The sequence below is a fragment of the Loxodonta africana genome, chromosome 24 (genome assembly GCF_030014295.1).
Source record: "Loxodonta africana isolate mLoxAfr1 chromosome 24, mLoxAfr1.hap2, whole genome shotgun sequence".
NCBI classification, from domain to species: domain Eukaryota; kingdom Metazoa; phylum Chordata; class Mammalia; order Proboscidea; family Elephantidae; genus Loxodonta; species Loxodonta africana.
The window spans coordinates 29,449,989-29,508,611 of NC_087365.1; the positions used below are offsets into that span (position 1 = coordinate 29,449,989).

At 39.2% G+C, this 58,623-nt stretch overlaps 2 protein-coding genes across 2 annotated transcripts; both read right to left on the reverse strand.

The window, feature by feature from the left end:
* Window positions 1–2,801: 2,801 nt before the first annotated feature.
* RAD21L1 (RAD21 cohesin complex component like 1) lies at window positions 2,802–35,434 on the reverse strand. Its single transcript, XM_003411469.3, has 13 exons — window positions 33,457–35,434; window positions 31,605–31,734; window positions 29,602–29,695; window positions 27,519–27,625; window positions 22,973–23,143; window positions 21,697–21,792; window positions 20,661–20,774; window positions 17,617–17,843; window positions 17,277–17,376; window positions 16,307–16,431; window positions 12,826–12,918; window positions 10,205–10,282; window positions 2,802–5,427 (listed from the first exon to the last, which is right to left on the reverse strand). Exons 1-13 carry the CDS (start codon window positions 33,598–33,600, stop codon window positions 5,239–5,241), a joined length of 1,668 nt encoding a protein of 555 aa, XP_003411517.1. The 5' UTR covers window positions 33,601–35,434; the 3' UTR covers window positions 2,802–5,238.
* A 16,241-nt stretch (window positions 35,435–51,675) lies between these two features.
* Window positions 51,676–55,376, reverse strand: C24H20orf202 (chromosome 24 C20orf202 homolog). Its single transcript, XM_023549914.2, has 2 exons — window positions 55,256–55,376; window positions 51,676–51,958 (listed from the first exon to the last, which is right to left on the reverse strand). Exons 1-2 carry the CDS (start codon window positions 55,319–55,321, stop codon window positions 51,725–51,727), a joined length of 300 nt encoding a protein of 99 aa, XP_023405682.2. The 5' UTR covers window positions 55,322–55,376; the 3' UTR covers window positions 51,676–51,724.
* Between the last annotated feature and the right edge of the window lie 3,247 nt (window positions 55,377–58,623).

A 58,623-nucleotide genomic window follows, 5' to 3' on the forward strand; every position in this document is an offset into this window, starting at 1 on the left:
TCTGCCTTCTGAGGCACCTCTGAGGCAGCCATAGTCATCTTATGGACCCTCACCTTCCCCAGTAGTTTGGCTTTCGGCTAGTAGTCGAGCACTTAACCATCGGTGCCAGTCAGGGCTCTCTCTCCGTCTCCCCCGGTGGCTCTGTGGGAGATAGACCTGGTGATCTGCTTCCGTAAAGATTACAGCCAAGAAAACCCTATGGAACAGTTCTACTCTGTCACATGGGGTCTGTCTGAGTTGAAATTGACTCGATGGCACCTAACAACAACATATATACAGAAAGGTAACTATTTTAACATTTAAAGTGAAACTAAAGGAAGACATCTAATTACTGTTTTTCTGTTTGTTTAGTACCAGATCACTTCTGAGCATGTCATTTATAACTTTTTTTTTTTTTATCTGTCTCCTGTGTTTTTCTACTTGGTACTTAGAAGGCTACATCTCCCAGAAATCTTCACAAGAGTTCTCCCAAAACCAGACAGCACCTCCACACCCATTATTTCCATCTGGAATAGTGTCGGCTAGTAAAGAATTCTCTCCTGAGCATTATAGAGCAGATGACTGAGAAGAGAGCCAGTGTTTAGTTATAACGTAAATTGTAACAAATGAGGATTATAAGCATAAAGCAAAATAAAATGATTCCAAAGGAATCTGTAGTTTTTGTTTTGTTTTGGAACAGGGTGGAGAGATGCATAGGGAAGAATATATTCATATGTACGGACTAAAGGTTTATGCTTTCAGTTTGGGTTTAGCAAAGTATGTAGTAAAGCTTCCTGCAAGAATATCCATGTATCAAGAGCACTGATACATGGAACTTAAATGTAAAATCCTTAAAGTAGCTTCACATTTTCAAATTAGTTAACTTCTCCATGGATAAAATACTAATTTAAATTTCTAAGAATTAAAATGGTGGAATACACAATGAGGTGATAAAACCAAACCCAACCCAGTGCTGTTGAGTCGATTCCAACTCATAACGACCCTATAGAACAGAGTAGAACCGCCCCATAGAGTTTCCAAGGAGCGCCTGGTGGATTCGAACTGCCGACCTTTTGGTTAGCAGCTGTAGCACTTGACCACTACGCCACCAGGGTTTCCCAATGAGGTGATATACAGTTATAATTCAATATCCCCAAATAAAAACTAAGAAAAAAAAAAGATTATGTACTTATCATAACTACAAAATAAATATAATCCTGCTATGAGGCAGTTCTTTCCTGCAGACTAACCTCTGGGCACCAGCCATAGTCATCTCTTAGACCCTCACCTTCCCCAGTAGGTTGACTAGTTGGGAAGTACTTACATAGTTATCTATGTAGAAAATCCTTGGGAATCTACCAAAAACAAAACAAAACACAACCAACCTTCTAGAACTAAATTGTGAGTTTAGCAAGGTCGCAGGATAAAAAGTTAACCTACAAAAACCAATGTTAATAATGAAAAAAATCACAGAGATGAAGAACAGATTTGCAACTGTCAGGGTTAGGTAGGAGAGGAGGGAGGGAGGCAGCTGTGGCTATGAAAGGGTGGCAAGAGTGATCCTTGTGATGGAACTATTTCATTTCTTAACTGTGGTCATTGTCACACAAATCTACACATGTGGTAAAATTGCACAGTACTAAATACACACACACACATGCATGTAAAACTGGCAAATTCCTAATAAGGTGGGTGGATTGTATCAATTCCTGGTTGTGATATTGTATGATGATTATGCCAGATGTTACCACTGGGAGAAACTAGGTGAAGGGTATATAGGATCTCTCTGTATTATTTCTTACAACTGTATGAAAATCTACAATTTTCTCAAAATAAAAAGTAGATTAAAAATTGGCTGGAACTCATACATTGCTAGTGGAAATGCAAAATAGTACATTCTCTCTGGAAAATAATTCGGTAATTTTTTATAAAGTAAAACATACACTTACCATGTGACCCAGCATACCACTTCTAAATAGTTACCTACCCTAGACAAATGAAAACTTATATTCACACAAAAACTTTAGGTGCTGCATATGCTCGTATTTCTACGTAATTGCAAAAAACAACTGGAAATTGAAGTTTAAAAACAATATTATTTAAAGTAGCTCCAAAAATGAAACATATTAACATTAATCTAACAAAATACGTGCAGAATCTGTATGCTGAAAACAGCAAAATGCTAATTAAATGAAAGAAGAACTAATTAAATGGTGAGATGTAACATATTCATAGATTGGAAAACTGAACATAGTCAAGGTATCAGTTCTTTCCAAATTGTTCTAAACATTTAATGCAATTCCAATAAAAATTCCAGCAGGAATTTCTGTGGATATAAACAAACTCATTCTAAAATTTACATGGAAAGATTAAAGAATTAGAATAGCCAAAAGAATTTTGAAAAAAAAAAAAAAAGAATAAAGTTGGTGAATCATACCACCCATTTTTAAGGCTTACTTTATGAAGCTATGGAGCACTAGTGGCACAGTGGTTAAGTATTTGGCTGCTAACTAAGAGGTCACCAGTTCGAATCCACCAGCTGCTCCTTGGAAACCCTATGGGGCAATTCTACTCTGTCCTGTAGGGTGACTACGAGTCAGAATCAACTCGACAGCAAGGGTTAGTGCAGTATGGGTGAAGGAATAGACACACCAGCCAGTGGAACAGAATGGAATTCAGGAATAAAATTTTTAAAAAACCTAACCCATTGCCGTCGAGGTGATTCTGACTGATAGCGACCCTATAGGACAGAGTAGAACTGCCCCATAGCATTTCCAAGAAGTGCCTGATGGATTCGAACTGCCGACCTTCTGGTTAGCAGCCGTAGCTCTTAACCACTACGCCACCAGGATTCCAGTCCAGGAATAGACATACACAAATAAGGCAAATTTATTTTTGATGAAGGTACAAAGGCAAATCAATGGAGAAAAAATATTCTTTTCAACAAATGGTGCTTCAATAATTGGAAATCCACATGCAAAAAAACTTTGACCTAAAGCTCATAGTTTATACTTTTTAATTCTTATTAATTACAATGTAACTGTGTAAGGTAAAAATCTTAAACTTTCAGAAGAAAACATAGGAGAAAATTTTAAATGACCTGGGATTAGGCAAAGAGTTTTAAGACGTGACATCAAAAGCACAATCTATGAAAGAAAAAAAATGATACACTGGACTTCAGTGAAATTAAAAACTTCGGCTCTACCAAAGACCCTATTAAGAGAATGAAGACAAACTACAGACTAGGAAAAAATATTTATAAAACACATGTATGACAAAGTACTTGTCTCCAGAATATATAAAGAATTTTCCAAACCCAACAATAAGTAAACAAACAACTCAATTTAAAAAGAGGCCCAAAACTTGAACAGATGCTTCACCAAAGAAGATATTAAGAAAGCACATGAAAAGATGTTCAATATCATTAGCCATTAGAGAAATACAAATTAAAACCATGATGAGATACCACTATATACCTATTAAAAAATTTATTTTATTTTATTTATTTATTTTTTAAATTAGAATGGCTAAAATAATAATTAAAAAAATGCTGACAATGCTCAGTGCTGTCAAGGATACAGAGCAACTGGAACTCTCACACATTGTTAGTGGGAGCGCGAAATGGTACCTCCACCCTGGACATTTTGCTAATTTCTTATAAAGTTAAATGTATGCTTACCATATGACCCCATAATCCCACTCTTAGATATTTACCCTAGAGAAATGAAAACCTATATTCACATAAAAACTGTACACAAATGTATATAGCAGCTCTGTTTGTAATTGCCAAAAACTGGAAACAATTTAAATGCCCTTCAATGGGCGAATGGATAAATAAACTGTGTTCTATCCAGACAACAGAATACTACTCAACATAACAAGGAATGAACATGCAACATACATGCAACAATGTGGATGAATCTCGAATATATCACGCTGAATGAAAGAAGCCAGTCACAAAAGGTTACATAGTATGTTATTCTCTCTATAGGACATTCTCGAAAAGACAAAAACTATAGTGACAGAAGGTGTTTGCCAGGTGTTGGAGAGAGGGAAAGATGTGACTACAAAGGGATAGCACAAGGGATTTTTTAGGATGACGCTATTGTTCTGTACCCTGATTGTGGAGGTGGTTACGGGAATCTACGCATGTGTTAAAATTCATAGAACAAAACACCAAAATAAAAAGTCAGATTTTCTGTATGTTAATTGAAAAAACTTAAAAGCAATTTTGACATTCAAACCTTAAAATTAACATGTTCGAAGAGGCTATTTCAAATTTAGTTGCTTGTAGCATAATTCCAGAAACACCACTATTTTAGACAGCACCATCGGCTTCATTTTATAGTGTACTATGGAGCTCACAGAGCATCATATGAAAATGTTCTAACTCAAACTTCAAATAAGAAGAAAAACAATCGTTGTTAATGTCAAAATATGCTCACTAAACACCAAGTAAAAGAACATTCATTTTAGAGACTTTTATTCAAATTGTAGCTGCAGACAACAAGCTGACCAAGTATTGTTAATTTTTTTTAACATAAAAAGTAGATTTAGTTTTGCTGACACATTAACGGTGGTTATAATAATCATTAAATAGTAAATAAAAAAGGTTAAATAACCTCTATGTAGACTAAAAGCCACTCAGGTAATTTAAAACATTAAAGATGAATTTCATAACTCTTTTGCTAAAATTTTAGATTAAAAACCATGGCATTAGGTCAAATCGGGGATGATATGTATTAAAATAAAATAAATTATTGTCCATAGGAAAATAAAAAAAAAATAAGATAGTATTAATTATTAACTAACTCTATTAAAATTTAGATAAATAACCCAACGCAAAATAGCCTTTAGGAAACATCGCTGAATGTTTCTCAAAAGCATATAGTGTTTTAAAAAATGTATCCTACCTAGCTAAATGCAACATTGAAGTGGGAGAAATGATAAATGCTATATATTCAAATTAAAACCAAAAACCTGTTGCCATTGAGTCGAATCTGACTCATAGCGAACCTATATATTCAAATTAGCTAAGTTAAAAAAAAAAAAACTTAGCTATAATTAAGCATTTTTTTAAGCATATAAGTTTCCAATTCTGGATATGATTATTGTGAACTTACAGACAGAAAATAGGAAGTCTGCTTATCTATGAAATGGATTAGACCTTCAGCTGCTTCCAGATGACTTCTGCATTAAACTGAACAATTGACCCAGAAATTCTAGTGATGACATAACCCTGCATGTTCTGCATTTCCTTCACATTTTATGGAACGTTGGTCCCACTGTAGCTATAATATCTGCATACGGAGCGTTCTGGCTCAGCTCAATAGCCCGCTGTTTTTTTAGGACAAGAAAGCTATAAAATTTGGCAGCTGTTCGTTTTCGGTCACAGTTCTTGCAGAGCTTCATCAGGCTAAAGGACTGTATTCCCATCTTGTTGGATTCCTGGAAAAATAATTGGAAAAGAGAAAAAAATAAAAGGGAAACATCATTAGAACTACAGCAGGCTTAATACACTGTGGATACATAGTGAATGACAAATGATATTTTTGATAAGTTACTGAAATTATTAAATGGAAAAATACAAATGACTCTTTACTAAACTTTTAAAAACATCATTGGCCACAGAGCACAAGTTTGATACATTGAGAAAATGTATGCAAAATAATTCTAAAGGGTTATATAAATGTCTAATGTGCTATACATCCATTAGACATTTTTGGAAAATGATGTTAACATAAACGGCTCCTGTGGAAAGCACAATTAGTTTGGACTAATTGGGGGGAAAAATCCACAGGAGTTTGGGAGGCTTCAAAATATGGTGAAAATTACCAGCCGGTCAGGCTTCTCCTCAAAGGCCCTAGAGGTGGCAGTGACTATAAACAACTCTAGTGGTAAATGAAGGAATGATGTTGGCCCAATGGTTAAACACTAGGCTGCTAACCAAAAGGTCAGTGATTCAAACCCACCAGCAGCTCTGCAGGAGAAAAGACCTGGCAATCTTCACCCATAAATATTACAGCCTAGGAAACCCTATGAGGCAGTTCTACTCTGTCATTTAGGGTCCATGACTTGAAGGCACACAACAGCACTGGTAAATGTAGAAATAAATACATATGGACATTACAGTGGCAAGGGAATATGACTATGTAAACATCTCCCAGTTTCTTTGCACAAATTAAAAAGATGTTGGATTCACCATAGGGTACCTATGTGTCTACCAGAAATAACTGAGGTGGAAAAAAGTATTTAATTATGGATAACGATAACTCCTTTTATGAAGACCAGAACTGGAAAGTAGATTCCTAGCAGAAAAGTATAGTTTTTTTGGTTAGAAACACTATAGTGAATACTGGCCAGTAACCCTGTGAGTATAGAACTCCTTGGATAGCTGTGAAGCATTTTTCAAAATACTATATACAGGTTTTTTCCCCCCACTCCATAAAAAAAAAAAAAAAATTTTTTTTTTTTAACATACAACAAATTAATAAATTATCATACTTTATCTGAACCAAAGAAGGGACCTAGCATCAGTAACTTTTCAGAGATGGCATTCCAAGTCTTTGAAAGAGCCCAGGGGCTCCGCTGGAGAAAAGACCTGGAGATCTGCTCCAATAAAGATTGCAGCCTAGGAAACCCTATGGGGCAGTTCTACTCTGTCCTGTAGGGTCACTATTAGTTGGAATCAACTCCACAGCATGTAACAACAACATACTAAGTCTTCATTTATTCCCTCCCTTGAGGAGACAAGATGTGGACTGGGTAGTTTTTTCCCTGGGGTACAGCAGGGACACATTTTCAATTTCAAGCATTCCTTAAAAAAAAAAAACCTAAGGGAAAAATATGCAAGATTGAACAGACATGCTTATTTCTGATCCCTCCAGAAACCTCTCTAAAATGAAAATGAAAAAATAAAAAGTGTCAAAGGAAAGAGATAAAGACAAAGAAAGTAGAGAAAGCTAAATCCTAACTGCCATATGGAAGGAAAACCAGCAAAAAAAACAAGCCACTTTGAGCTATAGAATATAGAACCTTGGAAAAGCTCAGGAATTGGAGGCATTGGTATGTCTTAAGCATGGGATGAGAGGTAAAGCTGAAAATAGGATAAATCCTTGAAAATCTCCTTGGGAGCAGTTAGACCCTCAGGTCCACTCCACCACCTCACAGAAACAGGGAACTACACCTCCCAGACCCCAGCAGGGAGGAGAAAGCTGCCTTTCTGGAGATACCAGCCACTGAGGCTCTGAACTTGGAACACCAGGCACCGTGGATGGTACAGAAGTGTCATTCCACAAATAGGAAGATCCCCAGCCTCTCCCTTATCTCCTTTTGGTTCCCAAACCACTGACATCATGTTTATGTCCTCCCTGGCAGTAGATTTAAAGACTAGTGTGGAAAAACTGACCATTCTGAGGAAAAAGACCTATAGATAATGATACCTGGGGTGTCCCACTATAAAGACCACAAGCCCACAGCCCCACCCATTAATACATGGCTTCCAATCAGCTTTTTGGTATCTCACATAAAAATAGACAACTAAAGATCCACCAAGTATTCGAGTAAAATCTGTAACATGAAAGATCAAAAGAGAATGGACTCAAGGGAATCATTAAGGAAATAGAGACAATGAACAGACCAGACACAAGTTCTAATCTCTAAATGTGAAGAGAAGACACTGCATCCATGAAAAATCATTAGGATGATAGCAAAAGAACACAGATCCGAGGTTGCTTGGGGGAGGGAGGATGGGAGAGTGTGAGGAATGGGAGGGAGGGACTACCAACGGGCACAAGGAAACTTTTTGGGGTGATAGATATCTTCACTATCTTGACTGTGGTTATGGTTTCATACGTGTAGACATACATCAAAACTTATCAAACTGTATACTTTCAATATGTGCAGTTTGTTGTATGTTAATCATACCTCAATAAAGGTGTTAAAAAATGAAATAATGAATAAATCAGGACATCATAAAACAAAACAGTTAACAATAACAACAACAAACCCTTAGAAAACAAACAGGCAAAAGCAGAAATAAAAATCCAATAAAAACTGGAAAATAAAGCTGAGGAAATCTTCTAGAGAGAAGAAAAATAAAATTGTAAAGGAAACTAATAAAGGGGAGAAAACATTTTTATAAAATTAAAGGAGCAGTTCAGGAGATTCACCATGTGATCCATAGGCAGTGTAGAAAGAGAGAGCAGATGAACAACAAAAAGGAAATTCAAGAAATAATACAAAAAAATTTCCCAGAACTCAAGGACATGGCTTTTCAGATTAAAAGAACCTACTGCATGCTCAGCACAATAAATGAAAAAAGACCCCTACCAAAGCACATCATCATGAAATTTCAGACCACCAAGGATAAAGGAAAGACCTAAAAGCTTCCAGAGAGAAAATAAAGGTCACATACAAAGGATCACCAACGAAGGCAGTGTCTGACTTTTCAATAACAGGATGAGAAACCTAGAAATGTTGCAAAGCCTTTGATATCTGAGAGAAATTACTTCCAATCTAGGACGCTAGATTGGAAATAGCATCATGGGAGATAGAAACTTGAAGAGTCTCTATCTCCTGTGCTCTCTTTATATCAGGAAATTATAAGAGGACGTTAACCACCAAAACATTCAAGATAAAGGAAGATCAAAGCACCAAGAAACAGGGGAACTAATAGGGGAAAGAGACAAAGGAGTTCCCACTTTTATGGTAAAGGGATGTCCCAAAACAAAAACTGTGGAGCAGATCTACAGAGTGACTAGTCCAGATCAGAACAAGAGGATGATGAGTTCTAGGAGGGATACTTCCAAGGGAAAAAAACAAGGAAATGATAGATCAATTGATATGTTTGAGCATATTAAAAGGGGTTTTATTGTACTATCAGAGAGTTTGGAAAGACACTAAGAAAAATGAGGCAATGATTAAACCCAGAAAAATAATTGACAAGAAAAAAATATAATTAGACTATGAAGCTTCAATGTGAACTAATTTTTGCACAGTCCTTGTGGCAGCAACTGCTGGTTGTCCCTAAATATCCATCCTTCTCTTCTTCCATAATAATAGATTAGCTGGGCCAAAGGGAAAGTAGAAGGTCGTCAAAAACGAGAGAAACTCCCAATGAGATGGATTGACACAACAGCTGCAAGAATGGGCTCAGACATCCAAGATTGTGAGCATGGTGTAGGACCGGGCAACATTTTGTTCTGTTATACACAAGGGCACTATGAGTTGGAGCTGACTTCCTGACAACTAACAACAACAGAGTTGTCAAATAAATAGGTGTGGCAATACGGTTAAGTTCTGGTCAAGAGATATCAAAAGTGGGACCCACAATTTCTGTGCTGATTGGAATGTGGACATGGTGGGTAATTAGCCACTGTGGACCATGAAAATGAGGACAAGAAGATAAAGGGAACTTGAGTCTCTGACACTTTTGTAAGCATAGCTGTCATACCAAATTGGACTTCTACCTCAAAGAGAAATAAACTATCTTTTTTAAGACACTGGTATCTTCTCTCTCTGTCATAATCAGACCTGCATCATAACTATTACAATTAAAAAAAAAAAAATTAGAACACGGTAAACACTGAATATTGATTTAACCAAAACTTGTGCTAAAAATATATTGAGGGAAGAGGTAACTACACTGAATTTTCACTTTCTGCCTGAAGAAGTCAATACATAAAATTTAAAGCTGAAATGTCAAGAAAGACCAGTAAAAACATATTTAAAAAAATACGGACATATATACTAAAAGGAACATTTTAAAGAGTTTAATATACTTATCTCTGGTGAGCAGGACTTAGGGATAAGTCAGGGTGGAACAGAGGACTTGTCTTTCATTTTCAGCCTTATAGCATAGTACTACTGAACTTTTAAAATTACATATATGTGTTATTTTTATAACATAAATTAAATTTTAAAATTCCCTGATAGTTCTTAAACTCTTATAAACTTAGTTACGTATTGAGAATTAGTTGATAGAATGGGCACAATAGATGTAGAAATATAGGCCAGAAGTTGATTAGAACATGTAGACACCCAAAATAAACTCCTATATCTAACCCTGGGTGTACCACTCAAAATCATCTCTCTTTAGTAGAATTTGGCTCCAAAAAAAATAATGAAAACTACTTCCTTTTTATCAAGGCCTAGAAGCTTTAAGTCAAACTTTTATTTATTTTTTAAATATAAAAAACAGGGTTGATAAACCCTACCATCTTACCCGTAAGCTATTTAACAGCTGGAGAATTCTTCGATTCCATCTCTCTGCCTCAATATTTTGTTCATTCCCCAATGACTCCTGTTTGAATGACTGATAAATATTACATTTAATCAAATTTTCCTGAATGTTTGGTAAATTTACTGAATGGTGGTAAGTTGCTACAAGAAACACAACTATAACACTAAACCAAAACCAAAACCAAACCCAGTGCCGTCGAGTCGATTCCGACTCATAGCGACCCTATAGGTCCTGACAAATAAGGAATTTGTAGCCTGATAATAGAGAGAATACGACTATGTACAAATACAGACCAACCTTTGTAGGATAACACCTATACTCCTCTGACTACTTTCTGGTAAGGGGCTCCAGAGTAGCAGAAGTTTCTGCAATCTTTACTGATGATGCATCCCAGGGCACTGTGCCCTTACTTTCAAAAGTAAAGTCACCAAAGACAAGCACTTTTGGCTAGGACTATCCTAGTTCTGACGATCTGAATTTAGTTGGCAGGAATAAACATAAAGCTATAGAAAAACTGCCTTGGAAAGGCCTTTTTCTGAACTTACCCAGTGATAATGAAGCTCTGAAAGTAACTGGTGTTTAGTAGTTTATATACAATTGGGTTAAAAATCTTTCAGATTTTGAGGGTGACTTGTCCAAAAAAGATCAACCTACTGTCTGTCATGTTATCAGAATAGATTCACTCTTTTGGTCTTCGAAACTAAACCACCTTAAGGAACATTTCAGTATTTAAAAATTGTCAAGTTGAAATCCCTTAGCAGGAACTCACTGTAAGCCCTTACCAACTAACACCTTATAAACTGAGAACAGAAACTGGGCACAGAAAAGGTGCTGATGAGTTTGATAAAAGAACAAACCTACAAAGGGATGGGGGAAGGGAAGTGGCACAGATCTGACCTACTTTATAATTTTTCGCTAGGCTAGCTCTGACCATGCAACCCAATAGTGTCTGTGCCACCCTTATCACACACCCATGGGCTGTCCCAACAATTTCATGGACTCCAATATTATTTCAGAAAGTTCCAGAATATTCTGTATAATTTTTTTTTTTTTTAAATCATTTGAGGCAGAGGAGACTCAGCCTAGGAGCTGCTGAGTCCCCATTCCCACTGGCTATACTGGCTTCCTGATCCTGTCTATGCTGTGTCCTTTCTCATAGTCCAAAGAGGCTGATTTGTTTATTCTGAAGAATTTTCCAAATCCCTCCAGCTACTTTCTGGTCTGTCCTGGGGAAAATGAGTTCATCTACTTACTAATATTTATTTTATTGTTAAATACACAGATGTTGTTTTTTAAATGTAAAAAGCAATGGTCCAACTCTTTGTTAAAGATCCATGAGGTTGTAGCTTCACCTGTATTGTATAACTAAGCCAGAAAAAGGCTCAGAAGGAATCGTCTGTGAATTTTGCCGAAGCCTGTCCACCTGATCTATCTGGACACCCTACAGTTGAATCCATTGTGAGGAGAGCCCGGTAGATTATTAAAACAGCTGAATTTGTGCTGTGTTGTGGTTTGCTTTACTATATAGGAAAGTAACCTGTGTTTATCTATAGCAACAAAGAGAGAGTTCAGCTATTTGATGTTTCAGGTAGAAGTTCAGGATATGTATCTATATATATCCTGTTAAGGATTTCAACTTTATAATTATGTATATATATATATTTTTTAATTCTGTCCTAATATCCAGAGAATTGAGTCTGTTTTCCATGGAAGAAAAAAAAAAATAATAATCTAAGAGTCTCAGAACTTATTACAATGATACTTTATTTAAAAATAAATTAATATTAGGTACTTACTAATAATACCTAATATTAATAAGGAAACCCTGGTGGCGTAGTGGTTAAAAGCCATGGATGCTAACCAAAAAATCTGCAGTTTGAATTCACCAGGTGCTCCTTGGAAACACTATGGGGCAGTTCTACTCTGTCCTATAGGGTCCCGGTAAGTCAGAATTGACAGCAACAGGAAAAAAACATATTAATAAATTGGTATTATTTTCTAAATATTGTTTGCTAAAATGTCTTAGAATCTTAAAAATATCTTCAGTACTCTGGGACAAAGACTTAGGCAGTAACGTACAGGAAATCGGGCACATTAGATTTTACTTGCGGTTTTGCTATTGACATGTGGCCCTTTGAGCAGACGGCTTTATTTTCCTGACCTCTAGATGTCTTGTTTAGATATAGGCCTTGAAATATATAATGCTTTGGAGAAAACGTCCAAATATTTTTTGTAAATAGAATAAAATTGAAATATCTTAGAACATACCCCTAATGTTGTTCTGTTTCTCTAGAGATGTTATATGACTTAAAATGGTGATTTTCAACATTTTAAAATTCATGACTACTTTTGATAAACACAAAAATTTTTTACCTTTCTTTAAAATTATTTGAAGTTTCAAAATAAATTAAAGACAAACATGTCAAAGCAATTCTGAATATGTTTTATCAAACTACTCTCATACATCTGTTGAGATAACTAACTTAAACTAAAATTTAGAAAGTAAAATGACAGCTCTAAGGACCAATTTTTAGATAAATAAGGCATTAAATATTTAGGAACAAGGTTTTTAAGAATTTTCTTGAGACTATACATACATTTACCAATTCAACTGGACAATTTTCAATTTCTTGTGTCAAGAAGGCATTCTTTAAAGAGGATTCCTTGGCAGCAGAAGAAACAATTTCAACACACTGCTAAAGAAAATTAGGACAGGTTAGGTAATTTTGCTGGTAGTTATCTCACGAATAATCATTTTCTTAAATGTTGTAATAACATGAATGTTCATTTCTAAAACTAATTTTACATACTACTGCCTTAGTTATCTAGTGCTGCAACAACAGGAATATCACAAGTGGGTGGCTTCAACAAACAGAAGTTTAATCTCTCACAGTCTGGTAGGCTAGAAGTCCAAAATCGAGGGGAAGGCTTTCTCTCTCTGTCGGCTCTGGAGGAATGTCCTTGTCATCGGTCTTCCCCTGGACTAGGAGCTCCTCAGTGTAGGGACCCCGGGTCCAAAGGATGTGCTCTGCTCCTGGCACTACTTTCTTGGTAATATGAGGTACCCCTGTCTCTCTGCAGGCTTCTCTCTTTTATATCTCAAAAGAGGTTGGACTAAGACACACCTAATCTTGTAAACTGAGTCCTACCTCATAAACATAACTGCCATTAATCCCATCTCATTAACATCATAGAAATAGGATTTACAACACATAGGAAAATCACATCAGATGACAAAATGGTGGACAGTCACATAATGCCAGGAATCATGGCCTAGCCAAATTGATACACATATTTTGGGGGGACACAATTCAATCCATAACAACTAACTACTACCTGCATTCTCAAAATATTATTATTTCTGTGATATTCTAGTATAGGCAGTCCCTGCCTTAAATATTCCTGTTTTCTATATGCCTCCCATAAATACTGATGTTGTCAAGGATTTCATTTTACTTGGATCCACAATCAACACCCATGAAAGCAGCAGCCAGGAAATCAAATGACACATTGCATTGGGCAAATCTGCTACAAAAGATCTCTTCAAAGTGTTAAAAAGCAAAGATGTCACTTTGAGGACTAAAGTGCACCTGACTCAAACCATGGCATTTTCAGTAGCCTCATATGCATGTGAAACCTGGGCAATGAATAAGGAAAACCAAAGAACTGATGCCTTTGAATTATGGTGCCGGCAAAGAGTGTTGAATATACCATGGACTGCCAGAATGAACAAATCTGTCTTGGAAGAAGTACAGCCAGAATGCTCCGTATAAGCAAGGATGGTAAGACTTCATCTCACATACCTTGGACATGTTATCAAGAGGGACCAGTCCCTGGAGAAGGACATCATGCTTGGTAAAGTAGAGGGTCAGTGAAAAAGAGGAAGACTCTCAATGAGATGCTCTGACACAATAGCTGCAACAATGGGCTCAAGCATAGCAATGATTGTGAGGATGGGGCAGTGTTTCATTCTTTCATACATAGGGTTGCTATGAGTCGAATCAACTGTATGACATCTAACAACCACCACCTACAAATGCTTGCTACCTATCCTTTTCCCTCCCATTTCCTTCACCACTGCAGACCTCGTATCAGAAATCTCTATGGTTGCTGAGACCACTTTCCTTCGGAGCATTTTACTTAGCCTCAGTCACTGACCTCTGTTCTCACTCCAGTACCAGGTAAGACCCACCGCTGCTGAGTCAATTTCAACTCATAGCAACCCTGTAGGACAAAGTAGAACACCTCATAGGGCTTTTACAGGGGAAAAAGATCTGCAATGCTCCATGGCAGGATTCCTGCCACTACTGCTGGAGCTGTAACTGGCAAAAGGAAAGAAAAAAATGGTGCTAGTGCTCTGCAAGGGGAGGGAAGAAATAAAGAAAAAGCAGAAATTCTCCATTCCCTATCGTCTCCTCCCCTTTTCATTGCTATAAACCATCAGCCTCTTTTTTATTTTCCACCAGTCTCCAAGCTTCATTCCCCGCTGTCATCCCAGATCTTGATTAAGTTGGGAGTTTTCTACAATATAGTTCGAGCTTTCACTTCAGCTTTTTAGAATGTTGGTGGGTATAAGCAGTTGCATTTTATTCTTTAATACACATATTTATGGAGCCTTATGTTCTTCCCTTTAATTTCTATGAATATGCTACATTTTAGATACTCTCAATTTTGTAATTACTTTATATAAAAATTCTGCTTTATGAAGATTTAGGAATGATTAATCAGAATCGGTATCTTCCTGTCCCTTCAGTTTGACTGTGCTCCCATGCCTGAGTATATTTCACATCTGTTCACCATTTATGGGAGCAGAATAAGCACAAGATATATTCAGAAATATTTTCCACCTCCTCAAATTAGGACAAAGGAATAGAGAGTTCAAAAGAACGGGTGCATCAATCTCTTTCCTTCTTTGCACTTCAAACACTTGGGAAAATCTATTCTGTTAATATATCTATGATACATCTATGGCAACTAAAACTATATCTTCCTTGCAAAGTATCATAGACTAAACGAGTTTGCCTAGTCATAATTTTCAGTAGATGCTCTCTAAGAAATGCACAAACCCAAATAAGCAAGAGAGTAGTACTGACAACCTCATATCTCAATATCCAGTATGCAATCAAATATTTAGTAAAACGCATTTTGTTTTAACACATTATAAAATTATCTTTTCTTCCAAGGGCATTCAGTTTCAACGTGAATTGACTTTGAATTCCCTGAGCGGTTATCAAAATACAGTGACGATGGAGCAGAACAGAAAAGCACTAGTTTATTTTTATCTAGTGTGGCAATAATACTCACATAAAGTGACAACTGGGAATATATTTTAAAGCACATTGTTCGCAACTAACTTGTAAGATTTTTTGAATTTTTTTTGGTTATGGATCTTTAGATAGTCCTTTAGATTCAAGGGCAAGATAATTTGTAGGTTTAAAACATAATACTTTTAGAGGTGGGGAGGGTAAATAGATGATGAGAAATAAAACATAGGTTTATTGGCTAGACACCTAAAAGATTCCATGAGATACTAAATGTGGGGCCTAGGAGGAGTCTCGTCATGTAGCCAGATTCAAGTACGGACAGTCATTCATTTAATGACTGATGCACAATAGCATTATATCATAATTCATGGTAACAAAATACTATTTCAGTATGAAGCTACTTTTTCTTGTGATTTCCTATTCTAAACTTTTAGGGAATACTGTTCTGGAAGCAAAAATCACGTTTTACCCTGCACTACTTCTACTGGCCAAAGAAAATGGTAGAAGAATGCAAGATGAAATATAAACTATAAGTATAAGAAAATTTCCCAGAGTCTCAGAGCCCTGGTGACGCAGTGGTTAAGCATTTGGCTGCTAACCAAAAGGTCAGCAGTTTGAATCCACCAGCCACTCCTTGGAAACCCTATGGGCTCCACTCTGTCCTATGGGGTCACTGTGAATTGAAATCGACTCGACAGCAACTTTTTTTTTTTTTTTTTTAACACCAGAGTCCCAACATTCCTATAGCAGTCATAAGGAAAAAAATCACCATATCTGTGTCAGAAAATAATACTTTTATGATTCTCTCTGGTTAACCTACCTCAGAGTTAGTATTTTTATTGGTATCTTCTTGAGAGCTACACTTGGATCCATCAATCACATCCTCCCAAGCTTTGGTTTGACTTAAGTCTTGCTGGGAACTTGGGTCTTCCAACACGGAGGTCTCTGAATTGTCAAAGAAGTAGAGAAGGTTTCACCAAATATCTTAAAAAACTTGAATTTGGGATATGGTTGTTACAAAAAAAAAACTTTTGATAGACAACTTAGAATATAAGAATTTAAGCGAAGCATATATAAACTATCTGTATGGTTTCCCAAGTCTCACATATTTATCTTCCCTTTCCCCTCCTCTGACTCTTTATCACATCCACTTCCCATCCTCCATCTCCTCCACACTCACTCCCCAACATTCACTCACAAGACAACATGGATAGTCCGTCTCAGTATATTGTTCAGGAGATTTTAATGCCTTCAGGAAGGGTGGCCAGGAAGTAGAGATGCGCTCACTACATAAGTTGAATTTATTATTACTTTATAATTTCACAATAATAACCAGCAATTATTAACACTCCATGTGTCCTCTGGGTGGATGAAAATATCTATGCCTTGGGTTAGTCATATTGCTTAAATGCTATTTTTATCATTGGATGATTTTCATGTTAGTTGTTTTAAAATAAAACATTATCCTGCAGAATATAAAGATTTTCTTTGCTGAAGGTTTGTGAGTACTGCCTTTCGGGATGGGGAAGGAGGGAAAGAGTGAAATCAAGAATAGCCCACGTGGTATATATAGACTTATCTTCTTGATGAAGCCTCTGGGATAAAAAATATCCAAAAAATAGAAAAATGCAATGCTGCTCTAACAATTCATTTTAAGTTTAAATACTCTTCTAGAGATAGTGTTTATAATTAGGAATAAGGAATTGGATTCCATCTTTATTTTGAAATATAAAATGCAATTTTGTTTCCACAACATTCTCCTCCACATTGACAGAATTAGGAAGTCTCACCTACTAGGTTCTGGCTCCCCACTTCTTCCTTTACTGATTCCTTCTGTATAAATTTTCTTCCAAGTTTAAAGCCAGAGGACAGAAAGCATTTTGTAAACAACTGTAAAAATATACATTTTGGTTTCTTGTTTTTATACAAGCAAAGCAATTCAATAAAATACAACCACATATGATACAAAGTAAAAACCATAATTCATACACATACATCTAGAAAATCAATTCAAAAGAAGCAAGGGGGTATTTTCTCACAAGTTTAAATTCCGTTGTATATACGTCAACATGCATTTATTTATTTATAAGCAAGCACCATATATCGATGTGAAAGGACGGCAACGATTACCCTTTTGAGTTTGGCATGCATCACATCCTGAGCGGCAGTTGACAGAAGTGTGTCTACTCCTCCCCTCTTCTTCCACATCATCAGTCTCTGGGTAGGGGGTGCAAGTTCCAAAACCATGAGTGTGTCCGTAAAGGAAGTAAGCTGTTTATGCATCGTTTTGCTACTGAGCTCCTTGACTGGGTCTATGAGCAATTTCCTCTTTTTGCCTTTCCTTTTCTCAGCAATGTCTAAGTATGAGAAGAAGGCACAAATATGATTGGTTGCACTGCTTTTTAAAATGATATTCTAGGCAGCGCTTAACTAAGAAATGACTACCATAATACACCCTACGGAGATGTACTGGGGAGAAAATCTGCTTCTCTCTTCTGAAAATTACACTTTGCAAAGTTTTTGCCTGAGCAGCCAGTAGCTGATGCATTTTGTAAGGTGTTTCCCAAGGGTGCTTAGGGAGGACTCTGTTGACTTAATGGGCAACTGAGGAAATGTGGAGCAGAGGCTATATCGAGAGGGAAGTTACCCAATTAAAAAAAACAATTTTTTTTTTTAATTTAAAGGATCTCTAAAATGAAAATTGCCTATGTAACAGGATAACTATTTGAAAAACTAATTTGTAGTTGTCCAGTGTATTTTTCCTCCTCAACTGAGATTCGTACACAAATCCCAAGTAGGATATTTAGTGAGTTTTACCAGGCAGAAAGCAGAAGCTGCCTGAAGTCAAGCTTTTCTTTAGTAAAGCTGCAAAAGGGGAGGGAGGGTTAGATTTTCCAGAGTGAGTGGAGGTCTGAAACCAAACGGAACCAGAAGGAACAGGAATCTGTTCACTGTTGTGCCTCGGTAAAATCCTGGGAACATAAGAAGATCCTGGAGGGGTTGGCTGTGTGATGATCTCACATGTGGGCTGGGACAGTGGGGACCACAGGATGGTGTTGCTGATGGCCGAGGTCTCCATCTACCTCCAACGCCCCTCCCTTGAACTTTGGTATTACATGGCCTAGGGAGGATGCGGGAGCTATGCAGATTGTATTTCCTGCCAGCCCAATGGGTTAGGGGCTCAGGGTTGAATTCGGTAAAGAAAAAATGTAAATGCTTTATTCCTTGCAAGCCTGAGTATATAACATAAAATCCATAGCAATTACACTACTTAAAATGAGGATCTTCCTGAAGAACCTAGTTATATATTAAATTCATAGTTACTGTTTGTTCCTAAAAACATGTTTGAGGCTAAACATCAGAGAGAAGAGATGTTATGTGACTTTTTGTTAATTTTCAAGGGTTGTCCCTCTGTTTCCCCAATTGTAAGATTCCAGAGGTTAGCACATACTCTGGCACAAAATAGGCCCTCAATAAATATGTTGTGAATAAATGAATGCAAGATACCCACCAACTTAATAACAATTTTTGTTGGGAGGGGCAGAATACTATATTAAACAAATTCATTGATTAGAAAATGGTATATCTGAGCTTTGAAAAAAATGTGAAAAAACAGTTCTTGTTGATTAGACTGTTTTCTTCCCCTCCTTTCCTTTTCCTCAGTTTTCTGACTCAGATGACAATTATAGTTCCTTAGATCTTAGACTAAATTCTTACGAATCATACTATCCAAATTTTTATCAATATAGAATAATCTGTACAGGCTGCCTTCACTTGCACTCCACGTGTTCACTCTTTTCCACTTACAATATGAATTCTAATCCCGTCACTCTGCTGAAACAACTTGGTTAGACACCAGCGACCTTCTGATTATCTCAGTCTTTTGGACTTTGTATGGCATCTAATAATACTAATCATCTTTTGAATCTTGAAAACATTTTTCCTCCCATGGCTTCTGTTCCTTCCCTCTCTCTCCAGTCACCTACTCTTTGGTACTTCTTCCTGTTCCTGCACTTTCCTGTCTACTCCCATATGCTATTCTTATGCAATCTGAACTATTCTCATAATTCAATAATGATGATAATAGCTGATATTAAACACTATGTGCCAGGTACTGTGCATCCTTTCATCATCACAATACCCTATGAGTTAGGAAATTGAGGTTTGGGGAAATTAAGTAAATTTCACAAGGTTCCAAAGCTAGTAAAAGGCAAAGCAAAGATTGAAACACAGGGAGTGTGATTTTAGGGCCTGACATTATTATACTAACTCTCAATCTTTCAATGGTCTTCCAATTCCAATGGTCTTCCAATTCCAATGGTCTTCCAACTCACCCTTATATTCTACTACCAATTTTGTTTTTCTAAAGCATTCCTTTATTTTAAAAATGTAATGACTTTCTACTTGCATTAAATTAAATTTTTTAAAAATCCTTAAGCTCAGAATTCAGGGTCCTTTAAGCTCTGGTCCCAACCTAATTAAGGGACTTGCCAACTACTACCTTTCATTCACCTATATTCCAACCAAATTCAACTACTAGTTTGTACATATCCTTTGCTTTTTATAACTTTCTATCTTTGCTTAGAGTATTTTTTAATCCAAGAGTGCCCTTCCCTCAAGTTCAGCTTTTGAAATGCTACCTACCTTTACAAAACTCAGATCAAATGCCACTATGTTCCAAAACTTTCTCTCATCTCCCATACAGATGTAATCTCTCCTTTATCCAAATCTCCACAGGGTATAGTGCCTCTCTTCTGATACCTATGTTCTGCCCTATAATATAGTTGGTCAGCAGCCAAGCTCTTAACCACTGTGCCACCAGGGCCCCGTATTTATTTATCTTCCTGATCAGACTGTAAGCTTCTCAAAAGCAGAAAACTTGTCCCATTCATTTCTGTCCCCAACTTAGTGCCCAACACTGAATAATGGCTCAATACCTACAAGAATTGAATTCAGTTTTAAAATTTCCAGTTTCCCAAACTGGATCTATAGTTTGACCAGGACTAACTATAATGAAAGGATCATCTCATATTTTCTTCACACACTTCTCCTACTGTATTACAAATGTTATTACTAGACTAACCACCTCCTCTAAATATTGCATAGATGATTTAAATCTCATACTAGATAAAATAGTAGTATATCAAAAATTAAAACAAATGAATGAGTCTGACCTGAAACATGAATTGGGTCAAGTGTAAATCCTTCTTCTTCATTTGATAATAATGTGGTTTTATACACTTTTTCATTTTCAGGTAGACATGTACACTCTGGATTATCCAGTTCTTCTAATCAACATATAAAAATAATCACAAAAAAATCAGGATTATATTGTGAGATAGAGAATTAAAGTGAAAGATAAAGCAATTGTACATATATATATTCCTAACTGCAGTCACGGGTTTTTTTTTTTAACTGCAGTCACATCTAAATTCTTAGAATCGTGTATTTAGCAGAGCTGAGGAGGCTCAGAGATTATGCGGTCCGAGACCCATGGTGTTCTGGTGAATCAGGTATCATTACACCCTCTTAAACATGAGATACGTAAGGCTGAGCTACAATCACAGAGGAAGTGAAAATAGTAGTAGCAACCAAAATAAATCACTGATACAAATTTGACTACATCTCTGCTTTAAAAACTATATTCTGTTATATAATTATTAGTTGACCCATACAGAACCATAACTAAACTCTTACAACCTAATTCTTTTCACATTTTCAATTTCTACCATTGTGCTAGAAAGTAAATGTAACATCAGAAAGAGTGAAGAAGCAAAATCAGGCTTTTAATGCTTAAGAAAAATCACACTAAAAGACCTCAGACCAACTGAGGTACCTTCCCATGAATTACATCTGTAATTTCAACCAAATTATACATAGATTGTCAAACCGTACTATATAATTGTTTGCTTTTTTTTTTTTTTTACCATATAATATATATTATTTTAACAATTCAGAAGCACAGTATTCTGGCAGAGCATTTAAATGTGCTCTAATACAAATAAACCCAGTCCTAGTTGAATACCTTTCACCGTATCTTTCTCAGAACACAGCTCTCTATTGTCTAGAGTTGGACTAAGAGAGGTTGAGGAATAACGTTCTTTATTATCTTTTACTAAACTATAGCACTACTTAAGCTCAGAAATTCTGAGGCTTAATTTGAATATTAGTATCCGCTCACTTTCTATACAAAGGAAAATTTCAACATACCCACTGTAGTATTGGGAGGTTCAGGAGGTAGGAAAATTTCTTTGTCTAAATGCTTGTCTTCTAACAGGATATTCTCATCATCTTGCAATAAATTGTCTTGAAAAACACAATCATTTTGTAAAGTAGAGTTGAGTCTTTCATTTGTTCACTAACATTTATTAACATTATTATGTACAAGACATTGTGAAGGATACAAAATGAGTGAACCCTATTTAATTAGATTTGATTGATTGCGTAGACAACCACACTTCATGCAGGATAACATAGAATTTCATGTATTTAATTTCCTTTCCTTTATTAAGAAATCCATTTCCAAATGCTTAGGAGTTATTTACTAAACCAATAAACAGACAGTAAGTAGCTTTGTACAAAGCCACATTTAGATTTCAAACCAAGAGGTAAATGTGTTCTAATAACATTTTTTAGTACCCACAGTTTCAAATTCCCTTGGCAGAGAACTAAGTTACAGCCACTGTTTTTTTTTTTAATTTTCAAGTTTCAAAAAGTTTGTCATAACTAGCCTTTAATGTGAATTAGAACATTAAAAAAAGATTTGATAAGAAGAGTCTAGTATCTTTAAAATATGTATGTGAGAATTTCCTAGCTTTTATCACCCTAATTCTATGATTATTTTAAAAAATATCCCAAATGCTGGATCCTTTAGAATAGCTGTCCCACAACTTATGTTAAAGAAAAACAACGTTTTCCATTTTACAGTCTAGTATATTTTGTGAGGAATATACTAACCCCATTCCATCCCCTCTGAAAATTAGGAATTTGTAAAGATAAAATAAAGCATGCAGCATTTCACAATTTACATGGAAAATGTGTTTAAGCAGATAACTATTTACTTAGGCCTACCAAAAAAAAAAAAACCTTAATGTTACCTTAATGTTTACATATATCATAGGTTTTGAGGACTTGTATAAACATGTGTTGACCTACATGACATAGACACACGTCTGAAATTTTAGTTTGAGCTAATAAATCTACTAATAAATTGTACTATGCATACTAGTCCCTGTGGAGCTGCTTGCATCTCTTGGCGACCCTGTGTGTGTCAGGGTAGAACTGCGCTCCACAGGGTTTTCAATGGCTGATTGTTCAGAAGTAGATTGCCAGGCCTTTCTTCTGAGGTGTCTCTGGATGGGCTTGAACCTCCAACCTTCAGTTAGCAGCTGAGCGTATTAACCATTTGTACCATCCAGGGACTCCAGTAAATTGTACTAATTTCATTGAAATAAATATACAATTTCTATATGGCTACGCAGCATACCAATCATTTCTCCTGCAGCCCCTTCGTCTCCAAATCCATCTCCACTGTCATAGAACAGAGATTTTTCTCCATTGAGGCTTCCAGAACTGTGTTCAACTAAAAGACCACTGGAATTCAATAATACGTTGTCATCAAAGAAGCTATGTCTTCTGAGAACTTCGGATTCCTCCCCTAAATAAATACATATTATTAATACAGACTTAGCATAGGAAACACAGAATTTTAGGGTTAGAGGGAAATCAAGATACCATTTAATGTAATTCCCCTGATTTTAGACATGATGAAAATTCGAGTTGGGAAACTTAATTACTCAACCAAAGTCACTCAGTTAATCAGTCAAGACTAGACTTCTAGTCTAATGCTTTTTCCAATGCAGTAGAAAAAACATTGCTGAAATATCAAGGGTAGTTGTAGTTATGACATAGTGTAATAATTTCCCAGAAGACAGAAATACTATGTCAGGTGGAATGATTATTTTACTTTATGTAGTTCAAGTTCTGAATGCCCAAGTGTTACTTCACGTCTCTTGTGTTTTTTATTCATAATGGCAGTTTGAAAAATAAGGAACCTATCTGCTTCTTAGGAAATAGAAAGGTGGGTAAAAGTCTAAAGAGTGGGCTTGCAGCATTCATTCAATAAATATTTATCAAGTAACTGTATATTAGTCAACATGCCAGGGGCTGGAGATACGTCAGTAAAAAAAGAGAAACCCAGTCAGCTCACATTAATTCAGTACTTAGCATGTCCACTGTATTACTTAAAAGAAGACACTATTATAATTCTCATTGTACATATAAGAAAACACATCCACAGAAAGGTTACATAACTTATACACAGTCACACCCCTAATAAATGACAGAGCCAGGATCTGAAGCCAGTTCCATCTGACTCCAAAGCCTCTATTCTATACTATACTGACAGTTGCAGGGAATGAGGGGTTTAGGGAGCAGAGGCCATGTTTCCGGATAGGTGAAACATTTTATAAAAGGGAGACTTATGAGAATGAATTCCTAAGACACTGACAGTAGCAGATAAAATGAACTCCCTGCTTCAGGCTAATCTTCTTCCCGATTGGTTGTCAGCTCTTGCATGTTCTTTCCCTCCCTTCCGTTTGAATCTCTAGGTTCAGGAGTCTAAAACCCTAGAAGTCACAGCTTGCTCTTCTCTTCCCTCCTTCTAACAACTCATGTTAGTGTTGAACAGTAAAGAAAAACATGAGGCATTGCTCATATTGAAAATCTTCCATAAACCTACGTCTTCTAGAGAGGAAGAGTTTAAAAAGGCAACCTTCATTGTATTGGACCAAAGACTTGCTCAATCGAAAAGATGAAGTGATTCGTTCAGAAATTACCAAGAATGTGTTTACATTATTCAGGTACAACTTGATAAATCCAAAAGGAAAAATCAGCCCTGGTCAATCAGATTACATTTATGAACAGATACAATATTCTTAGCACCGAGCATCATGAGGATCTGAGATTATAAAAAAAAAAAAAAAAATTACTTCAATTTTATACTATAATGCAGAATAGGATGGGTTAATATTAAAAACATAGGACATTAGGTTTGAGCTAGTTTTTGAAGGAGAAAAAAAAAAACACATATTGGTACGAAGGACTAAAGGAGAGGATAAGGGAACTAACCCAGTACTGTTGTAAGTAGTATCTCAATTTTACATACAGGGCATTAAGGCTCAGAGAGGTTAGGTAATTTGCTTCAATAGGGGTGGGTTAACATAGAAAAGCAATGGACAAAGTTCAGATTCAAACCGAACTGCTGGTCTACTAAGAACATGTTCTTCCCACCTTTTCGGATTGTAGAAAAAGATACAATGCAGACAGCAACCAAATTGTATTTGTTGGCTGGTAACAGCATTTCCTTAACTAGAGCAAAAAGTCTATACACATTAAAACTAACACACGAAGTTGATATGATAAAGAAAGTGATAACGTGGTAGAGGACCTTAAGGATAGGCAGAGGTGTTTGACACAGTAACTCATAGAGACTCAGGCACTTCAACAGAGGAATGTGATACATACAAAAAATGGAAATGAGCACAACTGCTCTCGCAGAGATGTACAAAATATAGGAAAACACTGGAGGAAGATGTGTAGGAAGGTATTATAGCATTCTAGGCCTGAAGTACTGATGAACTATATTGGTGGCTAGGGAAATAGAAAGGAGACCTAAGAGATATTTCAAACTTTTTTTTTTTTTTTTAATCAGCACTGGTATAAAACTGACAAAGAGTGCAGCTGTAAGTGATCCTTAAGTTTCAAGCCTGGAGAAGTGTAGTAGTGTTTACAGGAAAATCTGTAAAGGGGATGTATCTTGGACAGTAGGGAATATGATGATCTCTTTGCTAGTGTGTTACATTACAAGGTTTAGAATTACAGGCAGTAGGAGATTTGTGATACTCAGAGTATGACCTGTGGACTGCTCCATGACAAAGGAACTACAGAAATTATCAAGAAAGTGTGCTAGATTTTTTTGAATGCCTTTTCTGTACCGATTGAGATGATCATGTTGTTCTTCTCCTTTGATCTATTAATTAGTGTATTCCATTGACTGATTTTCTAACTTTGAACCAACCTTGCATTCCTGGAATAAATTCTACTTGATCACGATGTACAATTTTTTTTAAATTGTGCTTTAGGTGAAAGTTTACAGCTCAAATTAATTTCTCACACAAAAATGTATACACATGTTGTTATGTGGCACTAGTTACAATCCTTACAATGTGACAGTACATTCCCCTTCTCCACCCCAAATGTATAATTCTTTGAATATCCTATTGGATTTTGTTTGCTAGTATTTTGTTGAAAATTTTGGCATCTATATTCATAAGGGATATTGGTCTGTGGTTTTCTTTTCTTGTGGTGTCTTTGGTTTTAGTACCAGGGCACCAAAATATTCCTTCTTCTTTTAAGTTTTGGAAGAGTTTGAAAAGGGTTGGTGTCAGTTCTTCGTGAAGCTGTCTGGTCCTAGACTTTTGTTTTTTGGTAGTTTTTTTTTTTTAATTACTGATTCAATCTTTTTGCTTGTTATGGATCTGTAGAGGCTTTCTACTTCCTTTTGAGTCAGTTTAGATAGGTTACGTGAGGAACTACAGAAATTAGAAGTAAATGTGTACAAACTTTTATATCAATTTAACGGAGTAGTTTTACACATGTTGAATCTAATAATAAATATTGAGGCTTATTTTTTTTTATAAATTTTTTATTTTTCTAGCAATTCATTTTTATTGTATTTTATAAAAGTATCAGTCCATAAGAGATTGGAAACAAACAAACAAAAAAATAACAGAACTGGTTCTTCACCACATATTGTTTGAGAAATACCACTACAGGTAATAAGAGATATGGAAAGAGAGTAAGGATAAGAAGCCAAGGTTAAAGATGTAGCTCAAGCATCCTTCTTTGCCCCCCACCCCACCCTCCAAGGCAAATTTGACCATCTTTCTCCTATGCTTACTGTGTTGAGCACTATAAGAAATTCAAAGATGAATATAACACAGATCTTAGCCTCATGGAATTTGCAGACCAATATAAGAGTTATATAAATATAACACAAGAGAGTGAAAAATGCCATAAAAATGAACAAATAATATATAGTTTGATTAAACCATGTTGCTTCAATTCTGAAACACATTCACCGTGCCCACACAGGTTTTAACATTTTTTAAATCAGTGCCCATTTCACAATGTGAACATTTAGTGTGATAGCATTTCCTCCTCCTGTTTTTAAATCTATTATTTTACAGTTTATGTCAACATACACTGGAGGAATATAATATTTTGAAGGCATTTTATGGTGCATACATGTAAAACCTTGTAAATATGTTAACTATAACAACTGTCTCTCTCCCAGCCTGAAAGTTCGTTTAGGAAAGGAACTGCTTCTTTAAGCTTTGTTGGCACTGATGACTATGAAAAAAACCAGTTGCCTCAAATGCAACTCCTGGTGACCCCATGTGTGTCAGAATAGAACTGTACTCCCTAGGGTTTTCAATGGCTGATTTTTTGGAAGTAAATTGCCAGGCCTTTCTTCTGAGGTACCTCTGGGCAGACTTGAACCTTCAGCCTTTCGGTTAGCAGCCAAGCCCATTAACCACCCAGGGACTCCATGTAGCATCTGATAAATAAACCAAAACACCAGTCCCACTGCCGTCGAGTCGATTCCAACTCATAGAGACCCTATAGGACAGAGTAGAACTGCCCCATAGAGTTTGCAAGGAGCGCCTGGTGGATTTGAATTGCCAACGTTTTGGTTAGCACCTGTAGCACTTAACCACTACACCACCAGCGTTTCCATCTGATGTATAGTAGGTATGTAAATGGCTGTACACGCCTAAGGGAAGTAGAGCCTAAGACTGAGTCTTGGTAGTGCCATCTAGACTAGAAAACGGCAATGACAAACTTATTGGGGATTACTTTTAGACATCTGAAGATTCATTCTAAAGATATTTCTATTGGCACCATTTCAATACAAAAATGCAAATATAATTGATTATGTCTTATAATTTGAATTTCTCAAATATTCTTACCAAAGCTCCCAGCTTGGAAAAGTAGATCATTGTCATAATCTTCTCTAAGTGTGATTTCTTCTGGTCTACTTTGGTTCTGAGTAAAATGCTCCGAAACATCAATAGCACTATGGAAAAATGTGAGAATGAAAATAACATGTGAACATAACACAATGCTGGTGCAGTATACTGGAGAAAAAAAAAAAACTATAACAAAAAATAGTTTTTATTATAAGAATAAGAATGTTTTTATTTTATCAATAGTACTATTTATAGAACACTAGTTTATTATACATGCATATAATATTAATGATCTCCAGGTTGCCAAATAACAATGTTCAATTCTCAGTCCTGATCTTACTTGTCCTAACCAACAGCATTTGAAATAGATGATCACTCCTTCACGGAACACATTCTTTACTTGGCCTCTAGGATATCACTCATTCTTGATTTTCTTCTTACCTCATTGGCTTCTCCTTTTCTACCTCTTTTACTGGTTCTTTCTCATTCCCCACACTACTAACTATTGAGAATGACCCAACACTCAGTCCTCAGACTACTCTCCTCTCTCTTAAATCTGCATTCACTCCCTTGGGCTTCTCTTATGGTCCAGGGTTGAAAATACATCTGTATAATCCCAAAACCCAAATTTATACATCCAGTCCAGACCTCTCTCCTAACGTTCAGGCCCAGATATCCAACTGCCTACCTACCCCGCCTTGGATGTGTAACAGTCATCTCAGACCAAAAGCAAAACCAAACCAGTTGCTGTGGAGTCAGTTCAGACTGATAGCAGCCCTACAGAATAGGGTAGAGCTGCCTCACAGCATTTCCAAGGCTGTAAGCTTTATGGGAGCAGACTGCCACATCTTTCTCCTGTGGGCGGCTGGTGAGTTCGAATCTCGGACCTTTTGGTTAGCAGCTGAGTGCATAACCACTGCGCCACCAGTGCTTGCTGTCATCTCAGAACTTATGTCCAAAACTGAATTTACTTCTTTCGCCCTGCTCCACTATCCCCTAATTATCCTGGTCTCATTAAGTAGTAACTCCATTCTCATAGTCATCCTTCACTCTCTCTTAGAGCCATATCTAATCCATCGGCAAACCCTGTTGGCTCTGCCTTCAAAATATATCCTTAATTTGACTGCTGTTGCCTTGATAAAATGAAGACAGAACTGATCAGGGACACTGCCATCTCTCATCTGGATTTCTTACTGCAATAGGCTTCTGCTTCCTCCCTTGTCCCCTTACACCAGCCAGAGGTAGACTGTCGAAATCAAGTCAGTTCCCGTCACCCGTGTGGAAACTCTCCTGTGCTCCCCATCTGAGTAAATTAACGTTCTTACTGTAGTCCACAACACCCGACATCATCTGCACGCCCTGTTACCTCTCTGACTTCATCTCCTACTACTCGGGCCCTCACTCACTCCTCTCTAGTCTCACTTGCCTCCATGTTGTTCTTTGAAAATGTCCCATGTGCTCTACCTTAGGGCCTTTCCATTTGCTCTAACTAGAACATTTCACCCTATGTGAAACCGCATCTGAATGTTTTGCCCCTTCACTTCCTTCAGGTTTCTATTCTTACCTTATTAGAAAAGCCTTCATGGTCGTTCTATATAAAATAGTGCTTTTTGTCACTTTATTCCCTCTTACCTTATATTTAAATTTTTATTTATTTACTTATTTTTTATTATTTCCTACTTTTCTTCATGATGATCACCTCCTGCCATGTTGTATATTTATTTGTTTATTGTCTGTCTATCCCAACTAGAATGTAAGATCCATGAGGGCAGGAGCTGTGTTTTATTCATTGCTGTCTTCTCAGTGCATAAAACAGTGCCTGGCATATGGAAGGTGCCCAATAAATATTTATTGAATGAATGGATGAATATAGTGTCAATACTGCAAACTACATTCAGTAGATATAATGATTTTTTTTTTTTTTGGTGTTATACTCTTGAATTTCACACTAACTTTAAGTCTCTGTCCACTGCATGATTACTTGTTCAGTTGTTAACTACAGTCCATTTGCCTTCATGAAATCTGAATATTAAAACTATATACTATCAAGAATGTCAAGATTGATGGAAAATAAATAATTTACTTCACATTCTGGGTGTCAAAATCATGAAATTCTTCTGGCAATGTGATAGCACTGTAAGCTGCTTCAAAATTCTCTTTTGGAAGGTCAACTAGTCCTGAAAGAAATTAAAAAACACACTCAGTAAACAATGATGCTATGTAAAATAAGAAACTCCAAATTAAATCTCTATTTTCTCTCACTGGCCTGCTGCTTAGCCTCCTAACTGGTTTCCCTGTATCCATTCCTGCCCCTCCGCAGTCCATTCTCTACAAAGCAGCCTGAGTGATACTTTAAAAAAGTAGATTAGATCACTTCTATCTTCAGTGACTTCCAACTGAATTTAAATAAAATCCAAATTTCTAATAGGAACCTCTGTAACCCCATGAACCCACTGGGTATCATCTAATGACACTCTCGCTCTCACTCATTATACTCCAACCACACTGGCCTTTGGGCTCCCTGAACCGGTCAAACACTTTTCCACCTCAAGACCTTTGTTCTTGCTGCTGAGAATGGTATTCCCTCAGGGGCTTCTTACATGGCTGAGTACTTCTCATTCTCATTCTCATTCTGAGGTTACAGTGAAATCTCAGAAAGGCTTTTCCAAACTACCCTAACTAAAGTGAATTTCTGTTATTTCCTATTGCAGTGTTCTATTTCTCTTCATTGTACAATCACAATCTATAATTATTTTAATAATTTTTAAAAACTTTTTTATTACCTGATTCCCTCACCAGACTGAAAGGGACCTTATTTGTCTTGTTTGTCCTTGTATCCCACAGCCTAACATAGTGTTTAGCTTAAAGAATGGGATCAAAAATATTTGTGGAATATATAAATGAAATAATGAATAAAAAAGAATGAACCATACTTGGTCTGAGTATAAATCTACCTAGAATTTCTACAAATATTCTAAATAAAGAGGGAGGAAAAAAAGATACCTGTCAATCCTGATTCAACAAATACTAACTGAGGAAACAGTATGTGGAAGGTACTAAGACAGAAATGCAAAAAATGACTATGACAAAGGCCCTGGCTTCAAGAAGCTTGCAGACTTCTCTCACGAGCGACAAGGCCTAAATAACCATAATATGAACTAGAAAATGGTGTGTATCTTAGAAACGGAACAGACTCTACGTAAATTAACATTTGAAGGCATTATAACTCATGTAAATCTCTAGCATTTTGGAATGCCTAGGGATTTTCAATAATAATTCATAAATAGCATGCTAGTTAGGGTCTTGAGCATTCTGAAAACAATGACAACTACAGATATCTAGGTTTTGCCAATTACACTATTTCTAATTTCTCTTGTAAAGACAAAAACAGATACAGCAAACTAACCAAACAATAAGGAAACTGGTTGCCCCATGGAGGAGAGCTGCCCCACAGGGTTTCCAGGGCTATAATCTTTGCAGAAGCAGACTGCCAGGATTTCTCTCCTGCAGAGCAGCTGGTGGGTTCTAACTGCTGATGTTTTGGTTAGCAGCTGAGCACTTAACCACAGTGCCACCACGGCTCCTTCACAGCAAACTAAGTGACCCATTAAAAACCAAATATTAAGAGTTTCTTACATGAATTGGTGCCTTTAAGTGTATTACTTATATAAATATGCAGGAACATTACAAGTTTTGGAAAGCACGACCTTTTCCTGCAAATAAAAGCAAGGGAAAGAATGTAATTTGTCCCTAAGCATGAAATGTTATGGAAAAATCTTATGGAGCCCTGGTGGCACAGTGTTTAAGAGCTACAGCTGCTAACTAAAAGGCTGGCAGTTTGAATCCGCCAGTTGCTCCTTGGAAACCCTATGGGGCAATTCTACTCTGTCCTATTTGTTTGCTATGAGTTGGAATCGACTTGACAGCAATTTTTTTTTTTAACCATAAAACTTAGATTCAATCAAAAGGAAGCTTACATTCTCTATACTCACTCTGAAACTGTAGAGTGCTGCTGATTAAAAAAGTCCATCCAAAGTAAAAATACAAAAGGAAACGAAGAAGAAGCAATAAATATTGTATGTATACCTGGGCGAAATGTCATCTTCATTTTAAGAAATGCTTCACTGCAATCTGCCAAAAGATATTTTGCCTTCCTATTATAGATTCGAACAACTCCCAGAAGAAGGTGTCCTGAAGTTCGAAGCGCAATTTTCACCTTTCAACAATTTTTAAAGTATTAGAATATTGAAAAGTTGGTCAATAAGACTGTTCTTTGAAAATTACTGAAATCATAAGAATTTCTTCTCTTTAAAAAAGACATTTCACATCACTTTCTACTTCACCTTTTAAAATGACTTATTAACATTTCTTATTCAATGAAGATAATTTAAGGAGGCATTTAATACTCTCATTGGTGCTATGGGAAGACTGAACATAAACTGCAGTCAGGTAGAGTAGCGTTTGAGCCTTGGCTCATTTGCTGAGGCGAGTCATTTAACCTTCCTAAACTTCAGTTTATTATAATGGCTACAATTTATTACAGTGAAACCTGTGAGAGCCAACGAGGGGACTGCCTTGTTTTCTGGGTCTCACAAGTTTTCCGGCTTTGAAAGAGTACAGTCTTACTATTTTTCTATCACTCGTTTTAGTGGAAAATATTTAAGTTTTTCTTCTCTGACAGATTTCTGCCTTACACAGAGTTCCAGCTTTCACGGACTTTATTGTATATACTTATTTTGTGCCCGGCATTGTGCTTTTCATACATTAATTTATTTAATTTTGACAACCACCTCTATTTACAAAAGGAAAAAACTGATACTTGGGTACGTTAAGTAGCATGCCCAAAGTATCACAACTATTAAGTGGTGGAGCCAAAATTACAATTAAAATTTGGCCAACTCAAAAGTCACACTCTTAACGACCACACTTTATTGGGACTAAAAGAAGCCCACATCATAGGGTTGTTGTGAGGATGAAATAAACAACATAAAGTCTAGCCCGCTCCCTGACACACAGGTTTTCAATTATATTTCATTTTTCTCTCAAATAGAAAAAATATTTAACCTATTAAAAATATGGCATCATTTTAAGAATTATAATGTAAATCCTAATAGTAGCTGTATAATGCTTCATGATGAATACTTTATTGTTTACGAGGTGTTTTCACATATATTTTGATTCACACTCAACCTTTTTATTAATTATTTTTCTAAGAAGTATGTACGTAACTCCTATGTATAATTAATGAATTAATGATGAGGGTAAAAGAAAAAAAAGACTAGACTTTATGTTCATTTATTTTATCCTCACAACAACCCTAGGTATAAGTGGAGCCCTGGTGGTGCAGTGGTTAAGAGCTACAGCTGCTAACCAAAAGGTCGGCAATTTGAATCTTGGAAAACCCATGGGGCAGTTCTACTCTGTCCTATATAGGGTTGCGATGAGTCAGAACTGACTTGACAGAATTTTTTTTTAATGTATAAAGTATTTTGTTAGGGAATAGGAAAGGACAAAATATATATGAAATATGGCCTTTATCCTTCAGAGTCCAATCTATTTATGATAAACACATGATACAGTTAATTACCAACCCCCCCCCAAAAAAAAAAACCGGTTATCGTTGAGTCGACTCCAACTCATAGTGACCCTATAGGGCAGAGTGGAACTGCCCCATAGAGTTTCAAAGGAGTGCCTGGTGGATTTGATCTGCTGAGCATTTGGTTAGTAGCCATAGCTCTTAACCACTTTATCACCAGGGTTTCCTAATTACCAACAGAAAACAATATATGCTTATGTTCAGATATTATAGGAATTAAAATAGAGGAGAGCATTTGAGAAGTTCTTGGAAATATACTTCATGGTCTAAATATATTTTAATTCCATTCCTATCCATAAGTTATGCCAAATACAAACCATCATTTTAAAAGCAGTAACATACCTTAGGTGAAAGAATTTTTTCAATGGTTATCTCTAGGTTACATTCAAATACATGAGCCTTTGTGAGTTTCTTCTCCCAATGAGCTGCCAGCCATATTTTGGCCAATGGCCCTCGTTTACTCATAAGCACATGTGTGTAGAACATGTTGCCTGTATTCCTTAGTCGTATTTTACAAACTAGAGAGAATATTAAAAGGTATTTAAAATTTGAATACAGAAAACTTCCAGTGCTATTTGATAGTAAGCAGAAATACTTTTCATTAGTTCTATAAAAATAACACTCAGATTATCTTCTAATTCAATGTGTTATCCAACCAAAACCATTTTCTCATAAAGAAACCTTTATTTAGAATATAAAATTACAAACTAATGACACAGCTCTATTAGATCGTGAACCACGCTGGTTTAAATGTACCCTGATCAATGATCTTCTTACATTTTGCTTATTTTATCCAACGAAGGATTTGAGCTCCCTTCTTTTAAGTATGGCCAAATAAATAAGGGGGGAAGATGGGAAAAAAGGAGGTAGAAATAGGGAAGAAATGATAGAATGTGGGCAAACTAAGAAAAGGAAACACAGATCACCTCCTGTAAAATTTAAAAATTTGAGAGGTGTTGGATCACTGATTTATATCCAGGTGTTGAATTTCTTTATTCTCTTCTAGATGCCCTGGTTAATTCAATAATATAAAAAATTTTCAAGCTAAAATAATGGAACTCCAAAGGATCATAAAGTGAAAAAATAAAAACAAGGAAGTATAATAACCAGAAGATGACAAGAAAGAAAATGGGAATCAACTAAGAAGTTTGAAATATGAATGGTAAAAGGAAAAACATCACTTAAAAATGAGGAATTTATACACATCTCCACAAATCATACTACTCTGCGTAACAGCCTAAGGCTCTATTACTAAGCAAAAATGAGAAAGGATTATTGCTTAACCTTAAACTGCCTCTATGGAAGCTTCTTTCCTACTTGAAGTTCTGATAAAGGAGAAAATTAAGCCAAACTGAACATAAAAACAAAATCAGCCACAGAATTAACACCTTAGGGGAACTCTGATCAATGCTCATTTACACCCCAAGGATCAAATCATCAGGCCCAAACTAAGGGTTATGCAATCTACCAAAGCCACATTCCCCAATGGGGACAGAGATTTGTTCATGGCTTGTCCCTTGCCTTGGTTCCACCTTCTTCCTTTCTAGTCTGTGTTTTAGTATCTTAATATAAGTTCCAATTTATCTGTTTTAATTGCTCCCAGGTGTGCGATGAATAATGCACATTTAAAAAATAAAGTTATTTAATATTCCCGAGGCATTGATTTTTCTGGGTGTATATTACCAAAAAGAAAGCGGGGGGGGGGGCCGCATGAAAACCCACAAGTCCTGTGGGTTATTTCTAGATTGACTTGGCTTCATGCAAGGTAAAGCCAGAGAGAAGACCTGGAACTGCGAGCCGGAGAAAGAGCTACTTCGCGGAAAACAGCCCAGGAAAGGCAGGGGGCCGGCGGGGTGCGAAGCGGGGCGCAGAGGGTGGGAGGAAGCGGCAGCGGCCCTGTGGGAGCGGAAGGGGGAGGCAGAGAGCCAGGGGGCGAGACTTTCCAGGGGAGCAATCTGAGGGCGCGGGGAGAGGAAAAGGGAGGTGCAGAGGGCCTGGCCGGGGCTGTGGGGAGACGACAGCGGGCGTCAAGGGCAAGGACGCCGCGGGTCCTCCCCACAGACGACCCCTCAGAGTCCAAGGCGAGATGCTCAGAGAGGGAAACTGAGGCCAGAGGGGTGATCGCAGGCGCCCGTCCCCCCGCGCGTGGGGATGTGGAGGCCCCGAGTCGCCTCCCCAGCCCAGAGAGGGCTCCGGGCGGCGGCGTTTTTTCCTCAGTCGGGGCCCTCCCTGCTCCGCGCGGCCAGCTGAGGGGGCCATCGGGAGCCGGGGCGGGCGCCGGTGGGGATGCGGGTGGCCTGGATCCCCTCGTCCACCTCACTACAGCCCTCGGTACTGCCTGGCGTCAGGCGGCGCCCTACTTTCAGCGCCGCGTCTGAGGAGAGGCGCACGGGAGCAGCTGCTGTGAGAAGTCGCCGGGCGCGGCTGGGCGTCAGCGGGAGCGCGGTGGGGCGAGGGGCGGGGCGGGGCGGGGCGGGGCGCGGGGCGGGGCGATAGCGGGGGTGGGCGGGGCAGGGCCCCCATCCTAGTGCGCAGTCTCGGACCTCAACCGCGGTGAGGGATGGAGGGGGCGGAGCCCTGGTCCAGAGGTTCCTTTGAGAAAGTGCCAATGTCTGACTCCTCTGCCCGGTAGTCTCTGAACATCCCTAGGATGAAGTCCCATCTCCTCCACTTACTAGTTAGGAACCCCCTTGAAGCAATTATTTAATGTCTTGAACTTTATTCTTTCTCATCTGTAAAAGGTAAATGGCAATCATAAAAGTACAGGCAGTACTCGAATTACTGTGGGGTACCCTTCGAACGATTCTGACCTAAGTAGAATAGCTCTCTCTTTCTTTTTTAGTGTTCATTATTATTGTCTTTTATTATCAGTCTCTTTAAAAACATGCTGTATTTGTCTTGGGGGCTTGGAAATATTACATATAAACTTACAGATATATCTTAACATTGTGTGTAATATATGGAGCCCCGGTGGCACAGTGGTTAAGAGCTCTGGCTGCTGCTAACCAAAAAGTTGGTAGTTTGAATCCACCAGCTGCTCCTTGGAAACCCTATGGAGCAGTTTTACTCTGTTCTATAGGGTCACTGAGTCTTCCTCCAATCCTGATGCCCCGTTCTTCTTCGTATAATCCAGCTTCTCTGATTATTTGCTTAGCATACAGATTGAATAGGTATGGTGAAAGAATACAACCCTGATGCACACCTTTCCTGACTTTAAACCAATCAGAATCCCCTTGTTCTGTCCGAACAACTGCCTCTTCATCTATGTATAGGTTTCTCATGAGCACAATTAAGTGTTCTGGAATTCCCATTCTTCCCAATGTTATTCATAGTTTGTTACGATCCACACAGTCGAATGCCTTTGCAGAGTCAATAAAACACAGGTAAACATCCTTCTGGTAGTCTCTGCTTTCAGCCAGGATCCATCTGACATCAGCAATGATATCCCTGGTTCTACGTCCTCTTCTGAAACCGGCCTGAATTTCTGGCAGTTCCCTGCGATACACTGCTGCAGCCGTTTTTGAATGATCTTCAGTAAAACTTGGCTTTCGTGTGATATTAATGATATTGTTCTATAATTTCCACATTCGGTTGGATCACCTTTCTTGGGAATAGGCATAAATATGGATCTCTTCCAGTCAGTTGGCCAGGAAGCTGTCTTACATATTTCTTGGCATAGAGGAGTGAGCACCTCCAGCACTGCATCTGTTTGTTGACACATCTCAACTGATGTTCCATCAATTCCTGGAGCCTTGTTTTTTGCCAATGCCTTCAGAGCAGCTCGGACTTCTTCCTTCAGTACCACCGGTCCCTGATCATATGCCACCTCTTGAAATGGTTGAACATTGACTAATTCTTTTTGGTATAATGACTCTGTGTATTCCTTCCATCTTCTTTTGATGCTTCCTGCATCGTTTAATATTTTCCCCATAGAATCCTTCACTATTGCAACTCGAGGCTTGAATTTTTTCTTCAGTTCTTTCAGCTTGAGAAACGCCAAGTGTGTTCTTCCCTTTTGGTTTTCCATCTCCAGCTCTTTGCACATGTCATTATAATACTTTACTTTGTCTTCTCAAGCCACCCTTTGAAATCTTCTGTTCAGTTCTTTTATTTCATCAATTCTTCCTTTTGCTTTAGCTGCTCGATGTTTGAAAGCAAGTTTCAGAGTCTCCTCTGACATCCACCTTGGTCTTTTCTTTCTTTTTTTCCTGTGTTTTCAATGACCTCTTGCTTTCTTCATGTATAATGTCTTTGATGTCATTCCACAACTCGTCTGGTCTTCGGTCACTAGTGTCCAATGCGTCAAATCTATTCTTCAGATGGACTCTAAATTCAGGTGGGATGTACTCAAGGTCATATTTTGGCTCTCGTGTACCTGCTCTGATTTTCTTCAGTTTCAGCTTGAACTTACATATGAGCAATTGATGGTCTGCCCACAGTCAGCCCCTTGCCTTGTTCTGACTGATGATGTTGAGCTTTTCCATTGTCTCGTTCCACAGATGTAGTCAATTTGATTTCTGTGTGTTCCATCTGGCGAGGTCCATGTGTACAGTCGCTGTTTATGTTGGTGAAAGAAGGTATTTGCAATGAAGAAGTTGTTGGTCTTGCAAAATTCTATCATTCGATCTCGGGCATTGTTTCTATTACCATTAACAACCTGTGTTACGCAGATGACACAACCTTCGTTGCTGAAAGTGAAGAGGACTTGAAGCACTTACTGATGAAGATCAAAGTCCACAGCCTTCAGTTTGGATTGCACCTCAACATAAAGAAGACAAAAATCCTCACAACTGGACCAATGAGCAACATCATGATAAATGGAGAAAAGACTGAAGTTGTCAAGGATTTCATTTTACTTGGATCTACAATCAACAGCCATGGAAGCAGCAGTCAAGAAATCAAAAGACGCATTGCATTGGGTAAATCTGCTGCAAAGGACTTCTTTATAAAGTGTTGAAGAGCAAAGATGTCACCTTGAAGACTAAGGTGGGCCTGACCCAAGTCATGGTATTTTCAATCGCATCATATGCATGTGAAAGCTGGACAATGAACAAGGAAGACCGAAGAAGAATTGATGCCTTTGAATTGTGGTGTCGGTGAAGAATATTGAATATACCACGAACTACCAAAAGAATGAACAAATATGTCTTAGAAGAAGTACAACCAGAATGCTCCTTAGAAGCAAGGATGGCGAGACTGTGTCGTACATACTTTGGACATGTTGTCAGGAGGGATCTGTCCCTGGAGAAGGACATCATGCTTGGTAGTGTACAGGGTTAACGGAAAGGAGGAAGACCCTCAACGAGGTGGATTGATACAGTGGCTGCAACAATGAGCTCAAGCATAACAATCATTGTAAGGATGGCTCAGGACTGGGCACCGTTTCATTCGTTTTGTGCATAGGGTCACTATGAGTCAGAACTGACCCGGCAGCACCTAACAACTACAGCAACAACAACATAGGGTCACTATGAGTCCCAATCAACTCGAGGGCAATGAGTTTTTTTTTTTTTTTAAATAGGGTCACTGTTTTTATGAGTCTGAACGGACTCAACTGGTTTGGCTTTTTGCTTTTAGGTAGTATATATTACTAACGATAAAATAGTGAAGAAAAAAAACAAAACAAAAAAAAGACGGTGGTGGTAAGTACAGTTTGTGGTAACTCCAATAGGTTGTAAGCAGGAGACTACCTGTATCTGCTTCATAGAGTATTGTAAGAAATAAATGAGATAAAGCATGCCAAGGAATGTCTAGCAATAATAAGTGTTCAGTAAATACTAGCTATTATCAAAAAGAGGATTCACATTGACCCACCCTTTAGTGACACGTTACCACAGTTTTCAACAGCCAAATCCAGAATCTCCTAGAAGCTGGGAGAAAAAAAAAAAATCTTGTCAGAGCATGAGGATCCAGGGCTGCTTTCCTCCCTAGAGCTTCATAGTAAATGCTAATAAATCTTGGAATAACAGTGGCATCCAACATATAGGCTATTGATCAGGTGACAGCTCCTTGTTGGGAATTCCCGTAGGTTGTCTCGTTTACTCTCCAAACAGCCTCACAAGGTAATTATTATAGTTTCCTCCATTTTGCTGATGAGAAAATAGCCCAGAGAGAAGCAACCTGTCCGGGATCAAATAGTTGGAAATGGTGGAGACAGGATTCAAAATCAGGTCTAGCTGCCATTTTCTAACTCAGGGAATGATGTCATAGCCACCACCCAGGCAGACATCTGGGAGACATCCTTGACACCACCTTCACCTCTACGTTAACGTCATTCCATCAGCAAGCGCATCACTCCATCTTCAAATACGACTTTAAGCCATCCATTTCTTACTGTTTCCACTCACTCCACCCTAGTATAAGCCACCTCTATCTCGTGGAAAGGCTCTCCAGCAGCCTCTTCCGTGGTCTTCTTGATGTTATTTACCTCCTTAAAGCCCGTTCCCCACATGGAAGCCAGAGAACTCTTAGAAAAATATAGGTTGAATCGTATTACCCCCGCCTCCCCCCCCACTTAAAGCCCCCTAAGTCTTCCTGTGGTGCCCTGGTGACACAGTGTTTAAGCATTTGGCTCCTAACAGAAAGGTTCCAATTCAAACCCACCAGCTGCTCCTCGGGAGAAAGATGTGGCAGTCTGTTTCGGTAAAGACTTACAGCTTAAGAAACTCCATGGTGCCATTCTGCTCTGTCCTATAGGGTCACTATGAGTCAGAATTGACTTGATGGCAGTGAGTTTTGAAAAGTCTTCCTGTTGCTTTTAGTACAAAACCTGAACTCTTTCTACCAACTACAAAGCCTTGCATGGTTTCCTACGTATTGTTGTAGCTTCCTTTCATATGTGTGGATTTACTTTGACAACAATGAATCTTCAGTTTCAGGGCTCACACTTGCACTGGCCTCTCCAAGGCCTTGGGAGAAACATAGCATCGTATTCACATGAGCATATGTTTTTGTAAACTTTGCAAAAGTAAGATGTGTAACTATAAGCCTTTAATAAGATTGACCTCACTTTCCACTTTGTCCCTCTATCACACTATGTTGGTGGCGATGGAGCATTTAAGGGAAGCAGCTAAGACAGAGATGAGTTGGGGGGTACATTTAATTCAGGCTCAGAGGGATCTATTTATGTGATCACAGTCACTTCTATCTTCAGTCAAATCGTTGCTATCCATCAGTGTAAGAATGATTTCCCAAAATACTGTGCTGACTCACCCTTACTGTGACATGAAGGTGTAGGGCCACAAATGGATGGGAAACAAAATTTGAAACATACAGAGCCAGAACCTAGTCTATGGAAAATTTTTCCAATCATCAGGCATGTTAAAATGTAAGCAGAGGATCTGATTCTTGTTGAAGCCTGGTTAAAGTAGTATTTTTTTTTTAATTGTGCTTTAGGTGAAAGTTTACAGCTTAAGTTAGTTTTTCATACAAAAATTTATGTACACATTATTATATGGCCCTAGTTGCCTTCCCTATAATGTGACCGCACAGTCTTCCTTTCCACCCCGGATTTCCCGTGTCCATTCAACCAGCCTTCTCATCTTGCCTCCTATATCTATATCTTAGACTCCTATATCTACTTGAGTTAAGAAGAACACTCTTCACAAATATCGTTTTATGTCTTACAGTCCAGTCTATTCTTTGAAGAGTTGGCTTCAGGAATGGTTTTACTTCTGGGTTAACAGTGAATCGGGGGGCCATGTCTAATGGGGCTCTTCCAGTCTCAGACCATTAAGTCTTGTCTTTTTACTAGAATTTAAGTTCTGTACCCCACTTTTCTCCTGCTCCATCAGGGACTCTGTTGTGTTTCCTGTCAGGGCGGTCATTGGTGGTAGCTGGGCACCATCTAGTTCTTCTGGTCTCAGGTTAATGGTGTCTCTGGTTTATGTGGCCTCTTTTGTCTCTTGGGCTAATATTTTCCTTGTGTCTTTGGTGTTCTTCATTCTCCTTTGTTCCAGGTGGGTTAGGACTAAATGATGCATCTTAGATAGCTGCTCGCTAGCTTTTAAGACCCCAGATGCCACTCACCAAAGTGGGATGCAGAACATTTTCTTAATATCTTTTTTTGTGGTGTCTTTAGCTGGTTTTGGTATCAGGGTTATGCTGGCTTCATAGAATGAGTTTGGGAGTATTCCATCCTTTTCTATGCTTTGAAATACCTTTTGCAGTAGTGGTGTTAACTCTTCTCTGAAAGTTTGGTAGATCTCTCCAGTGAAGCCATCAGGGCCAGGGCTTTTTTGTTGTTGTTGTTGTTGTTGGGAGTTTTTAAATTACCTTTTCAAACTCTTATTTTATTATAGGTTTATTTAGTTGTTCTACCTCTGTTTGTGTGAGTTTAGGTAGGTAGTGTGTTTCTAGAAATTTGTCCATTTCCTCTAGGTTTTCAAATTTGTTGGAGTACAATTTTTCATAGTATTCTGTTATGACTTTAATTTCAGTTGGGTCTGTTGTGATATCGCCCATCTCATTTCTTATTCTGGTTATTTGCTTCCTCTTGAGTTTTTCTTTTGTAAGTTTGGCCAGTGGTTTATCGATTTTGTTGATCTTTCCAAAGGACCAGCTTTTGGTCTTGTTAACTCTTTCTATTGTTTTTCTGTTCTCTATTTCATTTGTTTTTTTATTTCATTTAATTCTGCTCTAATTGTTATTATTTCCTTTCTTCTGGTGCCCGAGGGCTTCTTTTGCCGCTCTCTCTCTACTTGTTTGAGTTGTAGGGTTAATACTTTGATTTTGGCTCTTTCTTCATTTATTGATATAAATTGACCTCTGAGCACTGCTTTCGCCGTGTCCCAAAGGTTCTGGTAGGCTGTGTTTTCATTCGCATTTGATTCTGTGAATTTTTCTATTCTGTCCTTAATGTCTTCTATAACCCAGTGGTTTTCGAGCAAGGTGTTGTTCAGTTTCCATGTGTCTGATTCTTTTTTTTTGCTTTTTCTGTTATTGATTTCTTAAAGTAGAAGTTCTTTCCTGTCAGAAATATATTTGCCAGTGCAGAAATTCAGTTATGAATGCACTGCAATTCTTTTTTCTTCATTTCAAATGAGAGTTACACTAGCTAGAAGATATCAGAGTCCTGAGTTTGTAGGGCCCAGACATGTAGCAGTATTACAAACAGCAAGTACATCCATGTGGGAAGTCGCATGTTTTATGATCTCATTATATTGGGTCATATCTTACTTGGCAAATCCATCCTAGCTATGTCTGGTGCTTACAGGTGAATTGGCCTGCAGATCATACCAAAAGTAATAATTCAGTGAGAAAAAAAAAGAAAAAAAAATTTTTTTTTCTCATAAAAGTAATAATTCAGTGAGAGGAACAGATAAATTTCAAGTCAAAGTAATGAATAGGCTCTTGGATTGTTTGATAATTCAATTAATGAAAAAGAGTTAATCATATAAATACATTGGAAAAAGATTTAAATTTCTTCCTGATTTGACATCAAATACTGACATGAAGATAATATGCCTCTACAATGGGAACGTCAACAATAAGTTGGTTAACGTGCTGTCAACTCTAAGAGTATTTAAAATTAGTCACTGTATAAGGCAACCTTAAATTCCCTGAAATTTTGCAATTCATGTATGATGGAAACTTAATAGTTTTTTTTTTTCAAATTTGACAGTAATCCCCCAAATTTGCTTGACACTGACCTTTACAACTTGAAAAAAATTGTCTCAAGAACCCATTAAGAAGTCAATAAATCATGTAGATGAAAGACTGCATTACATTTCTAGTCTCTTTATAGAAAATAATACAACAAATCATTGTCCCACGAATAGAATATGCAGCAAAAAAAGAAGAAAGAAAAATATTATGAAGCCATGTCATGCAGTTAATTGATAAAAACATTATGCCAAGGTTCTAGATTTTATGATGATGTGATATTTGTAGGTGGCACAAACAGTTTGTGCTCAACTATTAATCAAAAGACAGGCAGTTCGAACCCACCCAGCAACAGTGCAGAAGAAAGGCCTGCTTACATAAAGATTATAGCCAAGGAAATCCTATGGAACTCGGTTTTACTCTGTGACACATAGGGTCACCATGAGTTAGAATAGACTCAATGACAGCAGGTTTGGTTTTTTTTTTGGGGGGGGGTGGGGTTGGTAACACTTGTCAGACTTTTAAAATTTGTAAATTGTTGTCGTCTGACCCATGGCAACCCTGTGTGTGGTGCAGAGTAGAACTGCTCCATAGGGTTTTCAAAGCTGTGACTTTTTGGAAGCAGATCACCAGGCCTGTCTTCTAAGGAGACTTTGGGTGGATTTGAACCACCAACCTTTTGGCTAATAGCCAGTGCTTAACTGTTTGTGCCACCCAGATATATAGCCACTTGATTACTGCCATCTAGCCGAATCCTGTATTTATGACTTTGTATCCTTTTCCTTAAAGAGTACCCTAAGTTGTACAAGCTTCAGTCCCTACAAGCCTGGATCTGCCTTGCCCAACCCACTCCCCCTTGCACCCGATGCTTCGTCCATATTGGATGGCCCTCTCTGTCCATTGCTAGAAAAGTGCCTGGCACGTAGTAGGATCGGAAAAATATTTGTAAATGACTGAATGAATGTCTCAGAAGCCAGAATGCCAGAGTGTTATTAACATGAAAACATGAACCTTGTCTGTTTTATTTGTTATGACCTTCCCAGAATTCAGAACAGTGCCTGGCACATAGTAGGTGTGCAATAAGTTTTTTGTTTAACGAGTTCCAGGCCTGTTTGACTATAGGGATTGCTTCTTTACATTGCCCCCGGTTATTCCCAGTTTACAAGACACTTTCCCAAGATCTTTCCCACAGTTCTGGGAGGTATAATTTTTATTTTGAGTTAAGGTTAAATGGAGGATCAGAGAAGTGAACTGCCCAATGTCACTTTGTCAGGGGCAGATCTGGGATTCAAACTCAAATCTCTGGGGGCAAAAAGCCTCATCCTCCATGGCCCTCCCAGTAAGACGCCCTACAGTAGCAGGGCTTCAAACCTGTTGTTCTTGGTTCAGACATGTCTGAGGAGGCAACAATGGAACAGACCAAAATTTCTAAAATTTGAATGATCCAGAGCCGTAACCAGACAGGAAAAATTATGGGTCGAAGCCCCACTAGAAATTTAGTCTCCCCCTTAGAAAACAAGGGCAGCATACACTTTGCCTAGCAACCAAATCTCTTGCCTGTGGGATTCTGTGCAGAGTCGGAAACAGGTGGCAGCTGACCAGGCCACTTTGAATGTGTGTTGCTGTCCTCAGTCGTGGCAATACACCAATCTCATGTCTCAGGCTCCTGAAAGGGCCCACTGCACCTCTTCTGAGTCTCCCTTGCCGAGGCTATGACCCATAATTGTTCCTATTCCAGTTATGGTTCAAGATCACACAAATTTTAAAAATTCTAGTCTCTTCCGGTATCGCTTTGGTGGCTACGACTAAATCGGTTCCAACTCGTTCAAAGCCCTGCACAGTGGGAAAGCCAGTTCTATAACCAGAGGTGGCAGGTTCCCGGACGACTTGATCCGTGTGGACACCAGGTGGCGCTCACCCCTAGTCTTTGATGCCACACGGTAAGAAATGCGAAAGTATTTGTCAGAAGTCAAACTTGAGGGGAAGTTCTATTTGCCCTGAACCCCTCTCCTTTGTATCCTTGACCACTGTTCTTTAGGCCTCAGTTTTCTCCTCTGTCAATAGGGAATATTAACGCATACTTTGTCATGGTGCCTATGCATAGAAGGTATTCAACAAAGCTAAGTCCTTCTTCTGCCAGGGCCCAGAGTAGTCTCCAGCTCTAAGCTCAAAATTCTTCTTAGCCTTGGCATTGGCCAGAGAGTGACAAAGGAAGTTGCCATGAGTTGGAATCAACTCAACAGCAACTGGGAAAGGAGAAGGAAATTCACTTTTGTTCACCTGCTGTGAGCAGGGAGCTTTCTCCTGTACTGCTTTGCATCATTGTGATCCCAGTCTCGAGGGATGTGCTTTATCTTTCTCGTTTTGTGGATAAGGAGACAGGACTCTGAGAGATTATGCAACTTGCTTACAGTCACACTGTGAACAGGGGCCAGAGGTAATTTTTGTACCTAGGTCTGCCTGATTCTAGGGGCCTGGTGGTTTCCTCTGCATTGTCCTTCCTTTCTGGGCTGTGGAGCTCTGTCTGGTTCTATAAAGGCAAAACAAACAACAAAAAACAGTAATCGCCCTTGAGTCAATAAGATAACTCGATCGCCAGGCCTTTGTTTTGAGGTGCCTCTGGGTAGACTTGAACCTCCAACCTTTTGATTAGCAGCTGAGCACATTAATTGTTTGCACCACCCAGGGCTTATTTCTATATAAACCAAACAAAACCAAACCCATTGCCATCAGGTCGACTCATAGTGACCTGATAGCGATCTGATAGGACAGAATAGAACTGCCCCATAGGGCTTCCAGGGAGTGGCTGGTAGATTCAAACTGCCGACTTTTTGGTGAGCAGCCGAGCTCTTAACCACTGTGCCACCAGGTTTCCATCCTTGTGGTGGGGGTACAATTATCTTTGTTTTATAGAGGCCAGAGACTTTAAGTAATCTTCCCACAATCATACAGTTACGGGGCAAAGCTGGGCCTCAACCCAGGCTGTATAGTGTCAGAGTTCAGTCCATTCCTCACTAAGTGGCCTCCTGATAGTAAGAGGGAAGTGCTGGAGGGTAGGGAAGAGAGAGAGGGCCCTGAGGCAAAGGGCTGGAGGAGGGAGTGGACTTTCCCATTCCAGGCTCAACCCCTTCCCACAGCTGAGCCTCTTGGAGGAAGCCTTGCCTTCATACCATGGTGATAACAACTATAATCCAGTTGTCATGGAGTGGATTCCAACTCCTGGCCACCCCATGTGTGTCACAGTAGGACTGTGCTCCATAGGGTTTTCCATGGCTGATTTTTCAAAAGTAGATCATCAGACTTTTCTTCCGAGGTGTCTCTGGGTGGACTTGAACCTCCAACCTTTCAGTTAGCAGCCGAGCATGTTAACCCTTTGTACCACCTGGAGACTCCACGTGGCTCTTATACAGCCCTTATTAGACGACAGGCACTGTTGTATTTTACATGTATTAACTCATTTATTCCTCACACCAACCCCAGGATGTAAGTAATATTATTGTCTACATTCTACAGATGATCCTTCAACTCCCAAAAGACTGGAGTCCTCAGAGTTTGATGAGATCCTGCCTCTCTAAGGTAGGAACTATTATCACTCCCCTTTTAACAGGTGGGGAAACCCTGGTGGTGTAGTGGTTACGTGCTATGCCTGCTAACCAAGAGGTTAGCAGTTCGAATTCACCACACGCTCCTTGGAAACTCTGTGGGGCAGTTCTACTCTGTCCTATAGGGTCACTATGAGTTGGAATCGACTCAATGGTAACAGGTTTTTGGTTTTTTTTAAAACAGTTGAGGCTCACCTTTATGTGGTGTTACCTGGCCCAGGATCGGAATCTAACATCACATAAAGGTGAGCCTCTGATCATTTCTCATTAGTCGTAGTGTAAGTCTGAAACTGCCCACCCTGACCTACTCTAGGCACCACATCCTGAACTGTTCTCTCTTTTCCTAATCTTTTTGCTCCTGCCCTGATTAATCCTTTGCCCACCTGTGCTCCTCCCCTCCTCACCCTTGGACTTGAGGCTTGGGTGTGCAGCCCTGTCCTTGCTGCCTTAGCAGAGAAAGTCCTGGATTTTCCTTCTGAGACCATGATCCACATGTTCCCTCTGGTGCTCACTGACTTTCCTGGGTGAACATGATTTCCAACCCAGCCCTCCAGGAACCCAGGCGGAGGATGTTGTTTTCACCCCAGGTCCCTATGCCCCAGTGTCTGGGCTCAGTCTGGGCTTGCTCTGACCTGGGATCAGGAACTGAATGTTGGTTCCAGATTTGGGATCATGGAGAACAAGAAATACCCCACCAGAGGAGCAGGTTCAGGGGCTCCATATCTATCTTCCCGTATTGGTGGATAGGGCAGGGGTTTTTGGTCTGTTGCCCCACTTTTGGAAGCTGGGAGAGGCAGAGGGCATTAGTGGTTGGCATTGGGCATTGGGTCACTTCTGCTTTGCGTGACCAGGCAGATATTCCTCTAGATGATTACTACTAAGAAGCTTGTCTATTTGTAATAGTCATAGTTTCACAAGTCAGTATACAATCACACAGCAATAATCACAAGCTGCTGTTTATTAGCCTTTCCAAAGCCAAGTGCTGTGTAAAGTGATTTATATGCATTATCTCATTAAATCTACGTAACAATCCTATGAGGTAAGTACTGTTATTATCCATTTTTTACAGATGTGGGGACTGAGGCTTGGTGAGGTTAAGTAATTTATTTAAGATTTAAAAATCAGTCAATGGTGGAGCAGGAATTAAAACTCAGGTTAATAACCACATTTGCAATCAAGACCATGCAAGTTAAGATCACAGTGTAATACTATTTTGTGCCTATTATATTGGCAAAGACTAAAAGATTGATAATATCAAGTGTTGGTAAGAATGTGGAGCAACAGGAACTCTTATATGTTGTTTGTGGGAGTGTAAATGGATGACCTACAATGGAAAACACCCTTCTGGTAAATTTCAACACCAACATACCTTCCTATTCAACTCTTAGATATGTTCTAGAGAAAATTTTGAACTTGTGTATCAGAAGATATGAACAAGAATGATTACAACAGCATTGGTAATAACCAAAAAACGTGTTATTTGTCATAGTCAGGAGACAGAACCACACCAGTTATTTTAACACAGAGAATTTAATATAAAGAGTTGTTAACTAGGTATTAAGTTATAAATTTAGTGATTAAAAGGGTGTAAAAAGAACTCTAAGGTATAATGAAGGTAGCGTTATCAGGGAGCAACTTCTGCCCCTAGAGCTGAGGAAACAAAGGGAAGTGGTTGAAATGATTAAAACTTGGGGACTTAGAGGAGGGGCTTTTGATGGATTTAACTTTAAAGCCTATTTTTTCAGAAGTTAATATTGCCACTCCTGCTCTTTTTTGATTGTTTCCTTGTTGTATTTTTTTCCATCCTTTGAGTTTTAGTTTGTTTGTGTCTCTAAGGTGTGTCTCTTGAAGGCAGCATATAGACAGATCGTGTTTTTTAATCCATTCTGCCACTCTCTGTCTCTTTATTGGTGCATTTAGTCCATTTACATCAGCGTGATTATGGATAGGTACGAATTTAGTGCTATCATTTTGATATCTTTTTTTGTGTGTTGTTGACAGTATTTTTTTCCCACTTAATTTTATGTGCTGATTAGATTATATATTGTCCCTTCCTCATATTCATTGTTGTTGATTTTGTTTCTGCTGAGTCTCTATTTTTTTTCTTATATTTTATTTTGATAAGTAGGATAGTTCATCTCCTTTGTGGTTACCTTATTATTTACCCCTATTTTCCTAAATTTAAACCTAACTTTTATTTCTTTGTATCGCCTTGTCTTCCTCTCCATATGGAAGATCTATGACTACATTTCTTAGTCCCTCTTTATTGTTTTAATGTTGTCTTCTTTTACATAGTAACATTGCTGTTTCCTTGTTTTGAGCATTTTTTTGTCTTGATTTATTTTTGTGATTTCGCTGTCTGGGTTGACTCCTGATTGCTCTGCCCAGTGCTCTAGTCTTGGGTTGATACCTGCTATTATTGATTTTCTAACCAAAGAACTCCCTTTAGTATTTCTTGTAGTTTTGCTTTGGTTTTTACAAATTCCCTAAACTTCTGTTTATCTGGAAACGTCCTAGTTTCACCTTCATATTTAAGAGACAGTTTTGCTGGATATAAGATTCTTGGCTGACAATTTTTTCCCTCAATTTTTTATATAAGTTGTCCCACTGCCTTCTTGTGTGCATGCTTTCTGCCAAGTAGGCTGAGCTTGTTCTTATTGACTCTCCTTTGTAGGTGACTTTTCGTTTATCCCTAGCTGCTCTTAAAATTCTCTCTTTATCTTTGGTTTTGGACAAGTTCGATTATGTCTTGGTGACTTTCTTTTAAAATCTACCTTATGTGAAGTTCGATGAGCATCTTGGATAGATATCTTCTCATCTTTCACAATATCAGGGAAGTTTTCTGCCAACAAATCTTTAACAATTCCCTCTGCATTTTCTGTTATCGAGAAGGGGCCTTTGGAGCTGAGCTTCAGATATCTGAGAAGAGAGCTCTGCTCAGCTGGGGCTTGTGTCTCAGAGCTCAGACTAGGGCCAGGTAGGGCAGAGACTCAGACTTCAGAGGAGGAGGTACTGGTCATTTGGGGCTGGTATCTCTCAGCTCAGGGGAGGGTTCCTATGGGCCTGAGTCCTAGATCCTTGAAATGTGGGTGCTGGTTGGTGATATGAAAAGGAACTGCTGCTGTTAAGCAAGGAAGAATTGCTGGGTGAAGCTCAAAGGAATCGGTTTCTTCTCCCTGCTCCTGCCTTGCAGTCTCCCTCTAGCCCACCTGGCCTATTGGCAGGGTTTAACAGGAAGCAAGTTGGTAACACAAAATGAGGTCTGCCCAGTCCCAAACACAGCAGTACAGAGCAGGTTTTTTTTTCTTTATTTTGTTTTATTATTATTGTTACGGATTGAATTGTGTCCTCCCAAAATGTGTGTCAATTTGGCTAGGCCATGATTCCCAATATTGTTTTTTGTCCACGATTTTTGTGATCTGAAGTGATTATCCTATGTGTTGTAAATCCTAACCTCTATACTGTTAGTGAGGCAGGATTAGAGGCAGTTATGTTAATGAGGCAGGAGTCAGTCTATAGGATTAGGTTGTATCTTGAGTCAATCTCTTTTGAGATATAAAAGAGAGAATCCAGCAAAGAGGAGGCCCTAGGAGCGGATTGCGTCCTTTGGACCCAGGATCCTTCTGCTGAGAAGCTCCTCGACCAGGGGAAGATTGATGACAAAGACCTTCCCCATGAGTGGACAGAGAGAGAAAGCCTTCCCCTGGAGGTGGCACCCTGAATGCGGACTTCTAGCCTCCTAGACTGTGAGAGATGGCAGTAGGTTAGTAGGAACACTGTGAGAGAATAAATTTCTGTTTGTTAAAGCCATCCACTTGTGGTACTTCTGTTATAGCAGCACCAGAAAAGTAAGGCAATTTGTGTGTGTGTGTGTGTGTGTGTGAAATATATGTAACAAAACATTTGCCATTTCAACCATTTTTATGTGTACAATTTGGTGACATTAACTACCTTCCCCATGTTGTGCAACCATCACTATGATTTCCAAATTTTTTCATCAGCCTTAATGGGAACTGAGTACCTGTAATCAATAGTCGATATTTTTTATATTATCAAATATTATATTAAAAAATCCTAAATTAGTCTGACTACGAACATTGTACTTACAATCCCCTGCATTCTGCCTCCGTATGCAATGGGTTTACTTTTTTTAAGCCATACAAACAATATTCTAACAACATGCAAGACTTTAAAGGAAAAAAAGGCTTATCAATAATTGGACCATCTTAACACCATGACTCTGTTTTATTTCCACCTGGTCCATTTTAGTCTTTCTTATCAGCAGATACAAATTTTCAAAGGTGTGACTCCAGCACCCCATACAATTGAGTGTCTTGCCACACCATAAGTCCTGTTGCCAACTGTTATGGGGTGTTGTCACCAACCCTGAATGAATGACATGTTATTTTCTTAATCATTTCTCTTTTTTGCTTTTTTGAAACATCTAGATTGTATTCCTTGGTACTGTTTGGTTTCAGATGAGGGCATCACTACTCCAATAAGCTCAAGCATTAAAAAAAAAAAAAAACCGGTGTGTGTGGTGCTGGGTGGTGGTGGTAGAATGGTGGGGTTTACCGTCTTCGATAGCTAGAAAGAAGGCAGGGTTAACTCACGAAACTAGGGCCTAAAATCAGGGACTAAAATGAGCCAGGACTCTTCCTCTCTGTCCATTTCTTCTTTGGATCTCTCTTGATTTCCCCCTGAAGGTTAGCCTCTTCCTTTCCCACTGCAGACAGGTCTTCTTCACCTGGCAGGGCTCATGCCCAGTGGCACCTCCAGCTTTGCAATAACAATAGAAAGAGCATCCTGATAACAATTCCAGGGAAGGAGTGTGATCGGCACCTGCCCACCCATTGGGCCAATCATGCTGTTAGGGTGACCATAAATTATAATTAGCCAAGCCTGAACACATGCCCATTCTATGGCCACGGTAGTGACAGGGTATATTGTTACCAAATAAAGGGGGATGGGAAGGCTGCTGGGAAGACAGAAAACAGCCACCAAGTCACTACATGGGGTTCTGAGTTTTCACCATGGCAACACTCAATAAACATCCTCACACATAGAATTCTTTATTTGTTTTAATGATTGCCTTGTGAAAAATTTCCAAGGAGGGGATCACCTCCATAGTGCTTGCCATAAACCATATAAATCTTTGTATTTTCAGAGCATATTTACACCCAATGTCATATCTGTGCTTCATCAAAAGCCCTGGGAAGTGACAGAGAGGAACCAGACACAGAGGAGTTGAGTGACAGATCTGGGGACACACAGTGGTTAAGGACAGAGGGGAACCCAGAGCCCTGGTCTTCTGACTCCCGCTCCAGTGCTCTCCCCCTACAATATCATGTTTGAAGTCTAGACTAGTGGAGGGAGGATTCAAGCACAGTGTCATCTTTGGCCAATTAAGGAAGGGAGCTGCGTCTACTGTCTTCTCCTTGGAGGAGGTAGGCCAGCCCCCTCAAGGAGACAGGCTGGTGGCCCCTGCCTTCAGAGCCTGCTCGAGCTCTGATAGGGGAGGACCCCCCGCTGGACCTGGCATCCTCCCAGTGGGCACGCTCAGCGCGCAGCTCCTCCAGGACACTGTGGAGATGCCTCAGCGTGAGCAGGAGTCTCTGGTCTTGGATCTGCATCTCAGACTAGGAGGAAGAACAAGGCCATTAGGGAGTGCAGAGCACTGTATGTTCCCCATAAACACATTCCTGTCACTGTCCCATTGGATGCCCACTTGTGAGCTGTACAACCTTGGGGAAGCCTTGTCTACTAACACCTCCTTTTCTTTGTCTGCAAAGTGGGAAGCAAACCACTTACCTTGCAAGGCCCTTATGAGAACTGAACAAATTATTCTACTGGAAAACACTTTCTAAAATATGATGTGCTGAGTTACCAAGACTTGTGATTATCTTCTTCATCATTTTATTAAATGTTATTATTCTTATTTACAACTCCACTATATCCTTTAATCTTCAATATAACAAACAAGTATTCTTAAGGTGACAGAATGGTCTATTGTGATGCATAAGTTTTTCATTGGCTAATTTTCAAAAGTAGATTGCCAGGCCTTTCTTCCTAGTCTGTCTTAGTCTGGAAGCTCTGCTAAAACCTGTTCACCAGGGGAGACCCTACGGGCATTTGAAATACCAGTGGCATAGCTTCCAGCATCGCAGTAACATGCATGCCACCACAGTATGACAAACTGACAGGCAGGTGGTGGGCAATGTTTCATTCTGTTATACACAAGGTGCCATGAGTCAAAGCCCATTTGACAGCAATTAACAATGAGGCTTCAGATTAAAACTAAGTGGAGAAAACCCTGGAGGCAGATAGGAACCCTTTAGGACTGTGGTTCCCAACATGTGGTTCGGGGAACCCTCAGGTCCTAAAAACCCTTTCAGGGGTTCCATGAGGTCAAAACTATTTTCATAACTATACTAAGAGATTATTGGCCCTTTTGACTTTCATTTTCATGTAAGTATATGAAGCTACATGATGTGTGATATCACAACAGATTGAATTCAACAGCAGATTTGAGACTCCAGCTGCCTTCTATTAAGGGAAACACTGAAGAGATTTGCAGCAATGTAAAACAATGCCACTCTTCTCACTAATGTTTCCTTGGAAAATATAGTTATTTTAATAAGATACATATTTCAATAAAAATATTACTTTAGTACCATGCAATGAGTTTATTGTTATTTTAGAAGCATTAACAAATAAAGATTTAAAATCACTCAGCATTGATTTCTAATTTGGTCATTATTGATAAATATAACTCACACAAACGAAAGTGTTTTGGTGTCCTCTGTAATTTTTAAGAGCCTTGTATCACAAGCCAAGAAGTCCTGAGGTGGGTGGGCTCTGGGTGCTGTTTGGTCATGCTCCACGACACTTAGCTCTGTCCTCCTTCTGAATGAGTTGGCACTTAGTCATCAGGCTGGTTTGTCTTGTGATCACTGCAGCCCTCTCCCCGTTTTTAGACCCAATCAGGAATTTGGGGCTGACACGATCCTGGGAAAGGGGGGAGAGGACCGGACTGTGGAGCGTGCTAGTCATTGGTGTCAGTGATTGTCACTCCTGCTTCATGGAGTGACTGTTCAGGGCTGGTCCTCCCCTGATAAGTCAAGTGGGGCTTCTTGGGTGGGTTCCAGAGAGGCCCTTATGGAGCCAGGTATCACTCCATGTGATAGGGGTTAAAACCAAGCTTGATTGATGGAGCCAGGTATCACCACATATGATAGGGGTTAAAACCAAGCTTGACTGGGAAAGTTTACCAGCCAGGCATCAGCAAGAGGAGATGCAAGACTCCCCCTTTCTTAGTATTACATGGCGGGAGATGCTTGGGCCTGGGCAGCGGTGCTTCTGGAAGTTTTCCTCCACCTTGCTCTACCTTTATGGTAAAAGACAAAGGTGCTTTATCAGTGGGGAAGTCAGCACTTTGGGGTCAGCCTCAACTTAGATGCCCACTGTTTAGGGGAGCATAGGAAGGTCAGCTGCCTGGCATCTGGATGCCTGAAGCCTGTGGGAAGCTGCAGTCCCTGCGGCTGGAGGCAGGAATCTCCTGGTCCAGTGAGAAGCCCTGTTGGGCCAGCCCCTCCCATGGGGTGAAGACAGGGTTGGGTCCCAGCTGGCCTGTTACTTGGCAACCCAGATAGAGTCCCTGGGGTCACGTCCCCTCAATTCTCTGTCCCTCTATAGAAAGAGAAGCTGGCCTCTTGGGATATAAACCTTGAGGGCCTCCTGAGGTTCCCTGAGTTGCTTCCTTCTCTCTCTTGGTTGGTGCTCCATGTACTTTGGGGTACCCCTCTACCTTGGGGGTGGCTCTTTACCAACAGGAAATGGAAGACGGGAGCAAGCTGGGCAGATAAGTTTCCTCTCCTTTCTCTCTCCCCTAAGGTACAGTTCCTCTTTCAATCCCTGCAGAGAAATGCAGCCAAGTAGGCCAGCCTGCTGGGACACCTGCTGGGCCTCGGCAAGGCTCCTTCTGAAATGATAGCCAACTCACTAACATAATTCATAGCCCCACACAGCACTGACCTTTGTCTCGAGTCCCCATTTCCCTCACTCTCACCACTGTTTGCACCTCCAAACAGTTGTTGGTACCTTAATCCTTGTCCCAGCCTCTGCTTTCCAGAGGGCCCAGGCTAAGACAGTGGATATACTCCATGCCTACCTGGGTCAGCATGGGAATAGTCAATACGGATGCTTCAAGCATAAACCAGTTGCTTTCGAGTTGATTTCGACTCATGGAGACCCCACATGTGTCAGAGTAGAACTATGCTCCATAGGATTTTCAATGGCTGATGTTTTGGAAGGAGATCACCAGGCCTTTCTTCCGAGGTGCCTCTGGGTGAACTTAAACTGCCAACATTTCAGTTAACAGCTAAGCGTGTTAACCATTTGCACCACCCAGGCAGGGACTCCAATCTTTGTCTGAGCCTCTGCTTTCTAAAGGATGTGGGCTGAGCAGCAGGTATACTCCATGTCCACCTGGGTCACAATGGAATAGTCAACATGGATGTTCTGAGCATACGGTGAGTGAATTATACATGTCTCCTTGCTGAATCTTTACTGTAACCCCTATGATGTTGGTACTATTGTCATTCCCATTCTATAAGGGAACTGAGGCTCAGAGAGAAAACGCCTCACTGGATGCCACACAGCAGCAGAGCTGGGCTCATACCCAAGAATTCAGTGTAATTCCAAAACCAGTCTGGCCAGCACTTCACCTGCTGTCTCCTATGTAGGCCACGACCTACTTATCCCAGCACCTGAGACTGCGATTGTGCAGCATGGCTGGTCCCAGAGAGGTGTCTGCAGGGGCCACACCCCAGCCTGAAGACTCTGCCCCAGCCAACGGGGTACCTGGTGAGGGGAGTCCAGGGAGCTTGGAAAATATGGGGTGGGGGCTATAGGTAGAAAGAAATGCAAAGCCTTACCAGTTCCTTTCTCAGCCACTCCAGGGTCTGTCCGAGATTTGTGGTGGGCTCTTCTGCTATTTCCATCCCAGTGTCCTTGGTAGAGACCTTGACGCTGACCTGGGCCTGTGCGTGATGGACTTTTGACTTCTACAGTTCCCCACTTCCTTCAGGCTGAGAGCAGGGTCTGGCCAAGTCACTGAGAATGGAGCTAATGAGGGCAGGAAGTGGCTCACATTGGAAAATCTAGGTTTTTTTTTTTAATTTTTTAATTTTTTTTAGGGCTTCAGTGCTCTGAGCAGAGCCTTGGTGACACAGTGCTTAAGAGCTATGGCTGCTAACCAAAAGATCAGCAGTTCGAATCCACTAGCTGCTCCCTGGAAACCCCATGGGGCAGTTCTACTCTGTCCTATAGGGTCACTATGAGTTGGAATTGACTCGACAGCAACACGTTTGGTTTAGTGCTGTGTGTAGAGCAAGAAAAGAGGGAGGGAAACCATTGAGGGTATGAGTCCCTAGTGCCTGCTGGTTTCAGAAGCCAAGAAGATCTGATTCCAATAGGATCACAGAGACTGTAAAGCTTTAAATGACAATAAAAATTATTATTATGAAAATAGACGCCCGTTTCTAAGGGTTTGTTTTGCTAAGTGCTTTAAAAAAAAAAAAAAACTTTACATGTATATATTTTCTCATTTGGGGCAGATACCCCACCTGTGTCCCTAATCCCCCTCCTCACTTATTCACCTGTCTATAGAGTCTATTGTTGTTAGTTGCCATTGAGTTGATTCCGAATCATAGCAATCCCATGTGTGTGGAGCGGAACTGCTCCACAAGGTTTTCAAGACTGTGACCTCTCAGAAGTAGACCACCAGGCCTTACTTGCAAGACACCTCTAGGTGGGTTTGAACAGCCTACCTGTGGGTTAAGAGTCCAGCACTTAACTGTTTACATCACCCAGAGACTCCCATCTATAGAGTCTAGATAAAGGGAAACGCTCACTTACCAGGTTCCCTTGCTCCTGGGAATGCCCATGTAACCTATTTATAGCCAATGAGATAAAAGCAGGGGTTTGCTCTTCAACTTTCAGGAAAACCTTTACCTCCCTGATAAGAGGGAAATGTCGCTGCTGCTCTCCCTTTGCTCCTACTTTCTCCTGCCTGTGTGAATACAGTACCTGAAGTTACAGTAACCATCTCTCACAACAGTAGGATGAAGGCCAAGAAAATTGCAGACTTTTGAAACTACTGAGTCATGGAATCATTGACAGCTTTTGTCTACCTTCAGGCTTCCTGTTCCTAAGACAGTAAACCCCATTCTTAGTTGAGCTCTCTGTTACTTGCAGCCAAACACAGTTTATATATGATATACCCTTTATTCTTTATAATACACTATAAAGTGGGTATTCTTTTATTCCCTCTTTCAACAAACACTCATTGATTGCCTACTGTGTACCTAGCTTTGTTCTCAGTGCTGGGGATATAGCAAAAAACAAAGAGGGTCCCTGCTCTCCTGGAGCTGACATCCTAGTGGGCAGAAACAAACAATAATCAAATTAAAGTTATATTCAAAATAAAATAATGTCTATCCCTGGTGGTGCAGTGGTTAAGCGCTTGGCTGCTAAGCGAAAGGTCAGCGGTTCAAACCCATCAGCTGCTCTGCAGGAGAAAGATATGACAGCCTGCTTCCATAAAGATTTACGGCCTTAGAAACCGTATGTGGTCTCTATGAGTTGAAACTGACTCGATGGCAGTGGGTTTTTGGTTTATTCCTGACATAGTTTTTTTTTGTTGTTGTTGTTATTGTTGTTTTTTAATTTACACCATCTGAATGAACTAACAGTATCAGCTGCCATTCAATTGACCGTGACTCATGGCAACCTCATGTGTTTCCAAGTACAACTGTGCCCCATAAGGTTATCAGTGGCTGATTTTTTAGTAGATCTCCAGGCCTTTCCTCCGAGGCGCCTCTGGGTGGACTCGAACTTCCAACCTTTTGGTTAGTAGCTGAGCACGTTAAGTGTTTGTACACCCCACATGAACTAGGAACCCAAACTGAAAATTAACATAAAGAGTGAGCCCAGACAAAGAGCTGATGTGATTGGCAAAACAGAGTCAATTCATTTTAGAGAAGCTTTTCTTCAACCAGGCCACACAAGATAGCCACACACTCCCCTGAAGATGAGCTCATAATCCAAAGTACGTTCACTACATCCAAGGAAACCATTCACCATCAGTGAGAGTCAGCAGACACCAACAATAGTAGGATTAGGCCTCCTCTCTGAGATCTTCAGATAATAAAATCAGATGAAGTCAATAAAAAGGTATGTTGAAAAGAATTAAAAACATAGAAGAAGGAATCAAAAACATAAAAAGACGCTATTAAGAAAAGAAGATTTGAAAAAGAACTGTAAAATGGAGGGGAAAAGCCATTGCCTTTGATTCCAACAAATAGCGACCCTATAGGACGAGTAGAACTGTCCCATAGAGTTTCCAAGGCTGTAATCTTTGTAAACCAAAAGGGAAGAATACACTTGGCATTTCTCAAAATGAAAGAACTAAGGAAGAAGTTCAGGCCTTGAGTTGCAGTATTGAAGGATTCTACGGGGAAAATATTAAACGACTTTAACGATGCAGGAAGCATCAAAAGAAGATGGAAGGAATACACAGGGTCACTGTTACCAGAAAGAATTGGTCAAAGTTCAACCATTTCAGGAGGCAGAACATGATCAAGAACCGATGGTACTGAAGGAAGATGTCCAAGCTGCACTGAAGGGAATGGCAAAAAACAAAGTTCCAGGAATTGACAGAATGCCAACTGAGATGTTTCAATAAATGGATGCAGCACTGGAGATGCTCACAAAAATTTGGAAGACAGCTCCGTGGCCAAATGACTGGAAGAGATTCATATTTGTGCCCATTCCAGAGAAAGAGGATCCAACGGAATGCAGAAATTATTGAACAATATCATTAATACCACAAACAAGCAAAATTTTGCTGACGATCTTTCAAAAGGGATACCAGAAGTACATTGACAGGGAACCTCCAGAAGTTCAAGCCAGATTCAGAAGAGGATGTGAATGAGGGGATATCATTGCTGACGTCAAATGGATTTTGGCTAAAAGCAGAGACTACCAGAAAGATGTTTACCTGTGTTTTATTAACTATGCAAAGACATCTGACTGTGTGGATCATAACAAATTATGGATAACACTGTGAAGAATGGGAATTCCAGAACACTTAATTGTGCTTATTAGAAACCTGTACATAGACCAAGAGGCAGCAGTTTGAAGAGAACAAAGGGAAACTGCGTAGTTTAAAATTAGGAAAGGTGTATGTCAGGGTTGTGTTCTTTCACTATACTTACTCAATCTGTATGCTAAGCAAACAATT

Excerpts from the sequence above, each read along its gene's own strand:
- RAD21L1 (XM_003411469.3), bottom strand. The coding sequence starts at position 33,600 with ATGTTCTACACACATGTGCTTATGAGTAAACGAGGGCCATTGGCCAAA. Across the intron at positions 29,696-31,604 it reads GAAGATGACATTTCGCCCAG|GACTAGTTGACCTTCCAAAA; the intron begins GTATACATACAA and ends AATTTCTTTCAG. Across the intron at positions 21,793-22,972 it reads GGCTGCAGGAGAAATGATTG|ACAATTTATTGCAAGATGAT; the intron begins GTATGCTGCGTA and ends GTGTTTTTCAAG.
- C24H20orf202 (XM_023549914.2), bottom strand. The coding sequence starts at position 55,321 with ATGGAAATAGCAGAAGAGCCCACCACAAATCTCGGACAGACCCTGGAG. Across the intron at positions 51,959-55,255 it reads AGTGGCTGAGAAAGGAACTG|TCTGAGATGCAGATCCAAGA; the intron begins GTAAGGCTTTGC and ends TCTTCCTCCTAG.